The 69,065-nt window shown below is 39.6% G+C and overlaps 2 protein-coding genes, 1 long non-coding RNA gene and 1 pseudogene across 5 annotated transcripts; 2 read left to right on the top strand and 2 right to left on the bottom strand.

The window, feature by feature from the left end:
* The first annotated feature begins 12,095 nt into the window (after positions 1 to 12,095).
* Positions 12,096 to 14,459, top strand: LOC118613603 (annotated as a pseudogene).
* Positions 14,460 to 15,963: 1,504 nt separating this feature from the next.
* LOC107501672 lies at positions 15,964 to 23,892 on the bottom strand. Its single transcript, XR_001594832.2, has 3 exons — positions 23,333 to 23,892; positions 21,902 to 21,979; positions 15,964 to 16,090 (listed from the first exon to the last, which is right to left on the bottom strand). It is a non-coding gene; the product is annotated as an uncharacterized LOC107501672 (long non-coding RNA).
* Positions 23,893 to 34,372: 10,480 nt separating this feature from the next.
* FOXJ2 (forkhead box J2) lies at positions 34,373 to 52,498 on the top strand. The gene is made up of 11 exons (XM_016128054.2): positions 34,373 to 35,474; positions 41,487 to 41,833; positions 43,025 to 43,099; positions 43,844 to 43,912; positions 44,096 to 44,236; positions 44,709 to 44,907; positions 46,507 to 46,902; positions 47,304 to 47,405; positions 47,965 to 48,174; positions 48,790 to 48,888; positions 49,749 to 52,498. Exons 2-11 carry the CDS (start codon positions 41,501 to 41,503, stop codon positions 49,835 to 49,837), a joined length of 1,713 nt encoding a protein of 570 aa, XP_015983540.1. The 5' UTR covers positions 34,373 to 35,474; positions 41,487 to 41,500; the 3' UTR covers positions 49,838 to 52,498.
* Positions 52,499 to 54,461: 1,963 nt separating this feature from the next.
* C3AR1 (complement C3a receptor 1) lies at positions 54,462 to 60,555 on the bottom strand. Of its 3 annotated transcripts, none has more exons than XM_016121338.2 (3): positions 60,349 to 60,555; positions 57,820 to 58,021; positions 54,462 to 56,348 (listed from the first exon to the last, which is right to left on the bottom strand). In XM_016121338.2, exon 3 carries the CDS (start codon positions 56,336 to 56,338, stop codon positions 54,887 to 54,889), a length of 1,452 nt encoding a protein of 483 aa, XP_015976824.2. In that variant the 5' UTR covers positions 56,339 to 56,348; positions 57,820 to 58,021; positions 60,349 to 60,555; the 3' UTR covers positions 54,462 to 54,886. The 3 variants fall into 3 exon arrangements, with proteins under 3 accessions (XP_015976824.2, XP_015976823.2, XP_015976822.2); XM_016121337.2 differs by having other exon boundaries at positions 57,820 to 58,046; XM_016121336.2 differs by having other exon boundaries at positions 57,820 to 58,050.
* Positions 60,556 to 69,065: the final 8,510 nt, after the last annotated feature.

Here is a 69,065-nt window from a genome sequence, read left to right on the forward strand (position 1 = left end):
TATTCCAAACATACAAAGCAAAATAGTAATATCTGATACAGAGCATAAGTTAGTTATTTGGTTTCCAAAGCAACAACGGATTAGATAAAAATTATAAGGGATGTCGTATGCCACAGGCAGGCACCTTAACACACTAATGACAGCAACAACAACAACAACAAAAACAAACACCAGATGAATTATAAAAAGAGAACACATTTCTGAAAGAATAATAAATCAGAGGGATAATAGTTCTACATTTTGAGTGTGTTATTAAAGTCATTTTAGTCCTTGGCATCCTTCCTCAGAAAGAATTTGACCAGGATGACGAAGTATCTGGCAAAAAGGGCATGAAAGGCAGCTGGGGGAACTAGGATTATTTAGCTTATTGAAGAAAAGGCACTGGGAAAGAACATAATAACTTTGTTTAAATATTTAATGTGCTTCTAAAAATATATATTATGGGTAATCCCAGGTGGAAATGGGCATCACATTTATATTATATTTATATTATATTTGTAAGCATCCCACTATAACAGAAAAGAACTTTCTGGTAATTAGAGATATCCAAAATACAACAGGCTGCCTTATAAGGTAGAAAGTTTCTCACTGCCGACTCATCTCCTTATTTCCTGAGTCGTATAACTATAGCCTGTGTCCTACTTCCTTGAGTGACCAAAAAGCCTCTTGAACTAAACATAGCCAAAAGAGAAATACCAATTTCTCTTTCAAGCCCCAAACTCTTTTCCTTTCTAAGACTTCTCCCTCTCAATAAATATGATCACTATTCGCCCTTTTGCAAAGCGAAAATGCTAGGAGCTGTTCAGGATTTCTCTCTTCGCCACACCTTCTGCATCTAATACAACAGCAAGACCTGTCAGCTTTACCTCCAAAATACACCCTCCCTTCCACTCTCTCACTTCCACTGCAATTCCATCTTGTGTTTGGCAGGGGCTGGGGGAGGGTGGGATGGGGGTGGGCGTTCCCCACATCAACAAACAATTCTCAGACACCAGCAAGCTGAGAATTCAACTTAATCTTGACACTATCTACCCAGAGATAGCATCAAATTCCACAGCTTAAGGGTTTAGTCCTACAAGACTGACTCCACCCCAACATACTTCAGATGCTAGATGCAAGCCCAGGTTCCTTGTGCTTCTCACCAACTGGCCACAGTTTGGAGGTTCCAATGACCTCCAAAGTGGTATTGCTTCCAATTCGGATGACAATCACAAATCCGGATTGTCACCTGTACTTCTGAACTACTGGCTACAAATCAGAGGTTCCCACAACCCCCTCCTTGGGTTCGATTAAATTGTTAGAATGGCTCACAGGACTCAGAGAAACATGTTGCTTACTAGATCACTGGTTTATTGTAAAAGGATATAAGTTGGGAACAACCAGGTGGGAGCAGTATGTGGGAAGGAGCATGGAGCTTCCCTTCTCTCTCCAGGTATGCCATTCACCCTGTATTTCCACGTGTCCACCAGTCAGGAAGCTCTCATGTGCTTCCAAACCCATTATGTGCTTTCCAAAAGACACTACATGAACATAACAAAAAAAAAAAAAACAAAAAAAAAACAAAAAAAAAACCCTTTTCACTCTCAACACTCAGGGAATTCCAGGAGTTCAGAGAGCTGGGAGTCAGGAGAAACTGTAAACAAAGACCAAATATATATGAGAAATGTATTTTGGTCATCTGATATATATATATCTTTATTTATTCATCTACCAATGGAACTGAAGGTTGTTTCCATACCTTAGCTATTATAAATAATGCTGCAATGAACACAGAAGTACATATATCTTTTTGAATTAGCGTTTTTGATTTCTTCGAATAAATAGACAGAAGTGATATTGCTGGGTCATACGGTATTCTATTTTTAATTTTTTGATGAATCTGCATACTGTTTTTCATAGTGGCAGCACCAATTTACAATCTCACAAACAGTGCACTAGAGTTCCTTTTTCTCCACATCCTCAACAACACTTATTCTTTGTTGTCTTTTTAATAGTAGCCATTCTGACTTATGTGTCAGGTGTGAGGTGGTATCTTATTGTGGTTTGATTTACATTTCTCTTATTAGTGATGTTGAGTATTTTTTCATGTATCTGTTAGCCATCTGTATGTCTTCTTTGGAGAAATGTCTGTTCAGGTCCTCTGCCCGTTTTTAATTCAGATTGTTTGTTGTTTTGATGTTGATCCCTTAGCAGATATATCACTTGCAAATATCTTCTCCCATTCAGTAGGTTACCTTTTTATTTTGTTTATGGTTTCCTTTGCAGTACAAAAGTTTTTTAGTTTGATGTAGTCTCATTTGTTTATTTTTGCTTTTGTTGCCTTTGCCCTAGGAGGCATATCCAAAAAAAAAAAATATATATATATATATATATATATTGCTAAGATTGACGGTCCTGTTGATGTTTTCTTTGATAAAAAAATTTCTGTTTTTTTTGAAGTGTTATAGTTTTTAGTCTTACATTAAAAATTTTAATCTATTTTGAGTTTATTTATACATGTGGTATGAGAAAAGTGGTCCAGTTTAATTTTTTTTGCATGTAGCTGTACAGTTTTCCCAATTCCATTTATTGAGGAGACTGTTTTTACTCCAGTGTATATTGTTGACTCCTTTGTCCTAGATTAATTGATCATAAAAATTGCTTTATTTCTTGCCTGTCTATTCTGTTCCACTAATCTATGTGTCCGTTTTTATGCCAGTACCAGACTGTTTTGCAGTATAGTTTGAAATCCAGGCGCATCATACCTCTGACTTTGTTCTCTTCAAGATCGTTTTTGCTATTCAGGGTCTTTTGTGGTTTTATATAAATTTTAGGATTATTTGTGCTAATGTACTTATTTGTCATTCATCTATTGATAGGAATTGCACTGAATTTCTAGATTGGTTAGTATGGGTATTTAACAAAATTAATTCTTTTGATTCATGAACATGATATAGATTTCCGTTTATCTGTATTTTGTTATGACATTTATTTCATCAATGTCATAATTCTTAGAGTACATGTCTTTTATTTCCTTGCTTAAAATTATTCCTAGGCATTTTATTATTTTTGATGTAACTGTAAATGAGATTATTTTCTTAATTTCTCTTTCTGATAGTTAATCATTACTGAAAAATTTATCGGCACTGAACTATGGAAAATAGTTTAGTAGTTTCTTATAAGTTAAACATAGGATTACCATATAACCTAGTAATTTCACTCCAATGTATATATCCAAAAGAATTGATACCTATGTCCATATAAACTCCCAGACAAGAATGTTCATAGCAGCACTATTTTGCTCATGACTATACTTGTCCTGTTGAACAGCTGGGAGGTAGGGAGCCTGATGACTTTTGCTTGTGGGAAAAGAGAGCATGAGGGAATTATGTCTATAAAGCCCAGCCCATCAAAGCAATTCATTATTTTACTCCTTTTGAAAAACTATTTCGGGGAACTTTTTGTCTCTAAATACACCAAGTATATTATTTTGCTCCTGGTTTTTATCACAAGAATACTATAATACTGAAGCCAATTTTAATAGATTTTTAAAAATCCCTTCATATTCGCATCATCTTAAATCTCAGCTCTTTTGATATTTCTGAGTCCTTGCATAGTCCTTGTCCATAAAAATGGATAATTCTGTGAGCAAAAACAATGTATGCATAATGTCTTTTAGTCTCTAAGATGATTTTAGATTTATGGAAGTTTGTCTCAATGAATGTGTTCATATGTTACCTTTTCCTACATTTTCATTATGCCTCTGCATCCTCTCCTGCAAATTTGAAATAAAACCATTCTCTTACAAAAGCCAGTGGGGAGAAAGATTTTTTTTTTTCCTTTCTACAGAGATTGGTAAAAATGATAAAGACTGATAATATCCAGGCCTCATTAAAGTTTTAGAAAATAGACACTTGGAATGAATATAAAATTATAAACATTTTTAAGGGCAGCTTGACAATATCTATTAAAATTTAAATATTCATATTTTTGACCCATAATTCTACTATCCCTAGATCCTACAAAATACTGTCAGTTTACACAAATAAAAGCACAAAGGTGATCACTGTAGCATTGCATCATAGGAAAAATTTGGAAACAACATAAATGTCTAAAGGATTTGTTTTTAAAGATATTATCTACAATCTCGCCTCACTCTATTACTCCCCCTTATTTACCAGCTGCAGCCACATTCATATTTTTTTTTCGATTCCTTAGGAAACACCAGGCTCCTGTACCATAGGGCCCTGTAGATACGTTCTGTCTGCCAAGAATGCTCCTTTCTCCCTTGGCTAGCATATTCCTTGAGATCACTACTGAGAAAAGCCTGCTCTAAATACCCTTCCTAGAGAAGGTCCTTCTCTATTAATTTCTATTTTAAATGCCTGTTGTTTCCTCTAACACCTAGCCTGGTGCCTGCTGTAGAGTAGGTTCTTAGTAACTGTAGCATGAATAAATGGTGTAGCCATACAATGAAATACTACGTAGTTATTAAAAAGAATAAAATATTACTATATATGGAATTGAAAAAAAGTTCTAGGTATATATTTCTTCACTATATATTTAAAAAATAATTTATGTTCATTGTAAAAATTTAAAAATATACAAACATAAAACATTAAAGCTATTTACTGCACTTCTGTTTAATTTCAAGATTACCCATGGTTAAAAGCTTTTAGGGTTATATATGAACACAAATGTTATATATTTACATACATTTTGTGAGTACATACACATGCTCTGTGCTTATATACCTCTGTAATTTTTTAAATGGCAATATACAAATACATATATCACTTCAGCATTCTGGTATTTTTTCACTCAACAGTAAATCATGGCCATTCTTTTATATCAGTGCATTTAGATAAACTACACAGTGGTCCCCAATGTGATAGAGGGCACCATAACTTATTGTCCTTTAGGTTGCTTTGTTATTACAAATAATGCAGTAAACATCCTTGTGTATTTATCCTTGTGAACTTTCTACAGACTTTTGTGGGGAAAATCTGTAGATATAGAATTGTTAGTTCAAAGGTACATATATTTTAATTTTGAAAAAATATTGCCCTCTCCAAAAGTATTAATATTTATTATTAGCAATTCTTTAAAGAGTACCTTTCATGTTATAGCCCCACTAAAGTTGCATATGGATCATTCTTTTTAATTTGTACAATCATTGGTAAAATAGGATATTATTTCTTTTTTTTTTTTAATTTTATTTTATTAGTTTCACTTATATGGTACATTGGTTAGACATTTATATAGTTTATAAAATGATCCCCCAAATTGCTCTTTCTCTTCTCTGGCTCTCCACCTAGCCATTACATTAATGCTAACTGATTCCCTATGCTGTGCTCGCCATCCCTGTGACCAACTATCAACTACTAATTTGTACTTCTTTAACCCTTCGCCCCATTCTTCCAGTCCCCCAATCCCCTTCCCTCTGGCTGTCCCCAGACTGTCCTTTATATTTGCGAGTCTGTTTTTGATTAGTTTGTTCTTTTTGTTCCTTAGATTCCGTATACTAGTGAAATTATATGGTATTTATCTTTCTCTGACTTATTTCACTCGGCATAATAACTTCTAGGTCTATCCATGTCATTGTAAATGGTAGAATTTCATTTTTTTTTGATGGCTGAGTAATAGTCCATTGTATATATGAACCATAACTTCTTTATCCAATCATCTGTTGATGGACATTTAGGTTACTTACATATTTTGGCTATTGTAAATTATGCTACCATGAACATAGGGGTGCTATGTTGATTATTAGTGAAGAGAGTATATTTATATATGCTCATGTTTTTGTCATAGTTGATAATGTTTGCCTCCTCATAGAAGATACCCACATTACTTTCAAAAAACCAGTGGCCAAAAGCTTGGTTAGAATGATCTCATTCTTATAAATAAATAAATTATAACAAATGAGTTATATATAAACACATGCATGCATTCACATGTGCATAGGAAAAAATTTGGAGCATACCAAATGGTAAATCCTATCTACTCAGTGGGATTATAGAGACCTTTCACTTTACCTGATATGCATTTTTCTGGACTGAACTTAAAAAAAAAAAGGACACACATATTTTGTTTTATAATTTAAAAAAAGTGAAAAATATTTTCAAACACAGATCTGATTATATCATTGCTGTGCTCAAAACTCTTCAGTGATTTGCTGCCTGAATAAAATCCATATTAATTAACACAAGTCTCAAGGCATTACACAATTTACCTTAATTTTCATCCTCGTCATTCATGCCCATCTGATGTGGTCACACAGATGACCTCTATACTTTTTTTATTGTGATTTCCTCTCCTTGAAATACAGTTATTTACTTTTTCTTCCTGTTGCCATACCTTCAAGGTCCAGCTCAAATGTCCCTCAATTTGCCCTCTCCAGTCCTCAGAAACAATTATGTTCTCCTGATTGCTTACATTGTAACTTTTTTTTTTTTTTAACAATTCTATACTGGACTAACAATTTTGTTATGTTTTATTGTTGAGTGCAAATATTCATTCCTTTGGTTTCCCTTTGTTTTCTTCCAGCACTCAGTACAGAGCCTAGAATTATAAAAGTTATAGTTATGTGGGAGAAAATGATGATAGGCAATGTCACTATACACTATAAAGTATTAGTCTTATGAGAGACCAAAGCATAGGAGACTCGTAGGACTCATAAACTCCAGTGAGGACAACACATAACATTGTGCAGACCTGGTCTGCACATCTCAGGTTAACATCCACATTAGAGTGGTGCTCCTGGTAACCTGGCAGTGCACAACTTCCTGTCTTGAATACGTTGGGGGTTGGGAGGACTTGGGGGAGAGATACAAAATTCAAGCAGGAGGAAGGGGTGTGGTAGTGTCCAGGAAAGCTTCCTCTTTGAGAAGGTAAGTTGAGAAAGACCTGAAGGCTGGGTAGTAGCTGCCCTGACAAAGTAGAAGGGAGGGATATAGCAGAAAATAGTTTTAGGTTGTATGAGAAAGGGCTTGATCCTGCAAAAATTTCGGCATGTTTGAAGTGTAGAGGTGAGAAGAAGCCAGGAAGTAAGAAAGGATCATATCACAAATGGTCTAATATGCCAAGTTAAGGAGTTTGGACTTTATTCTGAATACAACAGAGAACTAGTAGGTGAAGCATATTAATAACATAAGCAGATTGAAATTTTAGAAAGATTACTGACTGTACTAAAACTAGTTAGAGGCTATTAATATGTGATTATGACTTGAACTGAGGTACTAGCAAAGGGCTCAAAATATCAGGTATCAAAAGGATTTAAAAAGTACAGCTTCTGTGGGAGGTAAACACACAACATAAATATATATACATATATCTTACTGTTACGTATAGCTGAAACTTACTGGATTTTGTTAATCAATGTCACCATAAAAAATAAATTAATTAAAAGAAAGGATAAAGTAACTATTGAAAAAAATTGTTGATTTTAAAAATGTTTTTAAAAAAACTTAATGCAAGTTTTCAAGTAAATTTTCTTGAAAGGCAGATGTTATGATTTCTTGTTTGATTTTGTTTTTATTGAACTACAGATGGGAAAAGTAAGATGAAGCAATAGTTGTGACAAAGCAGGAAAAATAATACAGAGCCTAACCTTGGGGTATTCATTCAATAAACATTTAGTGATCAACCATTCTATATTGGGCCCTCTTGGCAAAATTCTCTGCATGCTCACCGAGAGATGCTTAATGCTACTGCTTATCCTACTTGTGGCTTTATGCTACTGCTAACCTTCTAGATATGTGTTATTTAATCATGGGTAAGTGCCTTTCTGTGGGCTGGTGGCTGGCCCTCCTTGTAGGGGAGTCATTTAGAAAATACTTCAGCTAATCTGTTTGTTTCCCCAGAACAGAAGCAAGGTTATATATTCATTAGAAGATCAGGTGCTAACTAACTTGGCATTTGCTCCTTTTTAGCATTCTTGACCTTGAATTCTATTGGTTTTAGAACAACAACCTTATGTTTATCCAAGAAGCCTGTGTGAGTTGACCCTTCCCTCTTTCTCTAATGTTGGAATGAGCTGTTCTTCCTCAGGCCTGTCACAATATTCACTAAGGGGCTTTCCCCAAGTCTGGGGCTTGTTTATTTCTATCTCTGGTTGTTCCATATGACTTTCCTCTCCTGCTCGGCATTTATTACCACCACTTTGGAGCCACAGACAACACTTTATAAGCTGAGAACAAAAGACACGTGGAATGTTGGGTACTCAGACGAGGAGAGATGTCTGGGAGGCAGCAGAAGCAAGAACAGGGGAACGATGAGGGATGTTGCCCCCCACCCGCTCCCCGCCATTCTCATTCCCACAGTCGGTGTAGGAATCCCTGTCCACAAAGTCCTCTCATTGTCTCAAGACACCGGTTCTTGGCTAAGGTTCAGAGTTAGATTCTGGAAACTCTAAGAATCAGATAATTTCTAAAGGCCCTTCCGATTTTGAAATTTTATCATTTCGTTGTAAGATTTCACCAACATATCTATTCACAGTTGGTCTGTAAAGAGAACTAAATAATTCTTCATTAAATTTAGGACTGAGGACTTGAGACTCGTAGATAAATCTGGGAGGAGTAGAAGTTAAATTTCTGGGACTTCCTTTCTACAGTTCCTTCTGTACATTCCTGTAAAAATTATTCAAAACATTAACAAATGTTAATGTTTTGAATAATTTTGGCTCCTCTTCTAATCCAAGCATCATCAATAAGAAAAAAGAATATTAGCTGGAGAATTTAAGTTGTGTAATGTGTTTGGAAGAAAAGTAACTTATTCTTAATATGATGGATAAATAAAAGAGGTATAGTTGTCATATTTAGTAAAAGTAAACAAACAGAATATCATTAAATTTGAATGTCAGATAAACACTATAGCCCTGGTATCACTTTCTACAGTTTCAGTTCCTTGTGGTCGACTGCAGTCCAAAAATATGAGATGAAAAAATCCAGAAATAAAAAATTCATAAGTTTTAAATCACTTGCCATTCTGAGTAGCACGATGAAGTCTCACACCATCCAGCTCCATCCCACCCAGAGCATGAATCATCCCTCTATTCAGTACATCCCAGCTGAATGTGCTACCTGCCTGATAGTAGTGATGTAGGTTATCAGATCGGTTATCAGAGAGAGAGAGGGTGAGAGAGCACATTCACATAACTTTTGTTACAGTATATTGCTATAATTGTTCTATTTTATTAATAGTTATTATTGTTCATCTCTTACTGTGCCTAGTTTATAAATTAAACTTTATCATTCATAGGTCTGTATGTATAGGAAAAAACATAGTATATATAGGGTTCGGTACTATCTGTGGTTTCAGGCATCCACTGGGGCTCTTGGAACGTATCCCCTGAAGATAAGGGGGAACTATTTGCAGTACTGGGAACAGACCTATGCCAAAACCTATTTTATACAGCAACCCAAAACAGAAATGGCTAAAGTTCTATCCCATCTCATAGGTTGTCAGGAGGATTTAATCAGATAAAGTGGAAGAAGTATCTAATAAAATATCAATAAATAAAAGTTCTTTTTGCCTTCTCCCTAGGTTAAGGAACATGATATTATTAATTTTCCATTATTATTCATATGTAGACTTCCCATAAGAAAGTTAAATCTCAGTCACCCAACATACTTTTGATTTGTTTTCCCCTGCTGTCCATGTCTTAGCTACAGAAATGAAAAAGAAAAAAAAAACTTAGTGTTGGATGAAATATAGTTAGAAAAGGAAATCTTGTAGTGGATATTCAAAAAGCCATAAATTACTATGGTGTCATACAACAGCTTCCAATAGCACAAAGAACTGGCTTTCTATTAGGCAGCGTCAGATTTTGGAAAGAATTTATTATATAAAGTAAAAAGCCTATTACAACCTGTATAACTGGCTGAGTTGCACTTTAAGGTTCAGATCGGTAGAATCGTGATAGGCATTAAGTTATTGGGAGGATTAAACAATTTTCATTAAAGTTCTTTGGAAATTGTTAAATACTAAGTTGTTATTGCACTGAGTTCCGAATAACAGAGGAAATGAAGATTCCTTGAACCAGAGGTCATGCAACAGCTCATCCAACAAGCAGACTTTCCTCAAAGGCATTTGTCTTTATGTGTAGCTTGGGAAATCAAATGAGTGCTGTCTGCCCAGTAAAATGACTTCATCACGTTCCATGGTAACCCCTTAAATCCCAAACTAGACATCAGGTGACCTATCTTTACATCTTCTTAAGATCGTTATGCCAATTTCAGAGTCTCTTTCTTTTCTGAAGGTTGGCTTTCCCCTTGCTCCCCAAATTACTATATCAGCAATATGGGGAACATAAGGAGAAATCCAAATAGTTCATGTGATACGCCAACAGCTTCACATTCTTCTTCATCAGGCTGTGATGCCTTCCTCACCCTAACCATTTACCACTGTTCCTTCCGATCCACAAATGCTCCTCCTTAATTCACCAGCCCATAACATAAAGTAGATTTTTAAAAATTATAATTATACTGGCCATACTATTTTGCACACAATTTTACATTTTTAGTGTAAAATCTGCCATGTAAAATTTGACAACTATGGTCACATGTTTTTTTTAATCCAATAGCCTTCAAACTGGTATCATTGTTATTTTTTAAGATCCACTACCGACATCCCCACCGGGGTGGTACAGTTTTTACAGTTGAACCTACACTGGTATATCATTATCACCCAGTGTCCACAGTTTACATTACGGTTTTCTCCTGGTGCTGTACATTCTATGGGTTTGGATAATCATATAGGACTTATACCTACCATCATAGTACCATACAGCGTAGTTTCGCTGCCCTAAAAATCCTCTACGCCTTACCTAGTCATGCCTGCTGCTATGCCAACCCACTTTTAATTAATTTTTCAGATCTTCAGCTTTCATGCGTTGTCTTTCCTAAAATTGTTTTTCTTTAGAATATGCCTGGTTTGCTCCTTTTTTCTTCCCCACCTTTCTTTTTACTACTTTCTCCTGCTTCGCAAAAGAAAAGCTAATCTCTAAGCCATCTGAAATGTTTACTATGGTGCAAGAGGTACAATTTGAGAGTGCATAGCTCCTGAGGGTGAGTGCTATGACAGTCAATACAGCATTGATGGGCAATATTAAAAGGGCAGTGTCACATTTTATCCAGTGCTACTCAAAGTGTGATCATCCATGGATGATCAGCATCTCCTGGGAGTTTGTTAGAAAAGCTCCACCCCAGACCTGCTGAGTCAGAATCTCTGCAGGGTGGAACCGAGAAATCTGTATTAACAAGCTTCCAAATGACTCTTTAGTGTGCTCAAGTTTTGGAAGCATCAACTGGTAAAGAAACCCAAGACAAAGTTCCACAGTATCTGCATATCCGAGAATTAAAAAGTGAGATGGTTGGTGCAGGGACATATACTAACATTTTCGTTTGAAATAAAAACTGGAGTCGGACTTTTTCTATTAGAAGGGAAGTCTGATTAGCTTACTGGTTTGCCTGTGAACAATGGCTTTGTCATTTCACTTATAATTCCACATACTGAATGTATTCAATTCAATTTGCTACATCTGTATTCAAAGGTTTATACAAAAATAATAATAATAATAATAAAGCCTATCAGAGCTCTGTGTGTGGTTGTGAAGTTTAGAGAGCAAGTATAGGCTGAAACCTAGTTGTGTCATTCCTTGGGTTAATACAGCCTGCAATCAGGCCAGGCCCTGATCTTCAGCCAGGAGGGGCATCCTTTTCTTTGCACATGGGTAACGAGGGGAAACAGTTTGCCACCTCAAATATGCCTTTTCGAGATATTAAACTGGTTATTTTTAAGAAACAAAAGACTCAGGAAAAAATCTTTGACCATCCCTCTAACTGCCTAAAAGAATTTAGAGTCTCCTCCTTTCTCTGTGGTTCCTTCTTTCAGCCTTTACTTACGTATACCTCATCAGACCCCTATTTTGAGACAGCTTTCTTTCACCCTCTTCCTCATCTTTTGCCTAAATTCTCCCAACCTTCATCCCTTCTCTTGAGGACTTTGCCACTTCATTGCCAGGGCCATGACAACACTTTTGGGCCTAACTAAATGCAACAATCCAGCTACAGCTGTGGCGGTCACATTTCCAGTCTCTGCAAACCCGCAGCACGATGCCATACTGTCACAGCACTCACCCTCAGACATACACTGCCACCTGGTGGCCTACTGCGAAAGGTATCTGGCCACACCCAGATGGTGCTGGCAACAGGCCTGAAGGCAGATTTACAAAAGCCCTAGAAGCTGGCGGAATAGACCGTGTTAGCTCGCTAGTGTTTGGTAAGAGCATTTTCTCTGGCTGAAACTATCTTCCCAAACATGTTCCTCTCAAAATTCTTTTTTATCTTTCAGAGTCCAGCGTGAATGCCACTTTTTCCATGATCCCCGTTCTGATCTTCCAAGTTTGAATATCTTACTTCTCTAAAAGTACTACAGAGTAGGTTCAGCATTTCATTTATACCTCTTGTGGAGCTTCTCATTGCCTATTCCAAACTATTTCTCATCTTCTAGTACCTCAAAATCTCAGCTCTTCTGGAGTACATGCCATTAGGATAGTGTAATCATCTGTTGGGTAACTTCCCCTCATTCCCTGGAAATTTTAAAACCTGATTCATCCTTCGTTTACACCGCACCCACTGTTTTCATTCTCAGTGACTTCATCATTCATGGAAACAACTTGTCCCATAAGCTGGCCTCTCAGTTTCCTGTCCACTCATTTCCAATAATCTTGTTTTCCAGCCCACCTCCGTCACTCATTATCATGGTGACACCTTCACCTTGGTCATTAATACTAAATGCACTCCTTCCAAAACCTATATTTCTTACATTTCACCCTGATCATCACTTCCTTTTTATTTATTATTATTTTTATCCCCCCCCCACACCCTTTAATTCCCCACCCCTGACCTATGGATGTTGCTGTCTTCCCTTAAGAAGTGGTTCCCTGAAGATGAGGCATCTCCTCCCACACACTCGGGTGCGCGCACCTGGGGCCTGGCATGCCTGGAGTATGGTCTGTGGCTCCACCTGGGGAGTGAACCCAGGACCTTCTGGGTGTAAAGCAGACGTGCTCACCGCTACACTATGGAGCCACTCATCACCTCCTTTTTAACAATTTGATAGAAGTAGGATCTCTAAGTTATTAATCATACTAATTTTTCACTGCTCATTGCGCTTCTTCAACTTTACTTTCTATATCACCCAACTTGAATTCTTGGATTCATCACTTTAAACACTCCTGTGCATAAACTTTCAGCTCCCTGGCACTTCTTTCCCTTTTATTGTATTCCCTGGTAAAATCCCAGCCCTTGGTTAGATCCAGCTTTACTTATTCTGCTTGCTTGCACTCACTAACTATATAACTAAACAAGCATAGCTGGAGAAAAATCCAGCAACCATGCTATCTGGTCTCACGTTAAATTCAGATGATATCTCGAGTGGGCTGACAGCACTGCTCTACAAAAGCTGTTTCCCCAAATCAATTCACTCCCTATTCTCCAAGAACACAATTTCACAGCTTTTCCTCTCCTCAAATGTCCTAGCTAGCTCTCTTCTTCTTTTTTTACTCTCAGCTGACAATCTCATTTCTTATTTTGTTGAAAAACTAGAGAGAGAAATCTCTCTTCTCCCTACTTCTGATTTGACTGTCAGTATCCACACACTCAGGTTCCCTCCTGTTGAAACGCATGTCTTGTCTCCTGCTCCCTTCTCAAGGCCAGCCCCTCCACTAGAGAACTGGATCCTTTTTCCTCTCACTTTACTCAAGAATTCTGCCCTAAAAGTATTTCCCTTATATCATCAAAATGTCCCTTTCTACTAGACCCATGTCATAATATCTCTTAAAAAGGCTTTTTCTTAGATAAAGACAAAATTCAGAAAAGTGGATACTTCTGAATTGGCATAAGGCACTAGAAGAGAATATTACAACACCTGTGAGATTCTATCTCTAAAGCAGGGTGGAAGGTATAAAGCTGTTCATTTAAAAAATTCTTGCCTTTCTCGTGAAAGTGGTGCTGAATGTGAAGAAGGAAGCCCTTGCCTCTCCCAAAGTTGAAGCCAAAGTGAAAGCTGTAAAGGCCAAGAAAGCAGTGCTGAAAGGTGTCTGTGCACTGCAGCTCTGAAGGCAGTTCAAAAATCCTCGAAAGAACACTTCCAGAACAAACAATCTTGACCACTATGCCATCTTCAAATTCCCCCAGACCCCAAGTCAGCCATGAAGAAGATAGAAGACAATACACTTGTGTTCATTGTGGATCTCAAGGCCAACAAGCACCACATCGAACAGGCTGTGAAGCAGCTCTGTGACACTGATGTGGCCAAGGTCAACACCCTGACCAGGCCTGATGGGAGAGAAGAAGGCATATGTCCAAATGGCTCCTGACTACGATGCTTTGGATGTTGCCAACAAGACTGAGATCATCTAAACTGAGTCCAGCTGGACTAAATATAAATTCGTCATAAAAAATGCATATAATACATATATCCCTTCATAAAATGAAAGAAAGATAAGTCTTCTTTCAATCTTAAGTACCTCTGAAGATGAGCGCTCCATCTCTGTGCTCCCTTTAAAGTAAAATTCCTCCAATTCTTTAAACCATTCTTTATTAAATTTTCTCCAGTTAAGCTTTTGTCCTGCCTGCTCTATTTGAACTATTCCTGTCAAGTTATCAACAAATTCCATCTTACCAAACCCAATGGTCACTTTTCTATTCCTTCTTACTCAAACACTCAAAAACATATAATAAAACCGATAACTCCCTTCTTGTTCAAATAAATTTCTTCCCTTGACTTTTGACATACCAATCTGCCATGGTTTATGATTTATTTCATCATGTTTTTTCAGCATTTTTATATGCTGGAGTATCACGGAGGTTTAATCTTTCAAACTCTTTTCTATATATTCTCACTCCCTGGGTTCTCCTCCAGGCCCATAGCTTTAAGTGCTGTTTATATCAAACCTCAGTCTTCTACTTGGACCTGATCTCTACATGGAGGGCTAATGGGAATTTCAAATCCAGGAGCACTCTTGGCTTCTGCTCCACTCCTCCATTAACTTGCTCTTCCTCTACGTTTCCTACCTCAACTGCTTAAGCCAAAACCAGAGAAACTGGTATCGATTTCTGTATAGCCTTCAGACCCCATGCCTAATGCATTAGCAAGTCTTGCCCGCTGACTCCTATTACTACCACCTTTGGTCAGGCCACCATTATCTCTATGAATACAATGGCCAATAACTGGTTTCTCTGCTTCTACAATTGTCCCCATACAGTTCATTCCTCAATCAACAGGAACAGTAATCTTCTAAGAACATAAATCTGCTCTTATTTCCTCCCTGGTCAAGACCCTTCTAGTGGCTTTCCATCATATTTAGAAAAAAAAAATTAAATTATTAGGCCTTATATGACCTGTCTCTGGGCTGCATCTCTCACTTCATTTTCTACCATGTTCTTCTTCTTGTACTCTACTCTTTTCCTCCTGTCCTTTGAATGGTCCATGGGCCAAATGTAGCCTACGGTGCATTTTATGTTGTTGTTGTTTGCTTTTTTAACTTTTAATTTTGAGATAATTATAGATTCAAGTGTAGTTGTAAGAAATAATACAGAGATCCCATATACTCTTTACCTAGCTTCCCCTAATGGCAATATCTTGCACAATATAGCACAATATCACAACCAGGAAATTGATATTGATAAATCTACTCCTTATTCTGATTTTAGCAGTTTTACATGCACTCATTTGTGTGTGTGCTTAGTTCTATCAGAAGGATTCTTCAGCGAAAAAAAAGAAAAAAGAAAGGAAAGAAAAATAAAAAGAAAGATCCCTCCTGTTTACCTTTTATAGCTAGACATCTCTCTCCCATTCCTAACCAGTGGCAACTATTAATCTGTTCTCCATCTCTATAATTTTGTCATTTAAAAAACTGTTATATAAATGGGGCCTATCTTAAGTTTGGCCTACAATGAAAGAATACCATAGACTGGGTGACTTAAACAACACACATTTATTTCTCACAGTTCTGAAGGCTAGAAGTCCAAGATCAGGGTGCCAGCATGGTTCAGTTGGTGAAGGTCCTCTTCTTGGTGTATACATGGCCATCTTCTCATTATATCTTCACATGCCGGAAAAGACAGCAAGCTGGCTCTCTGGCTTCTCATTATAAAGGCACTAATCCCACTCATGAAGGCTCCACCCTCTTGACCTAATTGTCTCCCAAAGGCCCCACCTCCAAGTGTTATCACATTGGGGATTAGATCTCAACATATGAATTTCGGGGAATGCAAACATTCAGTCCATAACGAGATCACATAACATGTAACCTTTGCCTCTTTTCACTCAGCTTAATTCCTTTGAGATCTATCCAAGTCGTTGCCTGTATCAGGTTTGCTCTGTTTTATTCTGTGGTATAAATATACCGTAGTTGGTTTTATCATTCTTCTGTTAAAGCATAATGGATTGTTTCTAGTTCTTGGCCATGACAAGTAAAGCTGCTATGAACCCTCATGTACAGGTTTTTCTATGATTATGTTTTTATATCTCTGGGAGTGCAATTGTTCGGTTATATGCTAAGCACATGTTTAGTTTTATAACTGTCATATTCTTTACCAGCGTGACTGTACCATTTTACATTTCACCATTAACGTATGAATGATTCAGTTTCTCTACATCTTTGTCAGCTAATGATATTATTATTTTTCATTTAAGCCATTCTGATAGGTATGTAGTTATATCTTATTGAGGTTTTATTTTGCATTTCCCTAGTAGCCAATGATGTTAAACATCTTTTCTTATGCTTATTTGTCATCTGTAAATCTTCTTCAGTGAAGTGTCTGTTCATGTCTTTTGCCCATTTTTTTAACTGTTGAGGTTTTTAATGACAGTTTTGTTGAGCTATACCACACATACTATACAATTCACCATTTAAAATGTATAATTCAGTGGCTGTTACTAACAAAGTTGTAACAACCATCATCATAATCACTTTTGGAACACTTTCATCACCCCAAAAAGAAACTCCATATCCATTAGAAGTCACTCTTCAATTTCTCCAAACTGCCAGCCCTAGGCAAACACTAATCTACTTTTTATCTTATGGATTTGCTTATTCTAGACATTTTATATAAATGGAATCGTGTATGTGGTCTTTTGTGACTGGCTTCTTTTACTCAGTATGTTTTCAAGGTTCATCTATTCTGTAGCATGTATCAGTACTCTATTTTTTTAAATTGTTAAATATACCATTGTTTGGATAGATCACATTTTATTTATCTAATTATCGGATGATGAACATTTGGGTGTTTCCACTTTTACGAATAATGTTTAATGAGTATTCAAGTACAAGTTTTGTGTAGACATTTTTTTCATTTCTTTTAGCTATACACTTAGGATTATAATCACTGGGTCATATAATAATTCTATGTTTAACCTTTTGAGGAACTGCCAGACTATTTTCCAAAGCGCATGTGCCATTTTACATTCCTACTAGTAGTGTATGAGGGTTCCAATTCCTCTATATCCCTGCCAACAATTTTCAATGTCTGTACTTCCAATTATAGATAACACAGTGAGTATGAAGAAGTATTTCACTGTAGTTGTGATTTGTATTTCTCTAACAGCTAATGATATTAAGCATCTTTTTATGAGCTTATTAGTCATTTGTATATCTTCTAAGAAGTGTCTACTTTTTGCCCATTTTGCCCATTTTTTAATTGGGTTATTTGTCTTTTTATTATTGAATTGTGATAGTCTTTATATAGGCTAGGTCCATTATCAAATATATGATCTGTCAAAATTTTCTCCCATTTGGTGGGTTGTCTTTTCATTTTCTTGATGGTGTCTTTTGAAACACAGAAGTTTTTAATCTTGATTTAGTCCCTTTGATATATCTATTTTTTCATTTGTTGCCCATGTTTTCAGTGTCATATCTAAGAAATCTCTGCATAATCCAAGATCACAAAGGTTTATCTATGTTTTCTTCTAAAAGTTTTATGGTTTTAGCTCTTACATTTAGACTGTTGATCCATTTTGTGTTGATTTTTATATATGGTGTGAGGTAAGGGTCTAACTTCACTCTTTTGTATATGGTTATCCATCTGTCTCTCCATCATTTGTTGAAAAGACTATTCTTTTGAATTGTCTTGGCATCTCTGTTGAAAATCAGTTGAACATAGACACGTAGGGTTTATTTCAGGACTCTCAATTCTATACCATTGATCTATATGTCTGACTTTGTCAATATGTGGTTTGTAAATATTTTCTTTGTAGCCTGTCTTTTACAGAATAAAAGCTTTCAATATTGGCAATGCCCAATTTATCTACCTTTCTTTTTCACTGCTTGTGCTTTTGATGTCAAGCCTCTGCTTACCTTTGCAAATAAAGTTTTAAATGTAACACAACCATATCCATTTGTTTACATGCCGGTGGCTATTTTTAACTTATAACAGCTGAGTTGAACTATTGTAACACAGACCATAAGGCCTTCAATATTTATTATCTGGCTCTTTACAGAAGAATTTGTTGTTGACCACTTGCTCTAATCTGTAAAGCCTTTAGACTTCAGAGCCTTTATATATGCTGTTCCCTCTGTCTGAAACACTCTTCTCAGGTCTTTTTCTTATGGTTAGCTTCTTATTGTCTTTCTGGCTTCTGCTCAAATTTACCTTAAGAGAGGCCTTCCCTGACCACATTATTTAGAATATTCGACCCTCCCCCCCCCAATTCTACCATTTATGTGTTTACCTTTATTTATTTATTTTAATAAAATTTATTACTTCTTTCACTAGAATATAAACTTTATGAGGGCACTCCCTGGTATCAATAGTGACTGTCATACAATAGCACTCAAGAAATATTTGAATGAATAAATGAGTCATAGAGAGCTACCGCATTTTCCTCGATAAAATATCCTACTTATTACCCTATAAGTTATTTTGTTAGAGGAACAATACTTGAATAAAAGAACAATATGTCTGAATTTCATCACGATTTGTGTAAATGATGTTTATGTGTCATTTACCTCCACGGTATTCCCTAACATATCAAGCTGAGGAGTTACATGAGGCTAGAGAGCAAGAATGTTTGAAAGTCTGTAGCTTTTTTTTCTAACTGTACTCCTTTCTAATCTCATCTTGAACTTGAAGTCCAAAGGGTCTATAATAATGTAGGTTATCTTTTTTACACTATAATCGAGTTCTCCTGATCACTTAAATTATGAATCTGTTGATCTGTCTACTAGGGGAACGATGTAGAGCAGAGCAGAGGAAAGAGAATTTTTTGTATAAAAACATTGGTCATCAGTCAGCTCTAGCACTCACTAGTTGTGTGACCTTAATAACCTACCTTAAGATCTTAAACTTTGATTTCAGACAATAATATCTGAATTCAGTATATAAGTAATAAATTCTCAATTATCTAACATCTTCCGTATGCCAATGTGAGATAATAGAAAAGAAATATATCGGTCTCTTCCCCCAGTTCCTGGGTGAGATCTCCTAAAGCCCTTGTAATGTCCTAAGTGGTAAGAACACCAGGGGCTTCTATTGTTCTAATATTTGTCTTCGACCCTGTCCCTGACACAGGGCTCCTAAAACCCTTTTAATTCCCAAGGGATAAGAGCACTAGAGGTATCTTTTAATATACCTCTAGTATATCTGAGTGGGTTCCAAGATGGCTCCTAAAGGGGAGCTTGTCACCAGAGAGACCAAGCAATGATTAGAAATTTGGTTTGGTTTTCAGTCCCACCGCCCATCCTCCAGCGAGGGAAGAGGGACTGGAAATTGAGTTAATAATTGATCATGCCTACATGAGGAAGCCTCCATAAAATCCCAATAGTATGGGTTTCAGAGAGCTTCCCATCTGGTGAACACATCCATGCTGAGAGGATGACATACTTCAACTCCATGAGGACAGAAGCTCCTACGCCTAGAACCCTTCCAGACCTCATCCTATGTATCTCTTCATTTGTATCCTTTATCATATCCTTTAATAAACTGGTAAACATAAGTAAGTGTTTCCCTGAGTTCTGTGAGCTGCTCTTGCAAATTAAGGAGGAGGTCGTTGGAACCATTGATCTTTAGCTGGTTGGTCAGACAGGAGCACAGGTGATAACATGGGCTTGCAACTGGTATCTGAAATGTGTGTGTGTGTGTGTGTGTGTGTGCGTGCACACACGTGCGGTGGCTGTGTCAAGAAGGAAGGTGGGGGAGGAAGTCTTGTGGGATTGAGCACTTAACCTATGAGATCTGATGCTATATCTAGATGGTGTCAGAATTGAATTAAATTGTAGAACACCCAGCTGGTGTCACAGGGAATTGCTTGGTGTGGGGAGAACCTCCACATTTGGTGACCAGAAGTGAGGTGTTTTGTGCAAGTAGAACAGACATTCACGGAAGAGAAACAGTAGGGAGGCACTGTGTTCTTCCCTACACAGGAAGGAAAAAATTGAGTTTTTCCCTTGACACTAAATACTTTGCTAAGTGTTTAGAATAAAATATATTATCTAATTTAATTGTCACAATAATTGGCAAAGATAGATGTCATACAAAGAGCTAATTATACTGTGTGGCTAATAGGTATGATACAGGACAAACTTTTACAGCCATTTGTATCCAGCTATGTCAAAATGTCCTCGTCAAAAGTAAATTCACTGTTTTTAATGCCAGTAACGACAGCAACAACCATCTTAACCTATACTTATCCTTAATTCCCACCAAAAGTAAAGGGACACTATTCTTTAATTTCTGTATTATTGGGATAGTTCACAGGCTTTTAAAAGAAAACAAAAACAATGGTATATTATACTTAATAATGACAAGGATGGAACAATTAGGAAGCCCACAAATAACAGAAATAGACTATCCTGTGATTTTTGAAATGAAAACAAAGTAGGTTCTAGTCTTAAGTAGTCAAATCTAATTATTAAATAAATATGCAGCAGAGGGAGCTTGTGGAAACTGGGGTGGGCAGGGAGCACAGAGCCTTTGCTCTTAACTGGCAGAGGAGTGAACATTTTTAAGAAAGGATCAGACTAATGTCTATTTTATATCTTGCTCTTTCAGTGCTTCCTCTAACTGTATTTCCAAAACAGTCTTAACAATTAATTGTCATGCAAAAGTATCATCTTTAAAAATGTGTTGACTTTTTAGATTTTCCAAAAGATGGATCTTTTGCAAAATGTGCTGAAGAGCAATTGTGTAGCATGCTCTTCCTCCAGTGCTGCTTCCCTTAGTATGGACCATTAAAAGGTTCATGAAAATATCTGGCACTCTGACATGACAGTCAGTCAAGAAGATACCAGCGTATTCCCAAAGAAAAAGCTTATTTAAAGTCTTTCTGGATGTGATCATGTGTGGTAAACCCTTGACTTCAGGCAATACACGATTTAGCCACCAGATGGTGCCTACGCTACCCCCATCCCATTACTAAGGCACTAACATTAGTTAATACTTTTCTGTGGATCTTCCTCACAATGCTTCGCAAGTAGTATGACTCTGTTGCACCTTAGAGCCTGCTCTATAAAAACAGCTGTTATTATTGCACACATTCATGTAGTACTCAGTGTTACTCTTCACACCTAAACGTCATGGCTCTTTTCAAGGAGATTCCCTCAAGACCAGTTGTGCATAATTTTACCGATGCCTGTTTGCAATTACAGTGCTGAACACAGATATTTTGTCGCTCTTATTATTCTCGATAATATTAAAGCACAAAATGCCACAAATGGCCAGTACTAATTAACTGTGAATAGAACATGGGAATGTTCATAGGCTATTGGCAGCAATAGTCTCTCCTACCACCATTTATGTATGTACATCGCGCATCATCAAGATAACAAAAGTTTAGGAAGATGATAGGTATTGTGATTATTAGCATAACTATGACAAGACAATTTGACACCAATCTTACATACAATCTTAATACTCACGTCCTGTTTGTTGCTCTCCATTTCTCCGCTATACTAAGAATTGCCTCTCCTTCCAATTCCTCTTCAAGATACTGCTTCCTGTAAATTGTGATTGGTTAGTTATTTACATGCTCTATCTACTTAAGGTCCTTAAGAGGCTGTGACTTAGCCCCCTCCCTATCCAATAGGCACACAATAAATACTTGTGGAAGCAGGTGAAACCTTGCATAACTCTAATGTCTTAGATTAACTCAATTCTGGGGTCCTCTAACAAAGCTCTTTCCACTTGTTCAATAGCCGGTGTGAAAAATTTTACCAAGTTAACGATTCTGAGGAAAGAAAAGGAAAAGAGCTGCATCTGTTGAAAAGAGAACAACTATATTTTGAGGCATTGCTCTGTCACCAACTAGCACTCTCTCCCCATCAGCAGAATGAGCAGGGATTAGATTAGATGATCCTGCTGTTATAAACTCCTGTGATTTAACGTGGCTTATTTTGCCATATAAAATTTAAAATATTTTAAATAAGCCACCTCCTCATAGTTTCGCCTTAGCCTAAGTCGCTTCAGTGAGCTGCAGTGGAGTGAGAAACCATAATTCTGCTGACCCAGTTATCAAGTCTGAGGCTGTTTCCTCCTCTACCAGCTCTCCTGACTTGGATGGATGGTTTTGAGGATCAGTAGAGATGCTGTATGTTGAAGCGCTCCTATTATTTCCTGAGTTTATATAAAGGAGGAGAATTAGAACAGACCATGCTTTTGACTATTCCACAGCTTCCTCAATACATTTCTTTTTCATTTCTTTCTACAACCTTTTCATTCCCAGTTTCATTTCTCTACTTTTCTCTGCCTGCTACTTCTTGTCTTTTAGGTTGTCTTCATTTGGTGAGGGGGGTGGGGAGGGGAGGAAGACAAAAACAAACAAACCCCACAACTCTTTTAACTCAAATAAACATACTTTTCATAAAAAGTGATTTGCTACTTAGTGATTTGAAAAATTAACTCAGATGAATTCTTCATGAAAAACCAATGGAAATTCCAAATTTGATCAATGTATTAAACTGGGACAAAATTAAATCTGGTCAAAAGACACTTTCTCAGAAAGGCCTCCTCAGACCCACCCCTTCTCCTTCCCTCAATTTAATATACCAGTCCTCTCCACATTCCATACTTTACATTTCTTTCATAAGATTTATCACTGTGCAGCATTTTATCATATAGCTATTCATTTTCTTGTCTGTCCCTTTCTTTGAATATAAGCTCCAGGAAGACAGGGGCATTGTCCACTTCGTTCACTGTGGGATCCCCAGCACCTAGAGCAGGGCTTGGGAAACTGTAGGCGCTTAGGAAACACCAAATAATCTCTCCAAATACCCTGAGGCTACTCGTTCGTTTCTCTAGAGCCGCAGGACCCCTTCTCCCTTAGCCCAGCCCAATTCTGAGTTACCACCCACCTCTACCGGAGCCCAGCTCCGATGCTCTTCCTCCCACCTGCCGGCCACAGGGACAGCGCTGCGCACCCACCACCCGGACCGGGCAACTGCGGTTGGGCCCTGAGGCTCCGCTCAACCGTCCATCTCCGGGGCCACCCACACCTCTCCGGCTGGTTCCAGGCCGCCGCGCCCGGGAGTGACAGTGACGGCGCCACTGCGCTTCCGCCGGCCCGCAGATCAGCCGTTAGGACCCCCGCGCTGCTCCGAAATGCTAAGGATTCTGTTTGGAATGATCCGTTGACGTGGTAGGAAAACGTGACTCAGTTTATCCGGCTCCCGTCTTAAGCAAGACGCATGCGCTGCCCGCTGTGTGAGCGAGGGTGCGGCTCGCGAGTCCCGGCCCGCGCGGCTGGTCCCGGGCTTCACACCTAACAGACCAGCAGCGCCTGCCGCTGTCCGTCCTACCCCGCGCCGCCTCAGGCGTCTTCGGACGAAGAGATTGGGGAACCCTTTCCGGGGGAAACAGTTCCGGGCCCCACCATCCTCAACGTCGCTGTTAAGAGGGTGTTGGCGTTTCTGCTTTAAGAGATACCCGTTTCCCCTCACCGCCTCCTCGCCCCCGCCCCCGCCCCTGCCCTGAGTGAGTGCTCCCAGCTGTCGCCGCCCGGCCAGCCAGTCGGGGGGTAGAGGCCAAGATAGCACTCTTAAGAAGAAAAACCCAATGCCATTTCCTTCACCTCCTGCAAAGAACTCTGCAGGGTGATGGGTTTACGAGTAATACAGGTCGCCCTCTTCTGCCTCGTTGGTGTTGTCCAGGGAAGGGGAGGACCCCCAAAGACAGAACACAAAGGTGTTTTGGAGGGATTGTTCTCTCCTGAACAGGATTCATTTGAAGCATCACCATGATAACGTGGCCTTTGGAAAGGTTTGAGTCAGTAGTGAAAGGTTTTTGTTTGTTTGTTTTGTTTTTTAAGGTCTATACTGCACTTTCCAAAAGAAAGTATCCCAATGAACAATACACACATGAAAAGGTATGCAACTGAATAGGTCACCAGGGAAATCCAAATTAAAACCACATGAGATCGTACCCTAGACCCACGAGAATGGTTAAAATGGAGGAGGAAAAAGAAAGAGAATGGCTGACATGGGAGTGTAAACTGATGAATTAGTGCAATCACTTTGGAAAACTATTTAGCAATATTTATTAGAACAGAATATAGGCCTACCCTATGACCCAACAATTCCACTTCTAGGTATACACTCAACAGAAATGCGTTCATGTGTTCATCAAAAAATAGGTGCCAGAATGTTCATCTCAGCAATATTCATAATAGCTCCAAACTGGAAATAATCCAAATGTCCATTAAGAGAAGAATGACTATATACATTGTGGTATATTCACATCACGGAATATTGTATAACAAGAGTGAATGTAATTACAACAACATGCAAGTATATGGATGAATGTCATGAAATTAAAAGAGACCAGGTGCAAAAGAGACCCTGTCGAATGATTCTGTTTCTATAAAGGTCAAAAACGGGCAAAACTAATGGTTTATGGTGTCATAAATCTAGATTGTGGTTACCCTTTGGGTTGTTGTGAATGGACAAGGACACCAGGGTTTCTGTGATCTGTGAGTGTGTCTGGGTGTTGTTAACTTTGTAAAAACAATCATCCAAGTGAACATTTTTCCATATGTATTTTACTTTAAGAAGTTTTTAAAGAAAAGAAGCCTAAAGTATTAATTTGTTCAACTTCCCCACTGTTCGATTTAACATACATTCATTTTATAATTACAATATATAAGGCACTAGTAGGCACTATGGAGTCCTGGAAAGATATTTCTGTTTCCAGGAGTTCATAATTTAGGAGGTGGCACAAGCATAAAAGCATTGCTTGAGAATAGTCTTTGCTACTATGCTAATTGTTAGGGCAATCCGAAATAATTACTTTGGAAGAAAGTTGGGGAAAAGAACATGCATGTAGGCAGAGTTTCTGAGTTAAAGGGATCTTAAGATCCTACTAATTCCTTGTGGGCAGGGGCTAGGGTGATCAACTGTCTCAGTTTCCTAGAACTGAGGGGCTTTCCCGGAGGTAGAGACTCTTAGTGCTAAATCCAATATATTCCTGGTCATTATGGGCAACCTGGGACGGGCAGTCACTCTAAAAGAGGCTGAGCCTGATTCAACTTTGAACTTGTTGAAGTATCTAACACATAGTCTGGCTCATAGAAGATGCTCAATAAGCTCAATGATTGTCGAAATGAAATGGGGGAAGCCATAATAGAAATAAGGGTACCTATTCAAGTGACATCAATTGTTTTATGGGGGCAGAGAATTGTGGGAAATATGGGTTAGGACCAGGTTGAGGAGGGCCTTGAATGCCAGGCTAAATAGTTTGGATTACATTTCATTGACAATTGGTAGCCATGGAGTGCTTTTGAACAAAAGGAATGACATAAAAATAAAAAAGAAAACAAAAACCCTGTGCTCTTTCTTATTAAATCTGGGGGACAAGTTAGCATAAGTAGAGTATACAAGCTGACATCCAGGTAAAAGGTTTTTATGAGTCCAGAAAAAAATTAAATAATAGACTCTTAGAACTATAAGGGAGCTAACCTAATGCCTTATTTTTTCATTAACAAATTTTCTTATTATATGCTCTTTTTAGACACAATTTCTTCCATACTTCTTCTTCTCCCTTCTTGAATGTTAATATTTATTTGTAATATGAATTTTAGTTAGCAGTAAGTGAAGGCCCAGTGGTAAAGCAGGGCTGGGCAAGAAGCTGCCTTTTTTCCCTGCAAGGGCAGTGACTTCAGTGGTTTCATAGCCCTGCCGCACTGGAACCAATTGTTCACTGAGAAAAGAAAGGACAGGTAATATTTTTCCTGAAGTTAAATTTATCCAGTTCTTAAATTGAATATAGTTCTGAGAGTATAACCTTCCCAACTTTGGGTGTTCTAAATGCTAATTTTTTTATGAAATGATGGTGATGGTAGATAGTAGTTGGTAATGTCATTATTGACAATATAAAAAGTTCTCTGCTCTCCCTTATGTCCCTGTTGGTTTATAAAATGAAATAGTCTAAAGCTTCTAGTTCATAGTCCTTTCAATCTACTTATTACCAAGGAGAAATGGAAAACGTAGTACACATACACTTGCGATGGATATGGCTGACCCACATTCCATCTCCTTTTTATATGCTTTCCTATATTGCAGAGGCTGGAAACCCAAAAACCAGATTTTCCAGATTTTCTTGCACCTTGGATTGTAGTTCTAAGTTTTGATTTATCAATAATTTGCACACCCAAGACACAGGTAGAAGTAAGAAGAAGAAGTGAGGCAGAGGCCGTCTTCTGGTGCTTTGCCTGTTGTCGGCCTGCACGATCGTGTTATGTTGAGGTTTTCTGCAGTAGTAGTCCGGAATCCCTTCACATGGACACTGAAAGCTGTTGAGGTAGTGTTAGCAACAGTAGCTTCCTGATTCCTGGATCACAACGAGGGGACTGTGTTCTTGAAGTCAACAGTTTCAGCGCTAGTCTCCATTCCTCCCCTCCTGAAGCCTCCCCGGTAGAAGGGTTTAGTAGTCTCATTCTCAGAGCCATTTCTGGGATACTGCAGGGACCCTGCTGTTCCGGTTCTTTCAGTGATTTTTTAAGCACTCATGTCCCTGTATTAATGCATTTTCTGCTTAAAATAAAGTAGTTTCTGTTTACTGCAAGCAACCCTGACAGAATACTGACTGGGTGATAGTAAGTACATTGTCCCTCTATGGCTCTATCAGCCTCTCCCATACCCCTGCCTTCTCTTTTCCTTCTTTCCATAAATGCAGTATAACCTTGTGTTTTCATCCTTAGTCTTTAGAGGTCTTGTAGCTGTTTCTTGGGGGTTCCAGAGAGGAAGAAAACTCTTGATTACTGTTTCACAAGGGGGTGGGAGGGTGAGAAGGGGTAGAAGCTAGGCAACAGGAGGTTGAGGATTTTTCTAAGGTCCAAGATTCTATCTATTATCTGACCCAGTGTCTCATGTTCTCACCAGTCAAGATGCCACTGGTTTACTTTGTCGACATAAGAAACATCCAAACTTATAGAGAATTTTTATGAGTTTTATTTGAACCAAACTGATTACATATGCTGGTGAGCAAAATCAAAAGTGCGCCTGAGAATGTTTTGCAGCTTCTCTTATGCATTTAAATTAAGAAGGAAAGTAAGAAGATTACATGGCTGTGATGGAAAACAAGGTGGGGACAGGATTGTAGAATAGTTAACAAGATGATGTGCTCTCTTGAGGGTGCTTATGGCTTATTTAGAAGGTCTATTAACCTAGATGAACAGAAACAATGGACAGGCCTTGCTTAAGGCAAAGATGAACCTTTTACTAAAAAGTTATATACCTGGGATATGTCTATTCGCCATGACCTGCCCAACTAGTAAATTATGAGATCAGACTGTAAGGTTACTTTTCATAGAACCACATTTTACATCCACAATTGTTACATGCTGGCAGGCTTGGATCTACGATTAAGGAACAATGACTTTTTGTCTTAGACTCTAGGTCTCCTCAGAAACAATTTGTACTTTGGCTTATTGGGCATCATCAAAGGTAAAGTGATTGTGCTATCAATGTATGAATTATTAACCTAAAAATCATTTTGTATGTTTGTACATAATCCATATAACATTTGGGATATGGATGAACTGCACAGGCCGATCTGATCATACATTTCTAGCTGGGCATATCATGGTGGACAGTCATGCCCAGACATATAATTTCTTTAGTAAAAGGCTTATCTTTGCCACAAGCAAGCCCTGTCCATTGTTTCTGGGCATCTAGGTTAACACACCTTTGCAATGTCTATTGTCAGACCCTTCTAAAGCATGGCCACCCTCAAGAGAGCATAATCTTAATTTGTAATCCACCTTGCTTTCTCCCACAGTCCTGTGATCTTCCTTACATCACTTTTTAATTTCAAATGCATAAAAGAAACTGAAAACTGTTATTCTCTGTAGTATTTGAGACCTTGCTCACAGGCATATGTGATCAATTTGGCTCAAATAAACTCATAAAAATTCTCTATACAGTTGGACATTTCATACACTGACAGGAACAAAATCTACTCTTCTCTCGTTAACACAATTCTTGAAAGTTTTCTTAACATTTCCCACTCCCTCCGCCCCCTGCCCTTCGGCATAAGCAACATACACCTTATTATGCTAGAATAATTTATGGCCTTGTAACAATTTTCCCATGGGACTTTCATTATTGCAAATATAGCTGCTTCCTGTTCTTCCCTTTATTTCTAAACTATCGTCATAATGATACCGAAAAACAATATAACATACTACTGTCTTGTAAACTATCTGACCTAGATCCCAGAAAATCATAAAAAGATGGGATTGCTTCAAATAAACAGAAAGTATCTGTTGTTGAATCTTGACCAATAACCCTGGCAAGGCCCTGCAGTAGGGGTAGTTATGATGCTAATGGGAAGTTCTTGCACTGTTCTCTCAGTTTCAGAGCACAATTTTTAGACCAAGTTAAAGTGTTGCTGAAGTCGAGCTATAAGAAAAAAATCTGACTCAGAAACATGTACATTTGTGCTGGGTATCTCTCAAAAAAAAAAAAAAAAGTGTCTCTTAACACAAATAGTATGTCCTTCCTGAATGTCAGATTGTAGGTTAAACACCTTATTTTCTAGTCACTGCATGTAGAAATCATCTAATCCCATCTATCTTTTCAATCTTTCTTGGAAGGCAGGTTGAGGGGAAATCTGCTTTCAAATTTTAAAGGCTTCGGGGTGTTAAGGAGAAAATGATAGCATTTTCACAGGTAGGTATTTTCCCAGGTGGATCTGGGAAGCACATCTACTTCTTAATTTATGGCTGGATCAATCCAGGTGGTGAGTGTGAAACATTTTTCCAGGATCATAAAATTAGCGTAGATCCCTTTAAAACCATATCCTAAAGGTCTGGCATCTTTAGAATTTGCCCAATATGCTTTATAAGTCTTCTCATTCTGGTTTGGTTCAGATCATCTACTATGTATCTGACTGCTGCCAGGCACCAGATATACAACCATGAATAAAATACACTTTCTACCCAAGAAGTTTTTTGTATGTGATTAATGCCCTTTCTTCAGTCAAATCTTTACTGTTCCTTCACCTCCACCTACCTTCTCGGATTATTTTTATGAGGTTTCTTTAGACACCCACCTGCTTGGATACTGTGATCCAGGTCATCCTTAGTTTTCCATGCGATAGCCTCGGTTTCCCTAACCTTCCCTAAAGGCAGGTTTTTTTCCCTTCTCCTTTCCTCTCATTCATTCTTTTAGGTAACATAAGTAAACGGGAGACCAAAGGCTCTTAAGAATGTAATTTTCATGTGTATTCCAGAAAGCCAGGGTACACGCAAACTTCATTGGGTAAACAGGAAACTATCACCCCCATGCAGGAAATGACCTTGTTTGAGGGCAACGAGGTGCTGCCGATTTTCCTTTTTCCCTTCAGTTCCTTTCTAAACTCATTTCCGGGTTTCAATCAATTTGGTCTTTCACTACAATTACAGAGTCCGGCGGGCTCTTCCAAAGTCCCACCCTAGACAACGTCCCTGCGAGAATGGCCAATAGGCCCTTCTCTGTAGTGGACATTTTTATGCCTTGTTTTACATCACTGCAAAGTTCAACCAATCAGTAGTTGGGGTAGGAGGTACCAAAATAATCTTCACTTCCTCTCCAACTAGCCTCCCCCCTTTGCTTGCGTCATTCTGATAGATTACTCAGATGGCCAATGAACAAGCAACCTTGGGCCCAGCCTACCTTAAACCCAAGCAATTAAAATGAAGATGGGGGATTGGGGCGGAGAATGGAAAACTTGTCCCTCATTTGGAAATGGTTTGAAGAGGTGCGTCCGGATCTTGTGTACTCAGAATTTTACAGTAGCGATCACAGCATGCTGTATATCTCAAATGCCCCAGTTCTGTCCCCCTTCGACCTCACCCTTCACATCCTTCCATCCCCTCCCCTCCGCGCCCGATTCAGTAGAGCACATCCCCATCCTGAATCTTCCGGAAAAGAATCAACCCCTAAAGCCCGGTGCTTTACACACTCCTCCCGGTGCCAGTAGAGTAGCGGGAAGGAGAGACCCTGCAGCCGCTGGCGCCAGTCTTTCCATTCAGTGCGTCTCTCCTCCCTTCCCCACGTTCCCGGGTCGGAGCTGACACGGGAGTGGGAGGAGCTGAGTGCCTGCTCGTCGAGGGGAACGGCTAAAGCTTCTTAAGGTGGAACAAAACTGTTCGGTGGCTGGGCCTCAAAACAACTGGGGTGGGACGTCCTTCTGCCTCTTTATCTAGCTTCCCACCCAGACTATCCTTAGTTCTAGTGTTATTTTTAGGAAGAGTAAACAGGTTAGGTAGAGTGTATAAAGTTCTGTAAAGGAAATACAAACCATGGGGAGAAGTGATTTAATCTCTTCTGCGGTGTTTTCTCCTGAAATTGCCTTCTAAAAGTAGCTAAATTTTTTATGATGTGTAAATGTGAGCTCGAATTTTGTCTGATAAATATATCTAAATGAATCGTTGTGTATGTTACGTTTATTCTCTCCCCACTAGATCTGACTACAGCCTTTAAAGGACTTTGTACTGAGTGGCTGCGGGGGATCTCCTATCCTTTTACCAGTGTCCCCCTTAGCTGGAAGAGAAGAGGTGGTATATTTTGTGGACTTGAAGTCTTGGCTCTAGCTCACACTTCTCATTTGTAAAATGGAGATAGTAATACCTACTTCCTAGGTTTAGTGCGAATACCAAAAGACATAGTATAAATGAAAACGTTGTAATCTGAAAGCTGTAAATAAACATTAAATAATATTATAAATACGAATCATATAATAGTAAACATTTACATCATCCTATGTTCCGACACTTTTTAAACAGTATTTTTAAAAACTATGTATTTTGTAAAACTTCAGACACATACAAAAGTAGAGAAAATAGTATTTTTTTTAAGTGCTAATAAGCAACACTTGGCCTATCTTTTAACCTATGACTCTCTACTCCATCATTTATTTTGAAGCAAATTTCAAATATTTCATGACTACTTCCATATGCATCTTTAAAAGATAAAGATTCTTAAATAATAACAATTTCATTAGCACATCTAAAATATAACAATAATTTCTTGATATTACTAAAGTTAAGATTGAAATTTCACCAATTGCTTTATAATATTTGTTCTAGCTGGGTTTTTTTTTTTTTTCTAAAACAGGATTCCCACAAATGTCCCATATTGTGTTTGACAGGTATGTCTCTTGATCCATATATATTGCATTTGGTTCAAGTGTGTTTTAAGTCTCTTTCAATCTCTAGGTCCTCTTTCCTCATGCACTTATCTAAAATGCGTTAAATGCACAAAGTCATTTACCAGTCCTTCCATAACGCTATGAAATGGGTACTATTATTATCACCATTTTATTGATGAGAAACTGAGTGACAGAACAATTAAATGACTTAAATTCTCAATTTCAAGTGCCAAGATGGGATTTGAATACATGAACTTATCCACTATACTAGGTTTCATATAATACACAGTTTTTAAAAAATGCTAACAAAATGTGTAATGTGGCATATTCACCGATATTATGAAGAAGCATTTTGTTCAAGGTCAGCTAACACTCATGAAGAATGACATAATATGCTCTATTACAGAGGAGGGTGGATCCTTACATTTTGATTGCTTTCATGTTTCAGTGACTATATTTTTATTCTGTTTATATGATCCTCCTTAATAGAAAGTAAAAGGAGAATAAATGCAAGTGCTTCTTCTGTCTTAGGGCAAAAACCAAACCAAATCAAACCAGGCTTATAAGTTTTTTTTTTTTTAATTTAAAAAATTACACAAGCAAAAACCATACAAACACTAATTACAGATATTGTAGAAAATAAAGTAAATTAAAATACTCTTTAAGCTCACATCTTCAGTATATATCCATCTATATGTGTGTGTATGTTTACACAAATATACACATATACACGTGCACATATACAAACTTTTAAAATAGGATTTTCTTATTGGAATATATTCAGATATATGAATAAAAATGGTTCTTTAAAATAACAATACCTATTCCAAAAATAGCTAACCTGTAAAGAAGATATAAAAACAACTTCTCACTATTCTACCTTCCAGAATTAAATACCATTACTACTCTTTCAAAAGCTAAGTAGTATTCTATTCTATAGATGTACCATAGTTATTTCACAGTTACCCTATTATGGATATTTAAGTTGTTTCTAATTTTTTACAGTTGCAAATAATGCTGCAGCAAATATCTTGTACATATTTAATAATTTCTTGAGCTTAGTTTTCTTAGTTTCCAGAAAAAGAGAGTCTCATCTCTCCCTAGCTTTTCCATTTTTAGTGCTTTCCACCTCTCAGCACCTGCCCCCGCATTCCATATACATACATAGAAATAAAGGATTGGAAAAAAAAAAAAAAAAACATCTGACACACAGCAAGAATAATCTGATGCCAAAGTATCTGTGTGAGGGGAACGAGTGGATGTTTCAAAGGGGGGGGGGGATACAGCTTTAAAACCTGGATATTGGAAGGATGAGGAGAAAGAAATAGCTCAATTAGGCTTCACTTCCTTTAAGGTAAAGGATGACGTCTAATTCTGACAGCTCAGGACAGTGGAACAGAAGACAGAAGCTGGGTCTTTGGAGTCATTTGGATTTGTTAGTTTAAGTCCTGATTTTGCTACCTACTAATCATGTGAACTTAGACATAGTCAATATCTCTGTCATAGTTTTCTCATCTGTAAAATAGGTATAATAATAGTGCCTTATGGGACTTCTAGAATAATTAAATGTAATAATACATGCAGAGTGCTTAGCTCAATGCCTGGCACATTGTAAATATAATGTAATTTTATATATGTATAATTTAAATAAAGTATCATATATTTAGCAGAAGACAAAAGACTTTACTATCTAAATGTGAAATGTAGTCATCAAGCTGCATGCAGCCTTTTTTTGAGCAATTCAAATATTCTATGCATAATATTTTTTGCTTTCATAATATTTTATGTGATAGAGAGTACAGTAAATTGACAAAAGTTTAGTAGGCCAGAAATGAATGTAAAAGAGTTTGCAGAGGAATAATACGACCAGGAGGTGGGCTCCCTGGTGGCATTTTCTTTTCTGGGGTGGTGATTTTTCTGTAAGTGACAGAGAATGAGAACATTCTACACTCTGGTGACCAGGATAAGAAATGTTATAGAACTGTCAGGCGAACTGAACAATGGTCATATTTTGTATCCTGTACAGTTTAAAAAGTATTTTCACATAAATGATCACATTTGATCTTTACAACATCCTTATTGGGTAGGCACTACGAGTATTAAGGTCCTCTCTTTGCTGACCAAGATTCCACAGAAGAAGGGCCTTGCACAAATCCATAAAGCTAGATTTTCTTATGTTTCGTTCAGAGTTATCTCCATTACACGCTCTTTTATTCCTTTACACATTCACTTATTCAACAAGCATTTGTTGGGCTCTAGGGTGATATCAGAATAACTTAACCCAATCCCCATAACCCTTTGTAAACTATCAAGGGAAAGAGAAGCCCACCAAAGATAGTCTTGAGAAAAAGAGATGTTCATCTGTATACAGCATACAACAGAATGAGAAAAGGTCAGCGTACCAAGATTAGAGTTAAATTGAAATTGACAGTTTGTGTATGGTGTGAAAGAGGGAATCTCCGCAGAGAGAGCAGTGACTCAGTCGATTCCTTGGGTGGGTGGGGAGCTGCGAGGAGCGAGGTGGCTGGCTAGGTGGCGGATGGAGGGGAGTCGGGGGCGGCGCGCGCCTCCCAGGAGCCGGAGTACAGTGGCGCGGCTCTCCAGGCGCAGCGCCCCCCGGCGGCACGACCCGCGGCTCCGCGCCGCCCGCTCCTCCTTAACCCGAGCGGGGAGGCGGTGGCGGCGGCGGCCGGGCGGGCGGGGGAGGGGGAGGGGCGCGGAGTGCGGCGCGGAGGCCGGGGAGGAGCCGGGGCCTGCAGCGGAGCCGAGCCGAGCCCGAGCCGAGCCCTGACACTGTCCGTCTGCCTTCTGGCTCCCCGGGAGCTTGGACTGGCCGGAGCCCGAGAGGCGGCAGCGCGGGGAGCCCCACGCGCGAAGGGAGTGGACCGGACAGGACGGGACTAGAAGAGGCGCTGCCGCCACAGTAGCCAGTGACCGGAGTCCGGAGCCGCGGCCTCCCGGACCCTGCTGCCCAGGCCGGCCCAGGGAGAGCGAGGAGTACGAAAACCCCACCCTCTGGGGCACCCCAGGAGCGGAGGCGGGAGCGGGGACGCGAGCCACCTCTCGCCCTGTGGAAGAAAAGACCCTTACCACCCAGGCGAGGGAAAGAAGACACCCTTATAGGCGGCGAGTCTCTCTTTCCTGGGGGCGAGGAAAACCCCCACACTGGCCCGGGAATAGACTTCCAGAAGTAGAAAGGGGCGATCTTTGACTAAAGGAAGCGGAGTGAGACCGCCCCGGCGCGTCTCCACCCCTCCAAACACACTCTCAGCACTTCGGGACTTTTGAGGCAAAGAAGGGGGGTATGCCTATGGAGTAGGCACCCTCCATCCTCTCCAGTACTCACGCGGAGAGGACTCCTTACATTCAGAAGCAGAGGACACTCCAGGGAAAGAAGAGGAATCGGCTTTCAGCCCTTCGGGAGAGGGGAAGAACTCCCCCCTCAACTTCCTTGTACCTAGACAGTGGAACAGGGCAGAGCCCCTCCGCTCAGATCTCTATTGGACAGAAAGAGCCCTCTGCTCCCCAAGGATCCAGTTTGGGGGGGAGGGGGACTCCCCCAAGGGGGAGGAGACAACTCCTGGTTGGGAGAGGCTCCTCCCCTCCTCCCCAGGGTAGCAGGCAGGGTGTGGGGGGTGTGCCACCTTCCCCAGGTAGGACCTCCTTCTCCGCCTCCCCCCCCTCCTCCTCCCTCTGCTCCTCATCCTCAGGGGACCCAGTTCCCCTCCCCTGCTTGGGAGGCTCAGTCAAGTACAGGAAGAGCCACCGAGGATGAGACTGTTCATCTGCCTTTGAAGAGGGGAATCCCTCCAACCCCCACCTGCAGTACAAGGTGGTTCCCCTCCTTCGCTGGGGGAACCTTGGAGACAGGTTAGTGTATTCTTTCATCTTCTCTCTGTCGTCTTAACCACTGGTGGCTGTAGGGGGCTGAGATGGTGTCTCTCGAGTTTCATTACTGGGGAAGGTCGAGTGATAACTCAGAGAATCCTCTGGGAAATGTGTTCTGAGGAAGCTTTTGGATTCAAACCCACATCTTGCTGCAGAGGCTCTGAGAAATGGGTTTCTTAGTATTTGGAGATTAAGGGGATGGGATTCATCTGAGGTCCCTAGGGAAGTGTATGTTTCTATGTTGACAGCAAATGGATATCAGAAAATGCCTGCATTTTCAAAACTCCATCTATACTGTGTAACAGTGATTGATACATCCCAACCAGACTCCCATATCACCCTCCATCCTTGGACCCTGTCATCCTGAGAATGGGCCCTCACTAAAGTCATGAAGGCATTCCGTGCCTTGTTTAGGGCTTCCATTGGTACTACATTTTCTTATCTGTAACCCTAGGCCAATTTTCCAACCCACTGTGATAACTGCTCCCTTGACAGGAAAAGCAGTCTGTACCCACTCACCAGACATCAGACACCAAGAGGCCTCCTCTCATGATATTCTCATGCCTGGCTGGAAGCATGTCTCTACCAATAGAATCCAAAGGGAAAATGTGAATCTCCCATGTCCCGAGACAAGAAGAAAGGGCATAGAGAAATGCCAACTCTTAAGTTGAAGTTCTTCGCTACTGCTCGCCCTGTACCATTGCCCTACTTCCCTACCTGACTCCTGTCCTTTTCTGACAGTTTCTCAAAAAAAGAAAAAAATCAGATCCTGCACAGAAAGAGAGGATCCCTGGTGGCCAACTTATTTAGATGGAAGACTGCTCAGCCTCCTTCCAGTCTTCCATCTAAATAAGTTGGCCACCAGGGAAGTTTGATCTCTGAGGAGTTTCCTTTCATAGAAGCACCTCATAGTCTCATCTTCTCCTTTCCTGTTTCTCGTTCAGTTCTGAGTCTCTTGTATTTAAGTTTCCCTTCATAAGATAGGAGTAGGAATCATCGAAGTCCAGATTCCTCAGAAAATGCAGAAAAAGAGTGCCAGGAAATTCTTCTAACTGAGCCCAGGCTATGTGTTTAGTAGAGCTCTGCCTTTCAACTTGGGATCACTGCCTTCATGCCTTGCCATTAGGAAATATCTTCTGTAAGGGGTATTACATCCTGCAGCAAAACCACTGGTAGGCTTTATCCTGCTTCGGTTTTTATGTTTTCTCCTTCTCTCTCTGTCTGTGCCATGGGAGGGCTTCCTTAGTCCTTAAGTACAATAGCTTGGTCCTGGATGCTACCAGTCAGTAGTGGTATGGAGTGTAGGAGACGGAGCTGTAACCCAGGTTTGTATGACTATGCTTTAGAATGATGGGTGTGCATGTATTTCTTAATTCAGGTGAATGTGGTTTTATCTCTGTGTTTTGAGTGGGTATGTGTCTGGAGACAGGTACCTGTGTGCTTTTCAGACCAAGCCTCCAATTACGTAGAATTATCTGTTTCCGGTAGGCCTCTTAAAGCAGGTACCCCTGTGCAAGAACCTGGGGAGGGTCCAGGTAAGGATACCTTGCTGGAGGGAAAGTCTTGTCCTCCCATGACCATTGAGAGCCCTTGTGAACGGCTCTGTGAAAGTCAGTCCAAGCAGGACAGCCCTGTCTCAGGCTGGGACTGCTTCTTCTAGGACTAATGAGAGAGCTTCATTTCTGATATCTCTGGTCTCAAAAGCATGAGGATCCTTGGCCCTTAACCCTAGAACTCTCTCGCAAATTTTTTGAAAGGAGCTAGCTCTGGTGTAACAGCAGCTATTCCTTACAGAGTACTTCACCAGATGCTGGAATGCAACTTGTCGAATGGCTCAGAGTGAACAGGATCACAACGCCTCCAGGTGTACTGCCACCACACAGCTTCCCTGGTCCTCCTTGCTCTGAGCTTCTCTAATTCTCCTTGCCTCTGTGGAATCAATTAGAAGCACATGGCTATGGCGCTGAATTAACTGTGATTTAGAAAGTGCTATTTTCCATATCGTGTCTTATGACTAGACCTAGTCCCCCCTGGAAAATAAGAGATGATGTTCCCCCGTTCCGTCATCCTTAGAGTTTAGTGGGTCCTGGCATTGATCAGCAATGGGGTGATACTATCCCTAAAGGATAAGCGTGAGACTCTAACGTCCTGAAAACTACCGCAGCCTTTGCAATGTCAACCACAGCAGGCTTTCTGCTTCCAGTCCTTCCTCTATGATCTGCCGGTTTTCTAATTTTTAATTTCTGATATTCTCCCCCCCCATTCAAAAATAATGATAGCTACACTTACAAATGCTTCAAAAATATTTACTCAAGGTAATCCAAACAACAATCCTATGTTGGTACAGTTATTATCTCTTTTATAGATGAAGAAACTACAACACACATTATGTTACTTGCCTGAGGTAGTGGAGCCCAGACTGAAACGCAGGCAGACTGACTGGTAATTGGTAATGTGGTTAACTTAGCCACTGCTCTATTAGTTTTGGCATTAGATACAAAGCAGGAAGTTATCATTCCTTGATGCCTGACCTTGGCACCATACAGAGAACAATTACTGGCCTTTCAGATAAAACTGGGAAGAAAACTGTGCCTGTAATTTTGGATCTTACACGTCTCGTCCAGGGTCAGTCTTCCACTACAACAGATGTCTTTCTGTTTTTCTTGCCTTTCTCCCAGTACTGTAGTCTTCATTAGACGTCCTGTGGATGTGATGGAGCCTGCCCTTTGGCTGCCTTTCCCAGTTTCCCTGGGTATTTCCTTTCAGTCTTCCAACACGCAGAGAAGAATGTGGCCTGACTCAGGTTCTGCCCAAGCCCAGTGGCACGAGGCCCACCTGGAGAGAGAGGTCTGGGTAACTAGGTTGGTTGGACTGAGAAATGGAAGTACCTCTTGTTTGCCTTTCTAATAATAGCCCTGAACATTAGCCTCATGCCATTATTTTGGGGAGCGTGGAATGTGTGGCAGCCACGAGCTCATTAAGCTTCATTCACGTCCCTCTAGGGATGAAGCTTTGGCGGTGTTTATGACTTCATCCCTTTTATCGAAGTGGGAAACTGAGGCATCAAGACTTCAGGGAGCATGGGGTGGTTAGGGACATTTAGTGAGTCAGCGTCAAGGTTGGAAGTAGAGTGGAGGAACCTCACTTTCTGAGGTTCTTTACACTGGGCTGCCCTTCAAGAATGGGGAAGTGACAGGAGTGAGGAAGTGGGATGGGTTAAAGGAGAGTGGTGCTGGAAGGTCGGAAGGATCTTTCGCTGCAAGCTTCTTGTAGCTGGTAAAACTGGAATATATTCTGAGTCCTAGGGCGGTAGCTGGAGGGCCGAGCGGGAGGGTGCTTGGAGAGAGGGTAAGTTTAACCTCAGTGCCCTAACCTGGTGCTGGGGTGAGGACAGGAAAGGGCATGGAACAACAAGCAAAAGGCTGAGAGTGCTTCCCTTCCCAGAAGTCACAGTGATTGGCATGCGCCACATGGGTTCTCTAAGCCCTCTCACCACTTCAAGTTTACGCTCATGCTACACAATGTTGGGTGCATTTCAAATGAAATATCCACCAAAGTCTTCTTCGTTTTCAAGATGAGCTTTCCTAGGGATCTGTAGCAGGAGATCGCAGGGAATAGGGTAAAACTTCTTCACAGACCTCCCCAGAAAGGGGGGACCCAGGAGAAATCCCGGTCATTTAGAGCCTGCTCATTGTCATGGTACTGTCCAGCTGGGATAACTCAGCCGCGGGACCTGGTGACTGCCCAAAGTGCCCTGTTTTACCCCGGAGGCTGTGGTGTTTTGACCTGGTATCATGCTAGGAGGCCTGAGGCTTCTTGGAATGATTAAATGTCCTTATTAGTTGCTAAGTTTCCATGGTGGTGAGATGAAAAAGAGGGTGCTGGGGAGAGAAGATAAGGATAAAGGGGAAACCCCTTCATGAAGCTATTATTAACCGTGCCCCCCACCCTTCCTCTCCTGTGATTCTTGGCTTGCAATTGGGTCTCTGGCTGCCCAGTCCCCTGAGGCACTGAGGTGTTTTCTTCAGCCTTGTAGAGTGGGTGTGTTGCTGGTGAGGAGTGCAGGGCAGGGTACTAGTGTGTACATGCAAAGATCGCATGGGTGTGGACCTTGGGGGAGAGGGAGATGAGTGTGAATGCTGACCCTTAGGAGGAAGGGGTAAGTGTCCAGGAGAGCAGAGTCGCTGACTAGAAGAGTGACCGATGGCCTGGAAAATGCGCTGGAGGCAGGAGAGGACTAGGCAGCCATAGCTGGGATTGAGCTTTGGATGGCAAACTGTGTGAATTTGTGTACTGGTGTATGTATATGCTCGTGCATAGTTTCTGGGTGTGGATTTGGAGGTTACATACGTAATACATTTCTGCCCAGGATTCTGAACTCTGAGGCATGATAGAGAAACGCTCTGTGGTGGGATTGTGCGCAGGGATACAAGGAAGAAATACTAGTTGCAATCTGGCGGCTGTGCAGGCACAAACCTGTTAGGCAGCAAGTGCTTAGGGGGTTGCTGGCATCAGCTCCAGGGGAGTGCCAAATGGCTACCAAGTGGTTCCTGCCAGCCTTTCCAGACTCTGCGATACAGATGTCACCCATCATTCTTCTCCTTCCCCCACTAACACCTCACTCTAGCTATACCTCTCTGCCAGTGAGAGCGCCCAGGCTGTGTAGGTGGCAGCAGGGCGTGCAAACATCAGGCGTGGGCGGTTTGGCAGCGCCAGGAGTTTGCATGGAGGTGCAGTGAGCTGTGCGTGCCTGGCTGGGAAGGAAGGAGCGAGGAGGAGGGCGGGAGAAGGGGAGCCAGCTCCTAGCCCCAGAGTGGCTATTTTTAGCCAGGCTATCTGATTGTTACCGGTCTGCACTCAGCTGGGTGTCTCCCTGGCTCAGTGGAGCCCAGAAGGGTGAGAAGTGGGAGGTCCTTGTTGATGACTTCTTCCTGGTGTAGGTGTCTGTGGGCGGGAGCTTGCAAGGGGGTAGCTTTCAAGGTGCTAGGGCAGCTGTACTTAGGATCTGTTACCTCTGTGTGTGACTTTGTGCTCTGCTGGTAATGTATGCCATATAGCTAATTGTGATGTCTGTGTTTGTGTCTGTCTCACATCTGTTCTTTGCTGGTTGTCATATAATTTATGCTTTGGATATATCTAATATGCCTCACGTGCACTTGTATGTGGGCTAAAAGGGCAAGTGCTCAAATATATCTAATATGAAATATCTTTAAAGGTATCAGTGTGTGTTTCATTAGTGTATATTTCTGTTTACTTAGACTGTTTTTTTTTATATGTTCATTTGTGCTGTCTATCTGTACATGTATGTAAATTATAACAAGCATCCCATAATTGGAGAATAGACTTTGGCTGATTTTACTCGCTAAGTGCTTTTTAAAAATTATTTCTATATAGTTTTAAAATATTATGTTCTAGGGCTTTAAGTAAGGAGAATAGAAGGAATAGCTCAGTTTGGTGGGTGGTTTGATCTCACTTTTAGTTCTACATGAAGGAGGAGGCCTCTTGGCCAAGTTCCACATTGAGATGTAGAATAAGTATCAGTCTATCATCTGGGAGCTAATTGGTGATATATCCATTTTGGGGTTCCGGGAACACCTGGTTGAGGACTGTGCCATGAGTGAAGTCTCCTATGGCAGGGGTCCCTAACCCCCAGGCCTGGGCTGCAGATGGGTACCACCCCTGGCCTGTTAGGAATGGGGCCACACAGCAGGAGGTGGGCAGCAGGCCAGTGAAGCCTCATCTGTATTTGCAGCTTCCTCCCAGCGCTAGCATCACTACCTCAGCTCCACCTCCGATCATCAGGCATTAGATTCCCCCCATAGGAGCACCAATCCCTGGTGTTAGATGGTTGGGGACCACTGTCCTATGGGAATTATAGCAGGAAGAAACTCTACTTCCTTTAAAGCAATGGGATTCAAGTTTATTTGCTACCTGTAACCAGAGGTAACACTCATCTCTTCTATTTTCTTCTCCCCTTTGCACTCTTCTCTGTAGAATCCAGAAGAACCATGGCTTCTGACCTAGAGAGCAGCCTCACTTCCATAGACTGGCTTCCCCAGCTGACCCTCCGAGCTACCATTGAAAAGCTTGGGAGTGCCTCCCAGGCTGGGCCTCCTGGGGGCAGCCGCAAGTGTCCACCAGGCTCACCCACAGATCCTAATGCCACCCTGAGCAAAGATGAGGCAGCGGTCCACCAGGATGGCAAACCACGATACAGCTATGCCACCCTCATCACCTACGCCATCAACTCCTCTCCAGCCAAGAAGATGACCCTCAGTGAGATTTACCGCTGGATCTGTGATAACTTCCCCTATTACAAGAATGCTGGCATCGGCTGGAAGGTGGGGTGGCTTCTATAACCAGGGATTGTTTTCAGCCTTCAACGACCTTTTTTTCTACTTCTGTTTTCCCCTATAACCTTGTCCAGTTCACTCAGACCTGTCTCAGAGAGGTGGTATATCCCTTCATAAGGTATATCAGGGAAACTTCAGGGACACTGAGCCTCTAAGTACAGTTACGTGGATGGCAGGATGCTGTTGCTCCTCAGATTCTCTTACCTTCTGATTCCTCAAAAAAGAGAGTCATTTATTTCACAGATACTGATTGCCGGTCTGTGCAAGTCACTGTGCGAAGCATGGCATTGCTCCTTCCACCCAGCGGTAGGAATTTCATCAGATTTCCCATGCTTCTTTGCACATAGTCATCATCTTTTAAAAAATTGTTTACCAAGGAAAAAATATATATATAATTAGGTCTTTCACCAACAGCACATCACAAGCAAGTAATGAGAGGATAAGTCCTTTGGCTGAGGATAAAGAAAGAAGGGGTCTCCTCTTCCCAGCAAAGGAGAAGATTGATGTTCTCAATCTTTCAGAGCAGCAAATTCATTTGCTAATTGCTGAGTAGAATGAGGATTTAATATAGTTCTCTCACTCTATGAATCACCAGTTGAGATACAAACCAGATGATGAGCTGGAGACTGTTCAAGGCATTCAGTTTTTTTCTTTAAAAATATGTCCCTGCTACCACAACCTCCAACACATGTACACAGCAGTATTTCTTTTTTTCGAATGTGACCATCCTATAGACTGTTGAGAAAACAAAGGTGAATTGTGCCTTTGTTTCACTCATAATTTATATTTGTCATCATTTGTATAAACAGTTTTAATGCAGTGTGCTTTTACTACAGATAGAATCATATAGGAACTGGGCAATGTGCTTTTGAGGCATTGATATACCTGCTGTTGATTGGGTAGAAAGATCGAAAAACTATATTCTTAGATTTCCAGAAGCACATGATAATCAAATTTATAGTCATTACTGCTCATCAGTATGATTTCTGCATTTTTCTTACCTCATTGCTATTGCCGTCTGATAGGTAATCACTTCTATCAGTAGAGTTGAGAGGTGATAAGGTTTCCACGATGCTTGAACTCTATTGTATGTTATATCCTTTTGTGTCCCTCTCTGTCCTATTGGAAAATTGTCTGCTTTACACAGTGCTCAAATCTAACTTGTTTGTGCTTCCCCAGAATTCAATTCGGCACAACCTTTCTCTCAACAAGTGTTTCCGGAAGGTGCCCAGACCTCGGGATGACCCTGGGAAGGTGAGATACTGCTGTAAGCATTGAAGGGAGGAGCAGGAAGGAGAGAGAAGCAGTTGACGACCCAGAATCTTGTGGTTGTTTTAATTACCCATAAGAGGAAATCACGTTAATTAGAGAAGCAGCTTTATTTTTTTTTCTCAAAGGAAGAGCTTGGCAATCAGGCTTGTGGGCCTCCCCATTAGATGAATGACTAAAGAAGATTATGAAACCTTTTTTTTTTAAATAGAAATATTTATGATAAAGTTGACTTTGCTGCCCCCCTTTTTTTGTGTGTGTGGCAATTTTTCTGGATGTAAAAGGTAGACTTAATAACAGTTGTAGGAATGTTTCTATACAAAAATCCCATGATTTTTATCTTCAAAAGGAAGAAAGGCTAGGTCATTCTCTTCATTTGACAGATGTGGTTGCCTAAGTCCAAGAGTCTTGCCTTGGATCACATGGACGGGAAATGATGCATCTGCCATTTCTAGCTTTTTGAACTATATCCCACGGCTCTGCTCCTCCGGAATAATCGAGGCCTGTGTTTGCATCACAGGGATATCTCTGATATACTCAGTGAGCTTTTAGGACAGATTTACTCCTCGAAAATAGCCAGTACTCTCAGGATTCTGTGTGAAACTCCAGTCATTTTTCTCATTATAACTGTAATTTTATGTTAAAATCCTCCCAAACATCTACTTTTCCAAAGGTGGGAATTTCCACATATAGTGATTTTGTTCTCCATGGTGCTGATTCTCCCTCTAGGGCTCTTATTGGACAATCGACACCTGTCCTGACATCTCCCGAAAGAGAAGACACCCTCCAGATGATGATGTAAGTCTCACCTCATGGAGAGATGCCATTTCTGATCCAGCTGCTTCTTCCACATTCATTCCTGTATTTTCAATCCCTTCCTATATTTGAAGCAAAGGATAAATGCCAGCAGAGGTGAAACCATGGGGCTTGGGAGGAAGTTTAGCTTCTGCTTATATATTTTTCTTCTTTCATAACCCTCAGCTATCCCAAGACTCACCAGAACAAGAGGCAAGCAAGAGCCCCCGAGGAGGTGTTCCGGGGAGTGGAGAAGCCTCACTGCCTCCTGAGGGGAATCCTCAGATGTCACTTCAGAGCCCCACATCTATCACCAGCTACAGCCAGGTGTAGTAGAGGTGGCAGGGGGCATAGGGGCAGATGGGTTGGTGGGTGGGTGGATGGATGGATGGATGGATGGAAGGAAGTATAGACTCATGTGTCTGTTGGTTCAAAATAATATATTGAATATCTGTGATATACTAGTCAGATAAATTGTGAAAGAAGGGGAAAGCAAAAGAGGAAAACAGAGAGAGAGAGAGAGAGAGAGAGAGAGAGAGAGAGAACTTTGAGAAAGATTTTTAAAAAAGTGAGAAGAAAGGGAGCCAACAGTGTTATGAGAAGGCAAAGAAGGACATGGATGTAGCACAGGAAAGGGCAAGATAAGAATGAATGAGAAAAGAAAGAGAAAGTGATACTCTTTCTTTGAAAAGTTGGGAGAGGACGAAGAAGACAGGCCGGAGAGCTTGGTAACCATTAAAAGGTTGTATCAGTCCCTCATTTAGGACATGGATCAAGTCTTTCTTGCCTCTTTTTGCAGGGCACAGGGTCTGTGGATGGCGGAGCAGTGGCAGCAGGGGCTCCAGGCCGGGAAAGCACCGAAGGTCCCCCTCCCTTGTATAACACCAACCATGACTTCAAATTCTCCTACTCAGAGATCAATTTTCAGGACTTGAGTTGGTCCTTCCGCAACCTCTACAAATCCATGCTGGAGAAGTCCTCTTCCTCCTCTCAGCATGGTGAGTCTGCAGTTGGGGTAGAAGCATGATCGTCATTACGTTTTTGAACAGACGGTGACGTTCTCTTCTCGCCCTTCTGATTTTTAACACAAGAAGAGGTTGATCCCTGGTCAGGGGAAGCATGTCACGAACCCAAACTGCTGGGAGTTGAGCTCTTCTGGCTTCGTTCTGAAGGACAGCTAGCTGTTTCAAGACAGGAGCTGGGTTATTAGCTTCAGAAAGTGAGTTGGGGCAGCGCTTTTATGGCGGAAAGCAAGTCATTTACAGAATGGCCACTAGGGGACAGCAGCCATTCTCTTTCTCTAAGAATCCCTGTGTTTCATTGCGAGAACAATTTAATTTTATTCTTTAGCATATTCATATTTATGTGGATTTTTATTAGGAAAAATTTCAAACAGATGCAAAAATAGAGAAAATAGTGTGTAAATCCTCATGTTTCCATAACCCAACTTTAACAGTTACCAGTATTTTGTTAAGCTTGTTTCATTTACCCCCAGCTTTTTTTCAAATGAAGTAATTTGATGCAATTCCCAGACATGCCATCCTACCTGTAAATCCACTTTCATTATGCATTGTTAATTATAAAGGCTTTTTTTTTCCATGATCACTCCTAACACAATTAGCAAGCCTTCCTACTATCAGTTTATATCTTATCCATACTCAATTTCCTGAATTATGACGTAAAAGTGATTTAAAGTCCTCATTAGGAGGCTCTTTGAGAAAATGCCTGGTTTAGCCCTCTGTGATTTTGTTTTGGTTTACTTTTAAAGAAATTAGAGATAGGAGTGAATTCAAGATTTCAGGTTGAGTCATCAGACCTTGTTCTATATTATGGCCTTGTATAGGCAGCAGGAGACAAATGAAATGATTAAAAGCAGTTAGGAGTCACTTTTTGGAAAATTTCTATTAATTGTCATGAATTACTTTTATATCCAAGGGGATTCATATCTCGAGTCGTGTTCCGAGACTGTGGCATTTGCTTGAGAAATGAGTCTAACTCAGGTGATTGGTTGATTAGAAGTGGGGACCATGTAGGGGCTCTCAAAAACAAAGTGAAAAATTAGATTGAGCAAGGACAGCAAAGTGTTCACTCAAATGTAATGGTGGCCAAAAGCCCCTAGCCTCAATCTCTAGTCCTTCCTTGCTCGATCTATTTGAGAAATTCGTCCATCCCTATTCCACTCCTCACCAAAGCTCCCTTTGTTACTAGTGAATACGAGAAGGTGGTAGGAAGAGTAGAAGGATGTGGGGACAATAAGAAGGAGGAAAAGATAGGTATGGCTTTTAAACTTTACCTAATGTCTGGTTTCTTTTGAAACTGCAGTTACAGGCCTACACCAAAATCCCTGTAAAACAGCACAAAAAAGTACATATTGCCCTCTTTGCTAAAATGTCAGTGGTCACCACACTGTCAGGGCCCTTCCTTTGTCTGTTTTACCTACCAAGGAGGGGGCCAAGAGGGTCCGAGCTGTCCCAGAACACCTTAGCCTTTGAAGTCTGTGGTTTCTGTCTGAGGCCACCCACCTCAACCCAGTGGAAATCCTGCCGAGTGAAAAATGCATCGCCCAAGTCACTCGCCTGCTTCCTCCCGCCCTGCAGGCTTTTCGTCTCTCCTGGGGGACATGCCATCCTCTAACAACTACTACATGTACCAGCAGCAGCAGCCACCACCTCAACAGCAGCCACCGCCGCCGCCACCACAGACCCAACAATCACAGCCACAGCAGCAGCAGGCACCAGCCCAGGGCCCCTCAACCGTCGGGGGTGCCCCTCCACTACACACCCCAAGCCCAGATGGTTGTACTCCACCAGGGGGAAAGCAAGCTGGGGCTGAAGGCTATGGGCCTCCCTCTGTGATGGCCATGCATCCACCCCCGCTGCAGCACGGAGGCTACCATCCTCATCAGCACCATCCCCACCCCCACCCCGCCCAGCAGCCACCACCACCACCGCCACAGGCACAAGGCCAGGCTCCTATCAACAGTACTGGTTTTGGTGAGTAAGGAGGATGCAGGGAGATCCTTGTTCTGACTCCGGCATGGAGGTGCAATTTATTAGGAAGTTAATAGTGAGTCTTTTAGCCTCGTTCCTCCATGAGAGCTCACCTGAGCTGACAAAATTGCTACTTTGAGCTCTATATATTATAGAATTCTTGAAGAAATCATTGGGATTGTTTTACATATTTTCCTGCCTGTGAGCTGGGCCATCAACACCTAAAGCGTAGATATCTTTACTCATCTTAAATCTCCAGGGAGGAAGATTCCAAAATTATCTTGGTAATGCAATCGATCACCTGTGTAAATGCAAGAATCTTGCTTGTAGTCAGTCTGCTGTTAGTTGGCTGCCATCTTACACTTGACTCTATGTTATTCCCCACTTCGCCTTCTTCTTTACAGCCTTTCCTCCTGACTGGTGCTCCAATATCGACTCCTTAAAGGAAAGTTTCAAGATGGTGAATCGCCTCAATTGGTCCAGCATTGAGCAGTCACAGTTCTCAGGTTAGTGATCAAAGGATGATGACTGAGAGAAAAAAGGATATATGGTAAGTGGGAAAATCCAAAAGAAACCAGAACAGAAGGGGATGCTTAAGTGAAGGTTGAGGACTGAAGATTTTATTGTTTCCCCTCCATATTTTACAAGGTGGATAATATTGATATTATTTGCAAATGAATTGTAATTAATTTTGCCTTAACTCAAAATACGACAGTAGTTTATCCTAGCCAATTCTGTCTCTGGGAGAGAAAAGGCTCTCAGGAATTCAGAAAACCTGGACCACTGTTTTGTAGTTTTGTCACCATTTACTGATTATGGCTAATTCATTCAGCCACTTTGAAATTTTGTTTTATTCATTAGTGAGATGGAAATTGTAATAATTTATTAACAAACGAATGGAATGAGAGTTTGATAACGTGGTGCTCTAACAGGTGCCAGTTATTATTAGTAATGGGTATAATCGGTGGAGTTGATTTATGATGTGGTTGGAACAGTGAGATGGGATAGATGGTAGGGGCTCTCGGGCCTCTTTAAGGCTAGCGTTTCTTACTTCTTTGTTTGTAGAACTAATGGAGAGTCTGCGACAGGCAGAGCAGAAGAACTGGAGCCTCGACCAGCATCACATTGCCAATCTGTGTGACTCCCTCAACCACTTCCTTACTCAGACCGGTCATGTGCCCCCACAAGGGAGCTCCCATCGGCCACCAGCTCCTGCCCGTATTGCTGACTCCTGTGCCCTCACCAGTGGCAAACAAGAAGCAGCCCTTAACCAAGGTACTTAACAAAGCAAGTGGCCAAAAAAGTAGGGGCTCTGATGAAGACAGAGAGGAGAAGGGCAGAGGAGAATTGAGAAAAATAGTCTTATGGGCAAGATCCAGACTGAGCAGTGGGACTGGTTTGTCCACCTCATTGGCTGACCCTCTCTTGTATCGGTAGATGGTGAAAAATGCCAAAGAAATAAACCACATGATTCCTTTTTAGACCTTGATTTGGGAGATTAGGATTACATAAGAAAAGGGAGGAGTAAGTGCCATTTCAAATCTGAATCTCAGTAAGCCCTATCTGAATGATATCAGGTGAAGTTATGATTCTCTACCATTATATGATCTTTAAACCAGTGACATGAGATTCAGTGATCCTGTTTATATATTTGTCATTCTCCTAATAGCCGTGATCTTTCACCATTCTGGTATCTGGTTCCTTTTTACCCAAAGTGGTGAGGACTGATAGCTGCTTCAGAAAGGCTTTATGCCCACAGGAGCTACAGAACAGAGCAAGGAAGGGAGAAGACATTAAGGGGAGGAAGAGTATTGTATCCCCCCTCTCTACTGGACCCTGCTTTATCGAGTATAATGATCCCACTCAAGTAACTCTTGTCTTCTTTGGCAGTAAACTCTTATGGGCACCCACAAGCTCCCCACCTCTACCCTGGCCCATCACCAATGTACCCAATCCCTACCCAGGACTCAGCAGGATACAACCGCCCAGGTAAGAGCCAGGGAGCTTGTTTCACCACCAAGCAAGCGCTCTCTACCCTGACAAGTTGTTTCGCTTTCCTCTGGCTCTGAGGCTGCATTCTCTGTCTTTTTGTCCGCATCTGCTGCCAGGGCTGCGCCTTCATGATTCCCAAGGCCAGACGGTGGGCCACCTGCTAAGGAGGTGTATGTCATAGGAGACTAAAGAAGACTGATTTACTTTAAAATTAGCTGGTACCCGCAATAATGAAAGGAATTAAAAGCATGAATGTAAACAAAAGATGGATATGTAGAACATTTATGTCTAACTTTGGAATCTGAGAGATACACTCAGATGAATAAAATGAACATGGCATGCAAACATACCTGCTTTGTGCTCTTGTCTGCTTTCCTGTCGCCTGACCTTTACTGCTGGGAGTCTGGGATTGAACCATCTCTGATGGTAGGAAGGCAGGGGAGACCCTAAATTTCCATAAGTAGTACAAACTGAACAGACCCTTCACCTTTAAATACATTTTAGAAAAATCATTAATATTATCCTGCCAAACCACAAGTGTTTTCAGTTTTTTGGGTGACATCTGACTCTTTGTTCATGTATTCCTATCCATATAATACATACACACAAATTTCTGTACTGCTATTTCATATAATAGTGTGTTCTGTATGTTTTTGACATTACACAGTCTTCATAAGTATAAGTGTTAATGGCTACATAACTATTATATTGTCATGGGACCTAATTTACTATAGTTTATTTCCTGGGGCCTCACCAGATGATCTTCATGGTTTTATTTGAGGTTGAGCTCTGTCCCTCTAACTGATAGATAGTATCCCATTCACTCTTTTTAAAATCTCTTTCTTTCTTCCTGACAGGACACCATATGGTCCCTCGGCCAACAGTTCCACCTCCTGGTGCCAATGAGGAGATCCCTGATGACTTCGATTGGGACTTGATCACTTAGTGCATCATAGAGTGTGGCCCTCAGCTCAGGGCTGGGTGGTGAAGCCTGGCAGTGGGGAGAGCAGCCCCAGCCCATCACTCCCTACCTTGCGTATATATATATACATATATAAATATATATGTATATCCTCTTTTTTTCTTTCTCTGTCAGAGAAGCCACCGCAAGATGCTGCCGAAGATAACCCATTTCCTGCCTTGTTCTTCCTCTTCCTTCTTGTTTTTTTTTTCCCCTAATTCTTTTGTTATTATTCTTATTATATTATTATTATTATTATTATTGGTTATATGCTGTCCCCTGTCTCCTGTCCCTATACTATGGACTGTGTCCACCCCTTGCTAATTTAAAATTATCTGCCTGGAAGGTGAGGCAATGATAGCTACAGAGAAAGGTTTCGAAGTCTGGTTTACCTTTCAGAGAAATTCAATGCCAATCCCACCTTTTTGGCCCTGATTTGTTTTCTGTTCTTGTTAATTCAATTCAGGACTGGAGAGGTCACATTATCAAGTAGAAGGGATCTCAAACACTGCTTGGCAGCCACAACTTTGCAGGTTTTACTCAATGGTGCTAATTTTGTCCTCTGAGCTCTTCCTTGTCCCTTTATATCTTTAATCCTTACTCTTGCTGATCCTCATGCCCCATCAAGGGTAAGAGTGAAAGTGGCGGTGCCAGAGGGTGATAATAAAGTCCTAGTGGGGTAGGTTGAGTAGAGTACTGCAGAGGGGCGGTGAAATGTAAACTATATAGAAATTGGGTATATAATACTGCGTCAATAAACATCCATTCGCTTTATCCTAGCCCATTCTCTATGGGAGACAAGGTGGGTCTGAGCCAGAATTCTGTTGCTGTGGTGGGGATGTGGACAACTATTCAGCTAAGTTCAGCCATTTGGAGATGTTTCCAATTTAACCATTTTGCCTTTTTAAACAAATTTTCTCTGAAAATTAACTGTGGCTCTTATTTCCATTTATAAATTTTCCTTCAATCCTCTTTTCCCATCCAGCAAATACTGTCCTCCTTTGGTTGTTTGTTCACCTCTTCTACCCACTTCATTTTCTTCACTCATTTTCTGGCATTCTCAAGATAGAAAAGTAAGCCACTATCACTCTTACTGTCATCATGTCCTAGGACAGGATGGGAATCTCTCTTCTATCTGTCAGCAGAACCAAACCTAATCGGTGGTGGGAGGGTGGGGAAAGGAAAATGGAGCTGGCATAGATACGGGTAGGGAATATTTCAGTTATTTAATTATGTAGCCAATGCTTCTCTCGGAATCCAGATCATTGGGGCTGAAGATTTTACAATAGGCTGTTGAGGGGTGAAGGAAATTAGTAGTGTGGAGTATATAATCTAGAGGGAAGAGTTCAGTGGGGGCCAAGAGAGACCCCCCAGAAAAAGGTATAGGAATAACTTATCTCCTTTAATAAGGAGTGGCCGTGATTTTGCTGCAAAGTACTTAGTGTATATTTAATGTTAATTGTTGAATTTAATTATGGAAGGGAAGAACAGTTTTACTTCTGTTGCTATTTCTTTTACTTTCTGAAAGCTACAGGACAAAATGTACAGAATGGACAAGGCTGCTATCTCTGTGATTTCTGCTTTTTATTCATATTCTTTCATTTCCTGATGATTTCCAGGAGATTTAGCTTTTCACTCTTCTGCTTTCCCCCCTCATCTTCCCCTTCTTTTCTTTGTAAGGGAGTTTGTTGAAGAGGTCCAGTGAGGCTGAAGTAAAGGGTCAAGAAAGGGCAATTGACTAAAGAGCACTTTATTTCTTTGAAGTTCTTCGTAAGAGATGGGAATGTGAGTGGCTTGATTCCCCCATTGTGTTGGAGGGCAGTTAGTGGGGTTGAAGTATGACATAATATTTCCCGTTGGGGAAAGGAGAATTTCTCTTAGACGGTAGCAAAATGCCTTTGCCCAGTTTCCCTATTTTAGGCATCTTTTTCTTATTCTTTTCAATCAAGGTGCCTCCTGCACACAACTTCCCATCTGTTCTCCCTAAAATGTCCTCTTTACATATTATCACTCCTCTTTTCTGAAACCCTTTTCTACTCAGATCCAGACAGGGTTTGCAAGGGTAGACTAAATCATACACGTAAATGTCCCTTGATCATAATTCATCTGTGTCTTAAGAAACCTAGTCTCATTAAGAACTCTGGTGAGCAGCCAGAGTAACTGAAGTTTGGGGTTAGGGCTGGAGATTGGCCATCAGGCCCCGTGGGATTTTAGCTCCCCTCCACTAAACTCAGTCTTGCTCAATGACACAGGACAAACCTGACCCTCTTTGGGCCTCAGTCCCACCCCCCGACCCCCCGAAATGGAATACTACTACTTTTTCATGTTGGTTCAGCACTGCTGGACTTGAAGTATAGTCATTGTTGTTATATTGGGTGATGTGTGCAAAACTGCAGGAGCTCACTGCCTGCAAGAGGAAATAAGGGAGAGAGTGGAGGAGAAAGACAGAAGGAACAATTACTTGGTATAGATCCACCCATCCCTGCCTTCCTCTCTTCAACTTCTATGTTCTGGTTTGGTGAGTCCTTTGTACCACCCATATGCTTTGCATTGGTGCAGGCTGGGAAGTGGGGGGGTATGGTCTCACAAGTTGTTGTTGTTGTTTTTTTTTTTTTTGCATGCTTTCTTAATAAAAACAAAAAAGAATGTTTATGGTATTATTTTATTGGTGCTGGCCTCAAATTTCTTTTTGCCAGGATAGGAAGGGAGAAATGTGAAACATTTGTTTTCAATTAGTCTTTTGCCCTTCCCCCACCTTACACTACAAATTTTGTTTAGTTGACTGTAATTTTTTTTTTTTTTGTAAGATTGATGGGAGAGAAGAATTTGAAACATGCCATTAACATTCCCTTTTTCAAATGCTATTAGAGATAGTGAAATACCATTGGGAGAGGCATTCACCCTTTGCAGTTTGGTATGTGGACAAGGCCACCTTGCATTCTGAGATATTTTAAAAAATTAAAATACTGCAATTTGTGGAGGAGATGGGTCCCCATTTGGAACTTCCTGTGAGTATTTACAGGTACTCAGGAGCGTTTTTTTAATCAAAAATGAAGGAATTCCAATTTCTAAGGCAAATGGTGCTCTCAAAAAGAGTTGGGAAATAAATGCCAGCTATTGAGTTTTTGTAACTATGCCAAGTTCATTTATCCTAATATCCTACATATTAACCCCATAAGTTTGGAACTAATACCCAGGATCTTGTGAGATGTGTTGAGATTTCCAGAAGGCTACTTAATTGCCATTAAGCAAGCCTACAGCTACCCACTGTGAGATTTATTTGCTGCATATTTAGATTATGATATATTCTGAGTGTCAAACAATTAAAAGGATCCAGGAATCTCTGAGCCTTGTAATGAACCATAAGAAAGACAGCATTTATTCACATCAAATATATAAGCATTTAAATTGGAAGGTAGCATTGCAAATATACATCACATCAGACATTATCTTACAAGTGAAAGAATTCTTAGTTATTTGAAATTTTCTGCATAGCACTTTATAACAAATTTGTAGTCCAGACCCTCACCTCACCATTGCAAGTTTAAAACTCATTTTCTATTTTTAGATTAAATTATTGTATTCAGCTTATACGAAGCTCTGTCATAGTACAGACAAACCTGAAATTTCAGAGGTTTAACAAAGGTTTATATAGAGAAAATGAGAAGGTGATACAGAATCGAACAATGCTCTTACAAAATGAAAAGAGAGGAAAGCTATATATAATGGTTGGGATGGACAAAGTAGAAGAAAATGGTCATGAGTAAATTAAAGTATGATGGTTAATGAATATTAAGAAAATATATTAAAAATATGAATGTATATGGATAAAATTCATCTTTCAAAATAAGCCATTTTATCGTGTCTACAAAAACTATTATCATAAGCACGTTACTTAGAAATACGGTAGATATCAGAAGAAACCTCTGAAATTGTTGCAAGGTTTACTTCTGAGAAATGGGAAGGAGCGGTTGGGCAGAGTGGGGCATGTAACTTCTTACATTTCAACATAAACTGAATTATCTGTAAATTGTGTGCATGTATTATTTTCGTGAAGATAAAGATTAATTTTAAAACCCTAAAGATATATCTGATAATTTTAGTGCGAAAGATACATACCTATAGTCATGCTTTAATAAGTTTGATGGTATTCTTGAAGGGTATTCCGTCGTTTTTCAACGATTTGAAACTTTTGAAATTAGAGGTTAGTAGATGTACAGTCTAATGTAGAAGAAAACTTAGAAGTAAGGGAGGAATAAGGGAATTGAGTTTAAGACAAGGAGTGGAAGATAGATGGCTCTATCTGTAAGCAGATACAATAATAAACAAATAGACGCCCCAAACTGCAGCTTACACACCAGTTCATGAGTAAGCTTTTAGATGCCCAGAAGTCTATCTTTACATAAGAGATGCTTATTTAGTTGTAATAATGGAAACTTAGAATTTCTATGTTCTGTATCCATGAGTATCCCAAATAGGAAGCATCTGGCATTGTACCCTGCTCCAGACTCAGTCTCATAAATCCTTGTTTTCACAGACATTTTTTTCTTGCACCTTCTTTTTATTTAAAACCATCCCCACTACCATCAGCAGCACAACCACAAAGCCACAGAATATATGGTCATCTTTATTCAGAAAAAATTGTTTTAAAATGAATCTAGAAGGGAATTTAGATACACTAAATAGAAAATTTAATGATGGAAATATCCTTTCACGATAGACTAGATTCTCATTTATCCCAGGTGGATTAGTTTGGGATAGAAATAGACTAATTTGTATAATGATTCTCAGATTCAGCATTCATCAGAAACAAGACTTTGTTAAAAAGTCTGAGGTGGGGCTCAAGATTTGTATTTCTAACAAATTTCTATGTGCTACTGTTGCCACTAATCTGGGACCACACTCTGAACACCTCTAGGTTGATTCTTTGATAGTTTCTTAAATCCCCTGCTCACCATGTCCCTCATCCTTTTGGAAACATGTTACACTGGGTGAATACCTAATAAGCTCTACTTGAGTCAATGCTCCATATTTTCACACCACTCTACTCTTGTTTGTTTCTGAAAAGACTTTGTTTGTTGTACAGCTGGTAGAATGTGTGAGGTCCTCACTCAAAGCTGCCTCCAGAATGCCCTGTATGGACTGCTTCGCTTTCTTTCTAACATCTTTCCCCATGAAGGCATAGAGGAAGGGATTGAAACAACTATTGGCAGATGCTAGAGCAATGGCCACATGGTCCCAGGATACCAGAGCCTCCCCAAAGGGAGTTTCTGGGTCAATAGACAATGAGAGGACACCAAAAACATGGTATGGGGCCCAGCAGACAAGGAAGACAATGACCACAACCATGGCCACTCGGAAGGTTTTGTTCCTGGATTTGGTGAAGCGGCCCTGTCGCAGTCGGACGATAATGAGGCTATAACAGACCAACATGACAATAAAGGGCAGCAGGAAACCCACCACTAGCCTCGTGATGGTTATTGCCACCAGGGGTGTTGGAACTTGATTGTCATATGAAAACTGGTCTAAATTATCATCCTGGAAATCTGGTGATAGCTCAGTTGTGTATAAGGAATTGCTAGAGTCACTAGAGAAAAGCTCTAAATCAGTAGAGAGGAAAGCATCAGAGTATTCCAGTGGGTTAGTTCTGTGATTGTCAATGGGAAACCCACTGGGGATTGTAGGTGAGATCTTATCATCAAGTTTAAATAAAGTATAATCTGGAGATTGACTAGATAATCTAGCTGAATCCACAGGGAGTAAATCTTCAGAAGGTCTTTGAAGTGTTTGAGAATGGAGGACAGTGGTAGCTGTCCAAGGATGATTATTTGTTTGTAAAGAGAAAGCATCTAACCTATCATCCATTTTTTCAGGCAGCTGAAAAATGGAGTTGTCAAGAGAATCGTTTTCCAGTAGATCAGAGGTGTAGTCTGAATAATATAATGAGCTGTCAACACCAAAATTGTAGCCACACATATTATGGTTGTCCACATGGAACATTTCCCGGTATATGAACACTGGTATACACATTGCAAAAGCCACCACCCAGATACATCCACAGATAGTGAAGGCTGTTCTCACATTACGGTGATTCTGGCACCAGATTGGCTTGAGTACCAAAAGACAGCGGTCTAGGCTAATGGCAGTCAGTAGGAAGATGCTGGCAAACATGTTGAGGATGATGATGGAGGGAATGAGCTTGCATAGGAGCCATCCATAAGGCCAGTGACCTTGGAGAGCCAAGTGAACCAGGGAGAAGGGCAAGGAGAGGCAGCAGAGAAAGTCCGCCAGCGTGAGGTGGAGAAACCAAACTGTGTTCACTGTCCACTGCATTTTTAGGCCAGCCACCCACAGCACCAGCCCATTGCCTGGCAATCCCAATAAAAAAGTAAGGCTGAGAATGACCATGGAGAGAATTATTTGGGGTTCATCCCAGAGCTGTGAGGATAGGTCCGTTGAATTGGTCCCAGCAGAGACAGACTCCATTGCTAAACTCCTACAAAAAGATGAATAAAAATATTTAAACTAACATTATCTTTTTAAAAATGAGAAGCCTTAGTATTCTAACTTTCCCACACGATGATGTAGAACCACAAAGTCCCTTACATTGTTAGTTTTTTTCCTCAACTTCACATTGGATCACACAAAAACATTCTCTGCTAGACCATTTAAAATCTATTGAAGCAATTTAAATGTGTATCAAAATAATAACCTCATTTGGAAGTCCATATCAACATAAATTTCTCCTTTTTCTTGCACTTTCAATCTCTCATTCTCCTCTAGTTTCTTTCCTTACCTAATAACCCCTATTTAAAAAAAAAAAAAAAAAAAAGAGCCTAATGGACAAACAAACAATAACTTCTAGACAAGAGATTCCCAATTTGAGAATCACGAAAGGTCCTTGGGAAGCTCTATCACCATCTCAAATGATACAAAAAATTTTAACTTTACATATTTTAATTTCTTTGAGGGAAGAAGTTCCATCCGTCCCCTCTCCCAGATTTTCAAAGGACTCAACACCATCGAAAAAGGTGCCCTAGATTCAGTTATGTCTTTTAGATGCAACCTCAGTTTTTCCTTTTGTTATCCAATTTCTTAAGAGTAGTTTAACTTCTTGGGATTGATTTCCTCATCACCCATCATTTATTTCTTATTTATTTGTTTTTTTACAAATATAATGAAAACAATAGCTTTATTATTACAAAAGCAGAATATTTGCATGAGGAAAAATTGGAAAATATAGGCAAACAAAAATAAGAAGATAAAAATGTCATATACCATATCAAGGATTACTACTTTAACACCTTCATTTAGATCCTTCTGGATCTTTTATGTATATGTATATACATACACACACACGTATATATATATGTATATTTTTTGTTAAGAAAAATGTAACAAAATTAGATCATATTGTGCAAATGGGTTTTACAATTTTTTTAATTGTTGTAAAATACATATAACATAAAATTTACCATCTTAAACATTTTTAAGTGTATAGTTCAGTAGTGTTAAATATATTCACATTATTGTACAAGCTCCAAAACTTTTTAACTTTGCAAAACTGAAACTCTGTACCCTAGATAACAATTCCCTCTTCCCTCTCCCCCAGCCCTTGAAAAATACCATTCTACTTTCTGTTTCTAGGTGATTGACTATGGTACAAGTAGAATCATATAGCATTCATTTTTTTATGAATGGCTTATTTCACTTAGCATAATGTCTTTAATTTTTATCCATGTTGTAGCTTGTGTCAGAATTTCTATCCTTATTAAGGCTGAATAATATTTCATTGTATGTATAGACCATATTTTGTCATCCATTCATCTGTCAATAGTTATTGAGTTGCTTCCATTTTTAGCTGTTGTGAATAATGCTTCTGTGAACATATGTGTGAATACATATTATTTTATAAACTGCTTTCTTTTTTCAGTTACCAGTCTCCACATTATACAGTAAGATTGTACCTTAAGGCAGGGGTTCTCAATCCCCAGGCTGAACTGGTACCAGTCTGTGGCTTATTAGGAACCAAGCTGCACAGCAGGAGGTAAGCGGCAGGTCAGCAAGTGAAGCTTCATCTGTATTTGCAGGCACTCCCCAGTGCTACCATCACTGGCTCAGCTCCACCTCAGATCATCAGGCATTAGATTCTCATAGGAGCACAGGTCCCTGGAGCCAAAAAGGTTGGGGACTTCTGCCTTAAGGAAAATTCAATATTTAATTTTTCCAACTGTCCCCAAAATATCTTTTGTAGCTGATTTACCCACAATTACATCCAATCTACGATCACACTTGCATCAGGATGTTTGGTTTCTTAAGTCTCTTAATTTAGCCTAGTTTCTCTTTTTCAAGGATACTGGCTTATTTGGGGGTCTCTTGTTCTCACCATTCACTTCTTAACCCTGTGTAATTTGTCTTCTGCCCCTATTCTCCACTAAAATTACTTCTAAATAACAAATCCAAATATTATTTTCTCTGACGTCATCCTCCACAATATAATGTGTCATTTGATACGTTGACCCCTTAACACTCTCTTCTCTTGGTCTATGACATTACCTTCTCCTAATTCTGAATACTCTCATAAATGTACTCTACAGCTTTCCTGAACAGCTTACTATTTCAAGTTAATGCCATTATCTGTTCCTTAACTAACACTATTTACTTCTGTCTGCAATTATGTCCTTCACCATAACTTCTTTTTTCTATTTTTAATCTCTACCTGTTAAAATCCTAGCTATTCTTCAAGATCAAGCTCAAATATTATATCTTCCTTGAAACTTCCTCTAATAATCCCAATCAGAAATTAGTTCTTCGGCCTCTTAAAAATATTGTGTGTGTGTGTGTGTGTGTGTGTGTGTGTGCGCGCGCGCGCGCAATTTGAACCTCTTTTCACATTTTCTGTTTTTTCTGTTCAATGATGTATTTTAGCTTGTATTTATTTTGGTGTCTGTTTCATTTATCATACTAGCTTTAAATTTCATGATAATAAAAATGAGTCTCGTTTCTAAATGCTCGTTCCACAGAATTTAGCACAATGCCTTATATGAGATAAAGATTAAATATTGAAAAGATTGATGCTCATTTTAGGGGTTTACTTTTTTTACTGTTTTCAACTAAATTTAAAATTCTCGTTTTTATCCACTTAATCCAGTAAAAACGCAGACTCTTTTGACTTCTTTTTTTTTGTTTTCCATTTCCTAGTTCTTACTGGCTGTAACAGCATTTCTGTTTCCTCTTATAGAGGTCCAAAATACTTTTGTGGCTAGAAAATAGTTCTGCTAAGTTAATAGAATGTTGTCATAGGGTCTTAAATAATTAACGGAAGTTAAAATAATTGAATCAACAAAATAATAATAAGCAGAAGTGATTCTCATTTCTTTTCTTGTAGCCTTACCTACTCAAATATTCAAGTCCTGTCAGAGTCCCTTCCTCCCCTGTTGTGCATTTTAGTCACCCTGATCCACTGAGCTACTTAAAATAGTCATTCATAGATTCGTAAAATATTGAGAGGATAGAGTCACAGAATGCTAGAACTAAAATGAAAATTAGTAATCATCTCTCCTGGTCTCTACTCTTATTTTGCAGTTTTTGATTCTGATACTCTGCAAATTAGGTGACTTTTACATATATGTGACTAGGAGGGTTCTCAGCTCCTACCTCCAATGACTGTCAGGCCAACACATTTACTGCAAAGAATCACTGAAAAAGCCTTTAGGGGAAAAGGGAAAGAAACTGAGAGCTGCACAAATTGAAGTAATAAAGACTGACACAAGCAAAATTTCAATATGAAGCAATTGAATCATCTGGCAGGAACTATTTTAAATATTACTTAATATCTATTTTGAAATGAAAGTATATATAAATCAAAGTCTTAAAAGTCTTTCAGAATGAGATCACTTTCTACATTTTTCTAAGTATTCTGACTCAAAAATACTTCTACACTTAAGGTTAGGAGAGAATTTTTTACATTTTAGCTTTTAATACTGAATCAACTGACATCAACTAAAAAGACAAATAAAATCCTGAAACTAAAATTCTACTATGATAGGAAAAGAAAATTAGATTCCAGAATCAAATAGTAATGATAGGATTACAAAGTCAATAGCAAGAAGGAATAAGTAAAAGAATAAAAGAAAAAAAAGAAATGAAATGAGAGAAAAAATATATATAAAGACAAAATAGGCAATCAGTCACTTGAAAAACAAAACTATTGGAGAAGCTGAAATCAGTGTTCAGAAGGAAAAACAGCCAATTTAAGAGAAGGGGGTAAAATAACATGAAAATTTACTATTAGTTTCAGAATGAAAATGTTAAGAGCAAAGATAATCGAACATGAAATATTTAGAAAAAGAGAAGTGCTTATGGGGAGAAAAACAAAAGAAATATAAGTTAGGGGAAAAATAAGGGGAAATAGAAGGTAATAACCCTCCAATCATTATCCGCAATAAACAAAACAACCTACGTGCAAATCATCAAGTAGATCTAAATTTTCTTACCAAAATCTTGTGACAATAGCTGAGGCTTCAGCACTGATCTGGAGGCCCGCATGAATTGTCTGGCCCTCACATTTAACCAGTCAAGTCACAAAGTATGTTTAGAAAATTTGTTGAGCTCCTCTTTCCTCTGTCTCTTCATTTGTGTTGATAAATAAAATCTACACTTTTGACTACTATTTGACTTCATGGACAGAGTTTCAAAGTGAGTCATTTCTAAATGTATCTGATAAGCAAAGCAAGAAAAACGGAAGTGGGAGGGCATAATTCTGAACATTTTCTACAGGACAGAGCACAGTTAAAAAGGGAGCACTTCTATACATGAACTACTCACTTTATAGGTTTATGCTTTTGCTTTTTTGTCTTGTCTTGTTTTAGAAATGCACCAAAATGATCTATGGTATGTAAGAGTTGGAGTGGGGAGTTGTTCCCCACCTACACAACCCCATGTAATGAATTGCAAATAACATCTCTTAAATGCTTAATATGTGTGAAGAAAAATGCCATGCCAATATCAGAAAAATTAAACTATGTTCTATTTCTTGAGATTCACAAGCTAGTGGGAATATGCACCCATACACCAAAAAACCCTGTAATACAACCCAGACTACAACAATATAAGTAACAATAGAAGTAAAACAGTAGAACATAACAGATAGGTGTATATTTAGCCTGGGGCTATCTAAGAAAGTCTTAAGGTAGAAATAGGATCTGGGAGGGCCCTTAAGGAACTATAGGACTTCTATAGGCAGAGAGAGATGACAAGCTATTTAGAATGTTTAAGTGGAGCATAGGCAGGTGGGTGGGAGAGGGCTTTAGGCACTGGGGAACAGGCAGAAGTCTGGTTAATAAGACTGTATTTCATTAGAAAAGAGTACAGAACATTGAAGCAGCACCTTGAACAAAGATTGTTGCTTAAAATATATGAATTCTATTCATGTTCTTTTTTACATATATGCACATAAAATAAATTCATTTGGACAAAATGTGTTTGGATACTCTTGCCTGTGGTAAAGGCTTCGGTCCATATTTATCAACTTAGTGTTCAAACAGCAATAAATGTTCCTCCTCTTATTTGCAGTCAAATCACCGTGGAATATTTTTTGAGGAAGAAAGACCCAATAAAAATGCCAAGAGCTGAGTTTTGTTGTTGTTCTATCTATCTATCTATCTATCTATTTATCTATCTATCTATCTATCTATCTATCTATCTATCATCTATTTCAGTTATTTAAATCTAATTATCAGAGTAGTACATACTTATAAAAAAAGATTAATTGAAATAATACAGGAGTATAAAGGGTAAAAGGATAAAAGTTTTCATTTCCAATTCTGCTGCCTGGAAGTAACTATTTTAAGGTTTCTCTTACATCTAACAATCTATAATCCCTCCGTGTGATCTGGGAGTGAGAAGCTGAAAGGGCATTTCGACCAGGGGGAAAACGTGAGCACACATTAAGGTGGAGGTGAGTCCAACATGAATGGACGACACAAGTTAAGTGATTTGACTGGAGTAGAGGACACAGTAAAGGAGTGATGAAAGGTAAGTAGAAGGCTTTAATCTAATTGCGTGATTGTATAGAAGTTATTCAAACTCTGTGTTTTCATTTTCTCACCTGCAGAGCAGGGATTGCGTTAGATGTTATCTATTTGATACTCAAGTGTATTCCTGTCTTTCTGTACTATCTATCTTTTAGAAGCCTGGGTGCTACATCTCCCAGAACTTCTCTCCAGTGGGTTCTGAAAAGACTCTGCCAGAGGTTCATAGTCACGTGCTGTCAGAAAGTGAAGAGGAAATGATTGCATTTGATTCCGGAACTTAGTTTGTGCGCAGTTTGCAAATCTATTTTAAAAGGAAAAGAACAAAACTATAAAATAGAATAAACATTAAAACTATTAAAATAAAACAGAGAAAGAGATTGAAAGGGAAATTATTTAGCTATTGGTCCCTGTAGCAGCAGACAAGTCTGGTGGGCTCCTGTAATAAAGATGGTGGGTGTGGCCGTGGCAGCTGCTGGCAACCATGGGCTCTAGCAGCATTCCGGTTCCAGCAGCAGCCACAGGCCTGTGAGTTCCTAGATTCCTGCTAAGCAGCAGCAAGAGACCCCAGTCTCAAACACAAGTACATACTTGCCCATTCCAGGTAACATCCTGTTCCACCTTTCCATTTCAATTTTAGGGAAGCAGCCTCCTACAGTTATATTATCTTCTCCCTATTTATTTCTCTAGTCCTTCCAATACTTTTGTAACCAAATCTCTATATTAAGCACCCTATTTAAAGTACCTACAATGGTTTCTTGTTTAAAAATGGAAATTATTGGGGTGATATTGGTTAATAAAATCAAATAAATTTTGAGTGTACAATTCAACAATATTTATACATGTATGTGTGTGTATGTGTGTGTGTGTGTATCATTGTGTTTACCACCCAAAGTTAAATTTCCTTCTGTCACCAAATATTTGACTCCTTTACCCTTATCTACCTCCCCCATCACCTCTTTCCTTTGGTAACCACTAATCCACTATCTGTGACCATGAGTCTGTTTATATGTCATGTTTGTTTGTTGCTTTCAATTTTGTATCCCAAATATGAGTGAAATAATATGATTTTCAGCTTTTTCTGTCTGACTTACTTTGCTTAGCATGATTATCTTAGGATTCATTCATGTTGCTGCAAATGACAATTTTCATCTTTTCTTATGGCTGAGTAATATTCCATCATATATATGTACCACATCTTTATCTATCGTAAGACACTTCGGTTGCTTTCTTGTCCTGGCCACTGTGAATAATGCTGCTACGAACACTGGGGTCCATATATTTTTGTGGATAAGTGTTTTCAGGTTTTTTGGATAAATACCCAGAAGAGAGATTCCTGGGTCATATGGGTAGATCAATTTTTAGTCTTTTGAGGAAACTCCATACTGTTTTCCATAGTGGCTGTACCAATTTACATTCTCACTAGCAGTGTATAAGGATTCCTTTCCCCCTACAACCTCTCCAGCACTTGCTATTACTTGTCTTGTTGATGACAGCCATTCCAACAGGTGTGAGATGGTATCTCATTGTGGTTTTGATATGCATTTCCCTAATGGCTAGTGAAGCTGAGCATCTTTTCATATGCCTATTGGCCATTTGTATGTCTTCTTTGGGAGAAGTGTCTGTTCAGGTCCTCTGCCCATTTTTTAATTGGATTGTTTGTTTTTTTAATTGTTGAGTTGTATGAGTTCTTTATATATTTTGGATATTAGACCCTTATCAGAGGTGCTGTTTGCAAATATATTCTCCCATTTGAATGTTTGTCTCTTTGCCTTGTTGATGGTTTCTTTTGTTGTGCAGAAGCTTCTTAGTTTTATTTTTTATTTTTATTTTGCTTTTACTTCCCATTTTATTTGAGGTCAAATTCATGACACCCTCTCTAATCCAAGGTCCCTGAGTTTAGGAGCTATGTTTTCTTCTATGTGATTTATTGTTTCAAATCTTATATTCAGGTCCTTGATCCATTTTGAGTTAATTTTGTTGTATAGTAATAGACAGTAGTCTAGTTTCATTCTTTTGTAAGAGGCTTTCCAGTTTTCCCACCACCACTTATTGAAGAGGATTTCATTTCTCCATCTACAATGGTACTTTCTTGGCTTGGCAATGACCAATTCAGAGAATATTCTCTATACTTACTCTACAGGATTGTTAAGAGTAAATAAATTAATGCATGCAAAACACTTAAAACAGTGGTGGTGTATAAGTAAGTGTTACAAATATTATGTTGAAAAATTAACGTGGCTTGCAGTTGAACATTAGATCAAAACCAGTCTCCCATCTTGGACTTGTAGCAAGTAACCCACAGAACGTTTTCTTCTCAGTGATAATTCACATCCTTTCTGTCAAATCGAGTTCCAACCCATGGCACTCAAAGATGTAGATTAGATGTACTTCCTGTTCTCTATAGCCTAACTGCCTGATTATGTACATAGAGCAAAACCAAGTAGTAACACAAATTGAAAAACACAAAATTCACCCAGAAATTAAAGCAATTCAGCTGAAAAATACATATAACGAAGCAAAAGTGGTTAATTCCATCATAATAACAAATATCCAGTGCACTTTTGCTTGGATCTTGAAGAAATCAGCCATATTTGTCATAAAAAAATCATTCAAATATGAGTGGTTTAAAAACATTTAATAAACTTTGCTTCTTCTATTGATTTGTTGGTTATTGATTTTCTGTTATAGTGTGTATCTAAGACGGCCAAGGAAGGGAGACTGAAGAAGAAGCAGACTGAGTTTAACTAACACTTTTTGTGACTTTAGTTATATGAAAACAAAGGTAGACAAGGGCGTGAGGCTTCAGTTTTTGTTTATCTAATATGTGGGGAACCGTAGGAACCTTTTTTTTGGTCAGAGGACAGACAGAATTCAGGACTATCAAGAGGTAGATAACTCATTAATTTTGTAGGTCTAGATAAATTTTTGAGTAAATTTTGATGCAATTTTTTTTAGGTTAATTATCCTATTTGTGCATTATTTAGAAAATGTCATTTTATTTCTCCGTTAGGCCTTCCCTTACCCATTTCGCTTCCAATGGAATGCAAGCAAGAAAAGGTGATGATACCAACATCCAGGATTGGAAAACCAATCATTTTTTTCTTTCTATATACTCAAAAACCCAGTTTTCCATCTCCTGTGTGGCCCCTCTACTTCACACAGCTGACACCATTTCTGACACATAAAGTCACCACATGTGTGAGATCTGACACTATCTCTAACTGGAGATAGTGTCAGATCCTGTAGGTCAAGAGCTCAGGCCCACAAGGCTGCCCCACCACCCCATGCCACTTCAGATGCAAATCTCAATTAGTAGGTCCCCAGGTTACCCACAACTTCTGTTCATCTTGGCTACAAATCAGAGGTTCCCATGACCTCCATCCCTTTGTATGTCATTATTTGCTAGAGTGGCTCACAGAACTCAGGGAAACACTTACTTACATTTACCAGATTATTAAGGGATATAATAAAGGATACTGGTGAAGAGCCAGATGAAGAGATACATAATGTGAGGTTTGGGAGGGTCCCGAGTGCAGAAGATTCTGTCCCCACGGAGTTGGGGTTGCTTCATTCTCCCAGTGTGGATGTGCTCACCTACCTGGAAGCTCTCCAAACTCTGTACTTTTGAGATGTTACAAAGGTTTTATCATGTTGACGTGATTGATCTTTAACTCCATTTTTAGCCCTTTTTCCTTTTCAAGAGAATTGGGGGGATAGAGACTAAAATTCTTGGCTTGGTCTTTCCAGTGACCAGCCCTCATCTAGGAGCCGTCCAGCAGCCCACTCAGAGTTACCTCATTAGAACAAAAAAGAGGCCACACACTAAACCCGATGGGCTCAGGGGAGACCAGCATGGCAGGTCTTACAAACTCAGAGACTGAAAGTAAGCACATAGAATGGTCTGAACAAAAATTCTAACTAAAATTTGGTCATGGCAGGTACATCCTAGGACTATAGCTTTCTTTACAAAGGTCAGTCTTTACCTTAAGTGGGCCTGTCTGTTGTCTTTTTGCATCTAAGGCAACATACCTTTGAAATGTGAGAGTAACTTCCTTTTGCAGACCCCTTAGGGCACACCCACTATAAAAGACCAGGAGACCACAGAACCCCTCGTTGTTATCTTGTTCCCCCAAAGACCATCTCTATGTGCTGTAAATGTTAATTATTAACAATCCCGTACCCACCAATGTAAAAAAGTCTGTGTTTCTCCATTTTACTTTTTATCCAACCCCAGCGATTTCCCCACTTTGCTTTCTCCCACTCCCTTAATCTACCACCATTGACTTCATGCAACCCTCCTACATCTCCTCCTTTGAGTCTAATGTATAAAATAAGCTGCAAACCTGCTATTCTCCAGAGTATTTCCTCAATTCATTGAGATTTTGCTTCTCAGCAATTGTCAATTTGGCTCAAATAGACTCATAAAAATTTTTTACAGGTTTGAACATTTCTTATTTTGATGTTTCTTTCACCCAGGAAATTACAAGGGTTTCAAGAGCCCTATGAGTTAGGAATTTTTGGAGCCCCGAGTTAGGAACTAGGGGCAGAGACCAGGTTATACATTTCTTATTATCAATCACAATATCGCACATACCCATTCCAGATGAAAAAAATGCTCCTTCTAAATCTCTTTAAATCATTTTACATTGGTCATATTTGTCAGTCTTTTAGGGGAATATGGTATTGAAATGGTAACTCCATCTTAGTTATTGTGTTTTCTGTTGTATAGCTTCCAAGATGCTAATAGTGAATGTGTTATGTTTATATTTACCTAAACAAATGTGATAATTCTCATTTCAAATGTAAATTAGTATTAATAATAGTAATAACTCATACATTGAGAGCTAATTTACCAGACACTGTGCTACTTCATTAACTGTATGTTATTTAACTCTCACAGTATCCCAATGATGAGATAGGTACTAATATTAGTATCCCATCCAAAAAGACACTGATGATGCAAAGAGGCTAATGAGTTACCAACTTCACATGACTACGTGACAAAATTAGAACCAGACAGTTGGCCTCCAGAACCTATATTCTTAGCTCCCCCATGAATGTTAATACAGTCAATTCTCTTGGTATTTGTGGTAGATATGTTCCATAAAGTCACCAAGAACACTAAATTGGTAGATACTGAACCATTGTTCCTAGGGGAAATACAGGGTTAGGTTCCTGCCAGCCTCTAATCACAGCATTTTGGTCAACTGATTAATAGATAATCTTGTTTTATGTGTATCTCTGTTTAAAGGCACCTTAATTAATACATATTGATTCATTAACGTTGACCTCTCATCAACAACAGTATAACTCATGCCTGAACGAAATTTATCTAACACATGCATTTTCTCAGTAAGGCACTTCACGGCCCTCTTGTATGTGGGAGTACTACACCGCACTTCATCGCTTTGCTTGGGGGCCATTTTAAACAGCAAAATCATCAACAAAAAGCACAAGAGTGTGAAAAACTTGGCATTACATAGACCTTGGCAGTAAAGGGCACTCACTGCTTACAATATGAAAACTGAAACAGGAAGGGATCACTCCACCTCGTTTGACTGCAGCTATATAAGTGCATATCCTTTGACTCAAGTTTTTTTTAATCACCCTATGCATGTCCAAGAGTGACTGTGAAAGTTTAGCAAATATCGATGTGGGGAAATTTTAGTCAGTGGCAAAATTCGCAAATATGGAATCCATGAATGATGAGGACTAACTGGAATCCCTAAAACTCTTGAATACTCTGTCTATTTTCTAGATGGAGAAGTTGGAGGAAAAATGAATTACTGAGACAGAACTACATGTTGGTTAAAGACGTAGGCTTAAAGACACTTTAATCTATGCCTGCTACTTGTGACAGTGAACAAATGGCTTAATCACACTGTATCAGTTTCTTCACCTGTAAAATGGGCAGGTAATAATAGTACCCATCTCTTGTGAGAATTAATGATACAATGCACATAAGCATGTAGAACAGTACTCAGTACTTAACAAATGTTAGGCATTACTGTACTTCAAACAGGCACTTGAATACTAATAATACATGCAGACATTTAAACAAAAGACATAGGCAACTGTTGTGTTGATATCAGGAATTTAGAGATTTTCTTTGCTGACACTAATGTGTTTGGATGAGCAAGTTAATAATCTTTCTGTACCTCAGCTTTTTTTTTTTTTAATGAACGTGAGGATACTACTACCTACCTAGGCAAGATTTTTTGTGAGAAATAAATGAGATAATGTATATGAAAGCATTTTGTAATCTTAAAGGTGTATATAAATACCAGGTAATTTTATCATTATCGTTATACAGAAATGTTTATTGTTGAAATCAATAATTAACAACTTAGTTGCTTCACATATTACCTTTTAAATTTATTGTGAGGTATATAATATGTTCGAGAGTATATATAATGAATATGTACATTTTGAATAATAAAAAAGTGACCAACCATGAGCTTATTATCCAGTTTTAGAAGCAGAATGCTACCCGAGTCTCCCAAGCCCCCTTAGTGCCCATCCTGATCTCCCTCCTGCACCCTCCTCCTCCAAATATCAGCAATTGAGAATTTTGTGTTTATTATTTCCCTACATTTGAAAAATGACTTTACCACCTAAGCACATTTCTTAAAACTATACAATTTTAGATTTGTACATTTTTGAATATTGTGCAGATGGACAATTTTGGTTTTTGTTGTCATGGTTATTAACTACCCCCCCCCCCAACATTATGTTTTTGTCATCTATCCATGTCAATGTACAAAGCAAGTAGTTCATTCATGTTCACTATTTACACTATCCCATTATATAATTATACCACAGTTGAATTGTTCTAATGATGGACATTTGTTTTCAATGTCTTGCTATTACAAATGATAAACAATGTAGCAATAAAATTCTTGTGCATTTTTCTTAATTACTGCAGTCTGTGTTCCATGTATGTGTTTCTGCATCTGCAAATACAACCTTGTATTGAAAATATTTGGAAAAAAATGTTACGTTGTTACTAACATATACTGTGTAGTTAGGGTTATGATGGTTACCTCTGTATTGAATATATACAGAGGGTTTTTTTCTCTTGTCATTGTTCTCTAAACAAATGGTATAACAACTATTTACATAGCATTTATATTGTATTAGGTATTATAAGTAATCTAGATACAATTTGAAGGATATGG

Source organism: Rousettus aegyptiacus, unplaced genomic scaffold (assembly GCF_014176215.1).
Source record: "Rousettus aegyptiacus isolate mRouAeg1 unplaced genomic scaffold, mRouAeg1.p scaffold_m13_p_2, whole genome shotgun sequence".
Taxonomy (NCBI): Eukaryota; Metazoa; Chordata; class Mammalia; order Chiroptera; family Pteropodidae; genus Rousettus; species Rousettus aegyptiacus.

Coding starts and splice junctions, on each gene's coding strand:
- FOXJ2 (XM_016128054.2), top strand. CDS start 41,501: ATGGCTTCTGACCTAGAGAGCAGCCTCACTTCCATAGACTGGCTTCCC. Junction 41,834..43,024: donor ATGCTGGCATCGGCTGGAAG/GTGGGGTGGCTT, acceptor GTGCTTCCCCAG/AATTCAATTCGGCACAACCT. Junction 48,175..48,789: donor AGAAGCAGCCCTTAACCAAG/GTACTTAACAAA, acceptor CTTCTTTGGCAG/TAAACTCTTATGGGCACCCA.
- C3AR1 (XM_016121338.2), bottom strand. CDS start 56,338: ATGGAGTCTGTCTCTGCTGGGACCAATTCAACGGACCTATCCTCACAG.